This window comes from Aplidium turbinatum, chromosome 10, assembly GCF_918807975.1.
Source record: "Aplidium turbinatum chromosome 10, kaAplTurb1.1, whole genome shotgun sequence".
In the NCBI taxonomy this organism is placed as follows: Eukaryota; Metazoa; Chordata; class Ascidiacea; order Aplousobranchia; family Polyclinidae; genus Aplidium; species Aplidium turbinatum.
In genome coordinates this window covers 8,114,326-8,186,414 of record NC_137481.1, presented here as the reverse complement: position 1 = coordinate 8,186,414, position 72,089 = coordinate 8,114,326, and the positions used below count along the sequence as shown (strand labels likewise).

Below are 72,089 nucleotides of genomic sequence, written 5' to 3'. Positions count from 1 at the left end.
TTTAGGCATTTTTGGTTTATCGATTATCGTTATCGCTTAACTGAAAAATAAGTTATCGCGCCCAACACTGATAATAGTGAGAATGTATTTTACATCCTCAGTGAAATGTAGCCTATCCTCGCCATAGATAGGTTAGGTTCAACCTTAACGGAAGGCGTGTAGCCTATGGACTTCACTGAATCTATTAAACAAAAACGTCCAGGTCTATTTTCTCGGTCATTTCCTTTTCAAACACCAACAGAACCAAGTTCGCCTGTCTCATCTGGAACATAGACCTGCGTGTAGGCTTGTCTATTCGAGATAAGACCGAGAAGCCACTCTCACAAACCGCATTACTGGACCCGAATATTCTCTCGGGTCCAGTAATAGCGGCAAGCTTATATTCTACAGTATAGCGGAAAGCTTATATGTATTCGGGAATGCCAGTCGTTGATTGCAAAGTTCTTTTAGTAGCCTACTATAGGCTATTGGAATTCTGGTGTTCTGCAACTTTCACATAATCATGTAGGAACTGTTTTGAGACTTGCAATTCCGCCTCTGATGGAATAAGGCAAACCGGGGCGTGTTGTCACAGCAATTTTGTTTGTACTTGCACTGACTGCTTCGAGTCTATATTTGTAGCACGTGCTTCGTTAAGAGTCATCTTTGCTGACACTTTAGAAATTAATAGCGTGCCTTTTTTAGCCGCCATTAAAACTTTTGTCTGACTGCGTAGGCTACGTCGGGGCGAGTTGTCACAGCTGTGATGATGGTCACAGCTTACGAGAAGCAGAAGCAAAATTTGGCATAAACTACCGAACCCTTGGTTGATATGTGAAGGCAAGGAAACAAGACCCAAAGCAGTTGTTGAATTAATTTCAACTTGTTTATAAGTGTAAATTCCAAGTAATAAAATTTAATTTTGTAACGCAAACCGAGGCGTGTTGTCACAGGTTTGGGGTTTTTCGATTTGTGCTTTTGCTATACACAATGCAAGAGATTTGGTTGTTGTAGCCTAGTGGAATGAGCGTTTCACGGTCCAAAAAGATTTTATTTTTTTCTAGAAAGGGCACGAACAGATGTGTAAAACCATAAATTGTATGCAAATCTGAGCTTCATCTCCAAACCTATTTTGTCTATCAGCATGCATAAGTAACTTTGTCAGATCCCTATTCTCCTCCATTGCTGCAGCAACTAGTAGGCTACCGGGTAACTCTTCCATCACCAAGAAATCAGTAAAGCGTGTATTTAGATTGCGCTTATGTCGTAGCAGTGCTTTACCGGTTTCATGGTCATGGTCTTCTTTAGTTATCTAATCATGCAATTTGTTGCATTCCTGCAGAAGCGCATCATATCCATCATCAATACATGAAGTACGATAACTGAATCATGTTGATTGAAGTGTCTATCAACTTTAACAATTCATTTATGTCTGTTTCGCGCATTTGGACTCTAGAGACAGGTATCGGCTGGCTTCAAAATTCCGAGTATTTTTTTCATCAACAGAGCGCAGAACTCGTTTTTAATGGTTTTTAGGGATTTCTTTGACAATCTGTGATAACTTGGAATCTTTTTTTCATGGTGTAATTAAACAAGTTTATGAGCAGGCCTCGTTCTTCATGCACAATTTTATCATAAGTACCTCGAAAACTCAGTTAGTGGCCGAGTGGTTAGCGCGTTGAGCTAGCAGTCGAGAGCCTGCATGTTCGACTCCAGCCACCCGCACTTGCTGTTGTTTCTCTGGGCAAGAAACTTTACGATAATTGCCTCTACCCAGTGATCGATTTGGAGTAATGGGTAGTAGCCTAGGCTACCAAATTTAAGTCATAAGTAGAATAGACAACCGGAAACAAACATTCCCGTCGGCTGCAGCGTGGGTCAGATGTAGCCTACGTCGGAAGGCGTACACTGATGCATAGCGCTCAAGTCCGCTTTCCCGCAATGCAGGATAAAGGTATGAAAAAACAAACAGTTCATTTTCTGCCAGAAACTGCACTATTTCTCTATCTATACTGCAATGTAGGCCTACTCTGAATCTAACAAGCAATAAATCTCGAGTCTGTTGGTTTAACACAACATTCGACCACACCATCATTGAACACACAAAGTTTACAATGAAATAACCCATCGGGTATCAAACTGAAAAGAGGTAATTAATATCATTCTTCCCAGGGGGGAGGGGCTAAAATCGCTGCTGAAAAAAAAATTAGTTGCGAGCCTGGTTGTAGGCGAGATCTAGGACAAGAAGAAGTTAGTTCAATCAAGTCAACCAGCCTACACCAGGCCTCTCAAGAATTACAAAATTGCTACAATTTGACGATACTAAACAACGACAAAAAAAAAATACAAACAAGCAAAACAACATGATCATTATGCGGAAGTCCGATTTTTCCCCAAGGAAGTTGTGTTTTAAAGATTTTAAGCGTGCTTTGATATAAATTTTACATGGATAGAGCTTTAATTTTAAGACCCCAGCCAGCAAAATCCGCCACCTCCACATTGAATCAATGTAAAAATGACAATAACGATCATTCTCTTGGAAGTTAAGCAAGGAAGATGGAAATTAACAACGTCAAATTAAAATTAAATGTTTTAAATTTACTTCTAGTGCGCAGTTTTAAATTTATTTTTAGAAAAGTTCTCATCAATATTTATTATAGCATTGTACAATGCGCTGACGCCGCCAACTTTTTTTACAAGTTACGCTGACGCATACGGCTTATGGTTTTTCGAACGTTTGCTTTTACCCTGACGGCGTCAATATTTTTTGTATGCGCGTACATCATTGTGTGTAGGCTATCTTTAAACTAAGCACATCTAATTTAAAAAAAATCAATTCTAGTACCGTATTAAGAAGTAATCATGGCATTTACTGTTTTTTTTGTGATATAATTTGCTGATAATAGAATTATTACATTTACTTTGAGGAAGTGGAATCTGAATGAGAGATATTTTTAAGCTATGTTGTGCAGTTTTACTGGACAAAGTTTGGCAACACTGATGACAGCAAGTGGCTGATAAGTTTCGTTGGTAAGCACTTTAATAGCAAAGTTTCAGTAATTGTCAAGAAAACCTGGAGCCAATCAGAAGCTACGTTGTCTGTGACGTAAGAACGTAAAAAACGACAAAATTTCAGTACCCTGTCGAGAGGTATGCAAATACAGACATATTGTCTACTATCAACGGTGAAACTGTGCATGATATTGTGGTTGCAGACTGTTTTTAACTAATGTAGGATGTTAGTTACAGTTAGTTTGATCTACAAATTTCTGAGGCTTAGGTTAGCATGACTACAAGGAGTTAAAAGAAGATGTGAGTTTTCAAATTACTAAGGATTTGATTAGTTTATAGTTTGAAGTAGTGGTCTTTAAAGTTCATAAGTTTCAATGTACCAAGTATATAGGCTACAGCAGCTTAATAATTGAAGGGTTTAATTACTAAATATTTGTGGAAGCTTTAAGCTGAAGTAGGCTTGAAATTAGTACCGTAATTGGCAGATGCTACTTAGCCAGCATCATTTCCAAAAACATTGATTGATCGACTTTAGAATTCAGTTGACAGTTATTTAAAAAAAAGTCTATAAAGTTGTTTTATTTAGTGATACAACAAAACGGTGATAGGTTTCAATCTGTGATACTCAAAATAGCCACTCCCAAAAATAATTTATAAACAAAGAGCATAATTATTAGCAAGACAAATTTGAGTACCGGTAAGTATGTAGGTTCAGTAATTTAAAGCAACAATGTCACAAAGGTTAAGTCCTGAGATTTAACTTAAAACTAGTTAGGCTGAAGGAAGATACAGCAGAATCAGATACCGTAACTTGTTCCATATTTGGAGAACCTGGTTTGTGACATATAATCTTTTGGTTATGTTATTGACTGGAAATTTGAATCAAACCCCACTGGGAAATGTTTTCCTAGCAGCCTCCACCCTCTACACAGTTATAAACAGTATTTAGGCCACAGCCACACAACAACAACAACCAAAAAAAGTTGGTACGTTTGATATCCATTGAGTGGTCACTTCAAAAATCTCCATTGGAGAATGTTTGAACTTTACAATTTTTTTTTTTTAAATTTATATAATTTAAAATGTAATTTATTTATTGCTTTGGACAACAAAAGGGTATAGCCTATGCACTTGTATGTAAAAATTTACCATTGTATGAGTTCCTTCTTGTGTATTTGTAGAATCAAATATAGACATCACTACCTTGGCAACTGACAGACATCCTCAGATAACCAAAATCATGAAAGAGGAATATCCGCAGATATCACAGATATCGCAGTATGATATTTGGCACATGGCTAAGAGTATGTCTAAACATCTCAGCAAGGCAACCAAAAGAGCAGAATGTCATGATCTCAGTCCCAGTCTGCACATGGCAGTTATAAGGATGTTGTTTGTCTCGTTCCTATTAACAGACTGGATACAGGAATTTTACACAGGTGGGTTAAATAGGTTATGCTGTCTTTACACTTTATAATTAGGCTGTGGCTATATTTACACTATATAGTGTATCTGCACATTACACTATATAGTGTATCTATAAAGTGCTCTGCTTGTGCAAGATATAAATGTACAACATAGCTTCTGATTGGCTCCAGGTTTTCTCGACAGTGTACTGAGATTTTGTTGTTAAAGTGCTTACCGTGTCTTGGCATTTGAGACAGCGCCTCAAGTGGTGGTAGAGTACTTTTGCATGTGTGAGATTATAAATGTACATAAAATCCAAGACTGTGTACCAGAGGAATATGCCCAGTTGTTTGAGTTAGCTGATCGTGGAGGTTTGTCTGCTCCTACAGATGCTCGACTGCACTACATTATTTTCTATATGTTTGTGTAGAGATCCTACCCCAATCAAGGAACTTCAAACATCCTCCGAAACCAGGCAACAATGAGCGACGTGGCAGTCGTGACACCCCCCTTTCAAGGGTTAATATGCTTGCCCATGGCAGCAGGGGACCTGGAGCCACCGGAAACACATAGGCCTAACAATGTTGGCGTTGCAGCAGTATTCATTATGTTTGTTTAATTTTCCAAAAAAATGAATATATACGGTCTTATAGTATTGGCGATTCCATGTAGCCTTATGATTTTAAATGTTATAGTGAAATGTTATAGTGAAATGTTATGTCCCCTTCTTTGTAGTCTCGGGATACCGCGCCTACAGTTCGAATGTTTAGCACTACCGCCAAAACTTTAGATATGGTGAAGTACTCTGCAGTGAAGGGATCTAATGTCGAGAGTGAACATTAGACTAACTACTCCGGCATACTGCGCTTTATTTAAGTTACGGTGTTAATAGAAAGCCTATTTTTATCTTCAAAGTAATGTGCTATGAAATCGGCTTGAAAAGCATACGATGAAAGTATGCTATGATGTTTATTGTACAAATCAAAAACGCATAACAAAATACAACAGGAATCCTACTTCAATGTTTGCTTTTAGAATTGTTTATACTTTTCACAGTGCTACAGTGCACTCTTCGGCTTATGCGATTGTTTAGCTGTTTTGTTTCTACCATGTAAGAAGTCTTGTAGTGGCAAAAAATATAACCTCCTCATTCGCATCTCCAGCACTTTTTTTATAAGTTCATTTTTTTTTTCTGACCATTACAGCGAAAACAATACATGTCAACATAGCAAGGGTCTAGAAAAGTTCTTCAAAAGCGCCTTCGTAGAGAGTTTCCAGTTAATGGATTGCTGTATACCCTGCACAGTCCAAGTCCGGCAATAAGCTTTCTTCACAATAGTCACGATATGCATCAGGCAGATTAAGGTTGTTGATTTCATTGCGCAATATGTCGGTGTAATACAGTACTGTAATACCCCACTTTTTGAAGAGAATTCCCCTGTCATAGGCGAATTTCACCTTCCAAATCTTCATTCAACTGTAAAATACAAATGAATTCAGTAATGCACCATTTTCATTAAGTGCCAGCATACCAGTAATGTACGTAATGCATATGTGTAAAATAAGTCACGTTCAATTGCTATATAGGCTATATATAGTATGCAAAAAATGGCAGCCAAGGAAGAACGTTCATTACCGGTACCTCAAAATGTAAATATAGCTACGGAGTTATTGAATTAATGCACTTCTAAAGTAGCACCATCATAAAGGTGTATATATGATTGCATATTATGCTTTTGAAAGCTAACTGTTTCAACACGAAGGCTAACCCTGAAGCAGTTAAATATTTCATTGGCTAGATTTCCAAATTTCATACCATATTGATAATAATTATTATTACTATTTATTTGCATCAGACCAATAAGTCCATATTAAAAAACAAAAAATACAAGAATAATCATAATAACCCGGCTAACTGATAATGCTGTTGTGGAGAATTGTTAATGAGTAAGCTGCAAATGGCACATTTGAATTTAGTTCAACATACCTTATGAAAACATATTGCAAGTTCTTGTTCACTCCTATCTTGAAGAGACTCCAAACATTGTGACAACATTTTAATGATTTTTTAAAACAATATAATAAAAAACCTTTCTGTACCCTATTGCTGCATTCTAAAATATATATATATACTGTATTTATGAACATGCTTTGTTTGTATTATGCATATAAATTGTTTTCTATATCGTGAGTGGCCCATGAGTAACATGCTAAATGTGACATATCTGAAATATAGAAGTGCTGTATTTTCTTGTACAAATCAATGTTTATTGTACAAATCAAAAACGCATAACAAAATACAACAGGAATCCTACTTCAATGTTTGCTTTTAGAATTGTTTATGCTTTTCACAGTGCTACAGTGCACTCTTCGGCTTATCACAATACAAGCTCGTGGCTCCAGGTCCCCTGCTGCCATGGGCAAGCATATTAACCCTTGAAAGGGGGGTGTCACGACTGCCACGTCGCTCATTGTTGCCTGGTTTCGGAGGATGTTTGAAGTTCCTTGATTGGGGTAGGATCTCTACACAAACATATAGAAAATAATGTAGTGCAGTCGAGCATCTGTAGGAGCAGACAAACCTCCACGATCAGCTAACTCAAACAACTGGGCATATTCCTCTGGTACACAGTCTTGGATTTTATGTACATTTGTAATCTCACACATGCAAAAGTACTCTACCACCACTTGAGGCGCTGTCTCAAATGCCAAGACACGGTAAGCACTTTAACAACAAAATCTCAGTACACTGTCGAAAAAACCTGGAGCCAATCAGAAGCTATGTTGTACATTTATATCTTGCACAAGCAGAGCACTTTATAGATACACTATATAGTGTAATGTGCAGATACACTATATAGTGTAAATATAGCCACAGCCTAATTATAAAGTGTAAAGACAGCATAACCTATTTAACCCACCTGTGTAAAATTCCTGTATCCAGTTTGATTCAAATTTCCAGTCAATAACATAACCAAAAGATTATATGTCACAAACCAGGTTCTCCAAATATGGAACAAGTTACGGTATCTGATTCTGCTGTATCTTCCTTCAGCCTAACTAGTTTTAAGTTAAATCTCAGGACTTAACCTTTGTGACATTGTTGCTTTAAATTACTGAACCTACATACTTACCGGTACTCAAATTTGTCTTGCTAATAATTATGCTCTTTGTTTATAAATTATTTTTGGGAGTGGCTATTTTGAGTATCACAGATTGAAACCTATCACCGTTTTGTTGTATCACTAAATAAAACAACTTTATAGACTTTTTTTTAAATAACTGTCAACTGAATTCTAAAGTCGATCAATCAATGTTTTTGGAAATGATGCTGGCTAAGTAGCATCTGCCAATTACGGTACTAATTTCAAGCCTACTTCAGCTTAAAGCTTCCACAAATATTTAGTAATTAAACCCTTCAATTATTAAGCTGCTGTAGCCTATATACTTGGTACATTGAAACTTATGAACTTTAAAGACCACTACTTCAAACTATAAACTAATCAAATCCTTAGTAATTTGAAAACTCACATCTTCTTTTAACTCCTTGTAGTCATGCTAACCTAAGCCTCAGAAATTTGTAGATCAAATCTTACGTCACAGACAACGTAGCTTCTGATTGGCTCCAGGTTTTCTTGACAATTACTGAAACTTTGCTATTAAAGTGCTTACCAGTTTCGTTCAGGCTTGTGTTAAATTTTGTAGATTAGTATTTAGTAATGTCCATAACTGCAAACGTTAGACATTCTTTCCTGCTTACATCTGTAAAACTTCTTTTTGCCTGTCAAGTGTGTCGGTGTTCTGCAACTATGGCAAAGTCTATGCGTAGTGTTAAACAAGATAAATTTGGAGGGGCTAATGAGCTGTTTATTTCAAATGAAGCAAAGGTTCCATCGGTTGAAGCAAATCAAATATTGATTCGTGTTTATGCGACTGCACTAAACAGAGCTGATCTCCTTATAAGAGCAGGAAAATATCCTGGGATGAAGGTACCAATCACTCTAGGCTTAGAAGCAGCTGGGACAGTTGATGCAGTAGGAAACAGCTGCACTAAGTGGAAAGTTGGTGAGAAAGTAATGGCACTTTTAAATGGTGGTGGTTATGCCGAATATGCTGCTGTCAATGAAGACCATGTAATGGCCATTCCTAAAGAATTTACTTTTTATCAAGCTGCAGCTATTCCAGAAGTATGGTTAACAGCATTTCAATTGTTGCATTTTGTTGGGAGAGTTGAAAAAGGTGAAACTGTATTAATTCATGGTGGAGGAAGTGGTGTTGGCACAGCAGCCATACAGCTTGCTAAGCTAGCTGGCGCCACTGCAATTGTTACAGCAGGAACAGATGAAAAAATAGCAAAAGCTAAAACACTTGGTGCACTTGAAGGAATTAATTATAAACAAGGAGATTTCGACAAGAAAGTTGTTGATCTTACTCAAGGAAGGGGAGTAAATTTGATTCTAGATTGTGTTGGTGGCTCATTCTGGAAACAGAATGCGGAATGTTTAGCAACAGAAGGACGGTGGGTTGTTTATGGAACAATGGGGGGTGCAAATGTAGAGGGACCATTGTTGAGATATATTCTTGCAAAACGAGCATCACTTATTGGGACAACATTAAAACCTCGAAGTGACACATATAAAGCTAGACTGATAGCTGAATTTTCAAAGCAAGCTTTACCTTACTTTGCCCAAGAAAAAAATAGTTTGCTGCCAATTGTTGACAAATTATTTAATTTTGAGTCAGTAGTGTCAGCACATGAATATATGGAGTCCAATAAAAGTAATGGAAAAATCATTCTGTCAATCAAAGATCATGTACAAGATGAACTTTAAAAAACATTAATTGTTTGCAAAATGTAGTAGGATTGTTTAATTGCATTGCACAAATTTTATGATGTTTGAAGAATTAAAATGTCAATTATGAACTAATTCTTCATTGATGTCTTTCAATACTGTACCTAAAATATGGTTTAATTTGTTATGTATATTGTAATTTTAAACTTGCTATTATCATACAAGGAGTTCTCCCAGCAGCTATGAACATTAATGAGTGTTTATTGTTATGACTATTCAAGATTTCAAGTATAATGCCCTGCCATAGGCGCCAACTTTTCAAAAAACCTTGGGGGCAAGAAAGGTGATGACGTCATAACCATAACGCCATTTTACTCAATTAAAATAGTCTTTGATTCCTAGGTCGCAAACCAAATTTATTAGAACCGCTGCTTGAAACGATTAGTTTTACGCATGCAATACGCCTAGTCGTAAAAATTGTGATATTGTTAGCTTATAACATACCGGTAATTGGAACAGTTGGAAAACAGTCGAACCTTTTCGTGCGAGTGAATAACAACGATCAAGACAGTGAAATTATCGAAACAAAACACAAAAAATCATGATCTCAAGCAGAGTGAAAACCCGCTATCAGTTTTATTATACCTGTATACCTCGTTTCACTCCTTTTGCTAGTTACTAATTAGTAGGGCCATTTTTATATGACCTTAAAAAATCAATAATATGACTTTATTTTTTGGAAAATATGACTTTATGTGAAAATCGTTTATTTTTACATGCGAACAATGTCACTCACGGAACTAAAGAGTAAAACATATGCAACATAACAATATTACGCATCCATTTTTATTTTAAACCACTGTTGTAGTACAGTTTCATGTAGTGTGGAATGTTAGAATCTTTGAAGTTACGATTTGGACGTAAAAATGACTTTAGTAAGTTTTACAATCGCTTTGACTTTCGCTGCATTTGTTTCTTTCACTTTTGGCATGCTGAACCAGATATTCTCTCTATGTCTAAGTCTCTATATATATTTAACTGTTATATTCTTCAGTTTGCTACTAGTTGTACTGTATTTGTATATAAGTAGACCAAGGTTGAGCTTTTTTGCTTGCTTACCCACTGACTGAACTTCACATGACCTCCCACTTCAATGCACAGAAGTAGAACAAATTGTGTTGCAACACAATGCAATGTGTGACCTCATAAAATATAGGTCTGTGACTGTAAGTGTTATGTAGGCTAATCCTACAGTTTGCCTTCCTTCAATCAGAAATTGCCTTACTTTCTTAGTGCTTAATTGCTTCACCGCTTAAATTGGTAGGCTACTTTTTATTTAAAGTATACAACGGTATCACTTTATAACTCAAAAATATGACTATATAACTTAAAAAGCTGATTTATGACCTAACCAGGAAAATATGACTTTATATGACTTCATAACTTTCTTAATATACCTCATAGGGATGCGGTTTTTGCGTTAAAATTGATTTCACGACTTACTGATGCATAGAAAAAAATATGCCTTTAAATGGCCCTACTAATTAGTTACTTCCAAAGTGTTAATAACGGCGAAGTGTTTTCTCTTGTTAGTGGGACTGGCTAGTCTTTTATTGAATAGTGCAGTTTTCTCATAATTGTTGATGTATATATTGTGAAAATATATACAGTACATCAATACAGTGCTTATTGAAGCAAAACACGGATGACAGTTTTGAAAACTGCATTTTTTCTTTAAACTGTAGGCTACAGTATTCACGTAATTGTTCGTTGTATCGTATAAACAGGGCTGCGATTTTTTCTTTCTTGTCGAACGACCAAAAATTCTGCGTTTGTTTGTCGAATAGTAATATGACGTCATAAGAGTCAGATTATACGCGTATTACCACACAAGTTGTGTGGTATCAGAGTCACTTACTTAAGTTTTTAATCGCACGCTGGTTGAGTGATTGCAAAGGAGTATCAAGCGCTAAGTTATGTACCTACTGGACATTGTATATTATTTGTTTTGCTCCATGGAGAACTGTTGTAAACGCGAAACTGAGGATCGCAAAAGAAAAAATCCATTAGGCTATACACCTAGCGTAGCCTACTGTGAGAATTTTTCCTTTGGCATCTCTTTAGTCTCGCTTGGTACGTAAATGGTTAGGCACGTACCCGCACGCAAACACAGTTAGGAGCGAAATATGCAAGTTACCAAGAAACACAGCGAAGATATAGCGAAAAATGAAATGCAGATAAAAGAAAACGCAACAATACTACGATAATACAAAACAATGGCGTAATGATACAGCGTTTAAGGTGTGCCGAGATGGCAAACAAGCCCCTTCGTACAACATTGCAACTTTAGACCGAAACCCAGATCTTTCGATTGTTGGTGGTACTTCAACATGAGAGGTTGTTTCAACTTCCTGATGAGCTTGAACATCTAGTGAAGCCGTGCTATCGCCAGGGCCTGACCTTGTATTTGCAGATGGTAGCTCACCGACCGAACTGCTTGTGCAAACTCAGAAACGTCATCACTGTCTCGTCGAGAAAAGAATGTAGGCTATCGATGCGTCGTTTCTTGTGCACTTGAACGGGTTTATCTATAAAATTTTATTGTTGAAAAGTGAAAACGTAATAGGCGCATTTTACTAAGCATGCTTTTGCTTACCACTATTAAATTAAACATGTTCAAAATTGAGAATGCTTTGCTACTAAACGCTATTAGCCGGAAGTTTACCTAAATGATAAGTTCCAAAGTGACGTGGCAATGCTTCTCTCGACAGCTCCTTCGAACAGATCCCGCACTTCACTCGCTGTTTGCTGAACCTTAACCGCTTCTCGGTAAGACCGACCGAAGCTTTTGCAATCCGTGTTGTCGGAGGATTCTTTCGTTTTTTAGTCATTATAGGATACTGACTAACTGAAGACTATCCTATCTGTAGTTGGGCAAAGCTATGCTGTTCTTACAACTTGCCTATAACCTTGCCTTGTCCACTCCCAGTGACTACCTACTATTCTTCTAGAAGCGAACTCTTAATATAGCGACCTTTCTTATCTGTGTTTCTGATTCTGAACATCTGGTCGGAAACTAGCTATTTTCTTGATGTAAAAAACTTGCGTAATAAGTAGGCTTTATTGTGTTCTTTTATTGTGTGCTTCTGCGATTATTTTCTCCTGTATCAATCACCTGCTTTAAGTTATATAACGGAAAGGAAATCTTAAATTTGTTTTCATCATCATGCACTGGCTACATAAATCCATCATTGTTTTAATCTTTCAAAGGATGGCATCTCGCCTGGTGCGAGACAAATTACCTGCAGATGTCCAGACTTCCCATCCAGCAAACTTGTTTATACATGTCATGCATTGTGACTCAACGTCTGCAGACGTTGAATCAATGTAAAAACGACGGGTTTGGTAGCTGGGTTGTGTGCTTTTGTGAATGTGCAAAATTGCCGATTACGTAATCACAGAAACTCTTTTAGTGGAAGGAAGTCGAGTTGCAACCGTGTTTATCTGTCTACTATTCTTTATTCACATTGCAAAACATTTCTGCAATCTTGGAACAACAAGTGCATGAGTCAGACATAAATACAAACACGTTGACAACTAAAAGTAGCCTTCTTCGGTTATTTTATCTATAAAAGAAACCGGTTGTGTCGAATAGCATGAAACGTGTGTGGCGAAATGTTTGATGGCAGGCGTTAGAACTTCGATCAAAGCATTTTCCCGCAGTGTTCAAAATGTTCTGGAAGAGAACTCCTTTCCATAAAAATAGCGACTTTTTTCATCTGTATTTCTGAACATCTGGTTGGAAACTAGGCTGTTTTCTACATGTGAAAAACTTTCATAGCAAGTATCCAACAGTCATTTTACCAGAGCAATATTGTTAATTGGCCCAAACGGCGAAATACAAACTGGCATAGACGTTGACAACTTAACGTAGCCTAGGTTATTTCATCTATAAAAGAAACCCGTTGTGTCGAATAGCACGAAAAGTGTGTTGCGAAATGTTTGATACCAGGCGTTGGAACTTCGATCAAAGCATTCTCCTGCAGTATTCAAAATGGCGGCGCTGACGCCTTGGGAGTTTCTCGTGTGAAGCGTCGCTTTTAGACCTTGCTTTGAAGTACCTGGCGCAAGAAAGTTTACGCAAGTCAGCACTTTTATGATTGCATCACGTGATGCCCCCCCGCCCCGATTGTTCGTCGACCTGACGACGTTTAGTCCTCTCTCAGTTTTTTTTCCTTTTTGTTTTCCATTTTTTTTTTCCGTAAGGCACGGCGTTTGTTGAATAGTGATGGCTAGGGCAACCAATTTTTTGACCTAAAAACTTGAAATTTTGACTTTATAAGTTACAAATTTTGAAATAATTTTGACCAATAGCTTTCTGCGTTTGCAACCAAATGCGAAATACAAAGTATATTAGAAATCAAACCGTTAGGTAAAGATATTTTCTTTTTTAATGAAATATGAGAAAAATGTGGAAGACTCAAGGACACCACATCTAACGAACAGCGAACAGGTATAATGAAAGTCACTCGAAAAACTGCAAAAGATAAATATGGAGTGTCTTTAAATATCCCGAAATTACTGAGAGGGTTTTGCACTATTATACTTCAACATCAAGTAATGTTTCACATTATCGCCTTTGAAGTTCCTGTCTCTCGCCAAAATTTTTCTTAAAATAGAGAAATACAGAAGTTGCGTGGGAGTTCCTCAGCAGGCTATAAAAATGTGGTGAAATATCATCTCGTCCCATTTTCACAATGCACTTGATGTCATTCCTTGAGATTCTTGCTTGAATATATTTTCCAATTCGGCAGCCATCAACACCAAAGTTAAGGGACCTCATTTTCTGGTAAGCTTCTTGAATGGTGTATCGGCTGTCTTCCATCTTCTGAATTGAATCGAACAGTGCGCTGTACTGCTCCTCTATTTCTACAAGGTGAGTAGCTAAATTGGGAGCTTTTACAGCATCTTGAGCACGCCGCAGCAAGACACCACCATCATGGAAGTCTTCCACAATATTCCTTACTTCTGGTAGACTTCTTGAATAATAGAAAGCAGCTTTCAACCAAGGGCCCATCTAGTTACATTTGGCTGTGGAGGTTGGCCAAGTGAAGTAAAACTAGCTCTTCTTGACCTGTTTTTAATGGTCACTGCTTTAACCCTGGCAACCAACTCATCAACAGCAGGGTAGTTGGCTAATATTCAATCGTGAGTAGTGGGCGAAACAAGATTATTACCTCAGAAATTGCAACAAATCGATTATTACGTCAGAATAGCAACAGAAATTGCAACAAAAAATCAGTATCTGTGTAGCTTTTAATAAAATATCAATAGAGAGAAGAAAAACTACATTAAAAGAAAATTTTGACCTAACCATGAATTTTGACTTTTTTTTTACTTAATAACTTTGAAACTTCTTTTCGTGTCAGCCTGAAATTTAGTTTGTGGACGTTTTATAAACTTTGAACAAGGCAGAAAAATTTTGACTTTATTGACTTTTGGTTGCCCTAGTGATGGCGCGTGTCGAGTGACCTCGTCACCGAAAAAGGCAAAAATCGCAGCCCTGCGTATAAAGTTTGCTAAAATCGATTTCATGTTTGAAGTCACAGAAAATCTAACGGACCTTTGGATAACTCGTAAAATGAGAATAAACATTCAACATCGCATTCGCTTTTTTGCCACCACGCGTTTTGACAAGTTGCTCCTTGCGCGCGGAAGAAAAGCAGTGTGCGAGCGTGTGTGCCGTGCGCATCTCTGCAGTAATTCACGTTCCAGAAAAAGCCGTGCGATCAGCTGATTTGCGGGCCAGAACAACGTACGGTAGGCTGTTTTTCGCTTTCGGCATTCTTAATCTGTTTAAATGATCTAAATCTATTTGGCGAAGTATTTTATCTTTGAAACACCACTGGTATTTAGCCATTTTTGTTGCCCCTCAACCATAAATTTACGGGGGACACTGCCCCTCGGAAGTCGGCGCGTATGGCCGTGGCAGTTGTCTCAAGCTGTTGACGTCCTTTCCTTTAACATTCAATCACTTAATGTTTTTTGGCAACTTGCATTCTATTGCTGATAGTTGGTACTTTTATATCGAATAACCTATTATGCTATATGTCAGGTGACTCAATAATCATGCCATTCCATGAAACTTGTAATAAACTGTTTAAATATCATGACACCTATTTAGGGGGTGCCTTGTATAGCATTAGGCCTCCTTGTATATTGTTTTTATCATCGATACATTGTTTTATGAAAAGGTAATACAGTATATGTTGGATTTGAGAAGCTGTGCCTAACCTTTTTTGACCTCAAAATCTACTTTTCAAATTAAATTAACTAGCCTCTTCAATTTTTCAAATTAACTAACCTCTTGAGGTCGATTACCAATATCGTGAAACCCACATATGGTTCTCTACATTTCATAATCCACACACTTTGGTTGGTTTTGAATCTTTGTCCTCGGACTGACAAAGCCTTGATAGGTTATTCCTGGTAGGCCTAGTTTTGCATACCGTACCTGTAGTGTAGAGGCTTTTGATGCAGGACCGGTTACCGAGATCGACAGAGTGAAGTTTCTGATTGTTGAAGTGTTGTTGCCGGGGAATTATTCCATCCATTAGATGCCGTTGAATGGAGAGCAGTCCTTAACTCAAGCACACACCCCGAGAATCGAACCAGCGCCGCTTGATCTTGAAGCTTCTTCGTTCATGAAGTCAAGCGCTAACCAGCTGAGCTACTATGTACTATGCAAAAATTTTTAAAAAGGTGCACAAAAAAAATATATATATATAACGTTGAAGACAAAAAGTGTTACTTTCATACCCGGCTTTCCTATAACAGCTGTTGACGCGGGCGTGATGCGGTAATCTGGATTGTACTAAATGTTGTGCTGACATCTCAAATTAAAATGTAGCCCACTACCAATCATAATCAGTGCAAGTAAATTTATTTCATAATATCATCTGATTCGTCATCGTCTTCATCAGAAGTCAGATCAGGATCATCAGATTGCAGTAAGCACTTTTCACACCGACAATTGAACACGTAATTCTGCCTGAAAAAGATGCATGTATGCTTAATACAGGTACCGTATCTAAACAGAGTTGACAAAGGCCAACGCATAGTCTATAACTTAATCGGACGTAATGGACTAAAACCTCATTCTGAATGATTTCCTCTTGTTTATCTACCTCGTATGCAATGGACGGGTCTGCTACTATTCGGTAAGAGCCTTTTTCGGTGAGAGCCCTATTCGGTGATTTTTTTAAATTTTTTTTTTGAAAATTATCGGGTACCGTAGCCTAATTATCATTGCCGCTTTTACATCGTTTTAACGTCGCTAAACGTTGAAATAAGACCCTAACCCCAAATCCTTAACTCCTAAACAGGGATATCTAAAGAAGGGGATACGAAGGCTCAGTGCGATTGTCTTATTCTCATGACACTAGAAGGGCGGTAGTTGGTACCGCGTTAAACATGCAGTTCTTTTTAAAATTGCAGAAAGTTTGGTAGTGCAGCTGGTACACTCAGCTACACAAGACAGTTAGCAAGTGTTATGTATAACATATTTAAAGAATACTTGTTTGAAAAGACAGTTAAAAGGTTATCAGTTAGCTGTTTTTTTGACAAAACCTTTGCAGTTGGCTAGGTGTAAAGCAAGTAGGCTACGGGTAGTTGAATTAACAATTATGAGCATTCATTGAATATCCATACCTGGTGGTAATAGTGCAATGCAGGTTGTCATAACAAAATTTATTAAATTACTATAGGTGCCAACTGTTATTTTACCATAAACAGAGATTATTTAAGATAAATAAAAGCCCTTCTATTGTCAGACGTAATAAAAGCCTTCGTATCCCCTTCTCTAGATATCCCTAACCCTTAACCCCTAACCCTATAACGGCAATGATAATTAGGCTAGGGTACCCAATAATTAAAAAAAAAATCACCGAAACGGGCCATTCCGCAATGGACATGTCATGCACTGCCTTTGAGATAACATGCAACGGATTCGTTGATCACAGAGAATAGTAGGAACTTGTCTTATTATTTACTAAATGTAAATGACGAAGTTTTGCCACGACCATGCACAATCTAACTTACAGCATCTACTGCGCTGAAATTGTATGGGTTTCCAAACCTCTGAGCTCCTTTATTTTTGTGGCCTACCAGAGCTACTTGAGAACGTAATGAACCCGTAAGGTGCGCCTGAGGTTAGCTTCGCATACAATAGGCAGTAGGCTACATTGGAAAGGACAGTCGCTGACAATGTCTAGAACACCTGTCCTGCAGTGTACAACATACGCTACTAGGTCTATTAAACGTAAACTAAACATGCAGGAAGCCATAAGCGAAATTCCTGTTCATTGGGATCTTTACCAGTACGGTAGTAGAAAAAAATCCTGAAAAGGTATGTATTTTAAAACATCAAATACATCTGCCAAATTTATGGAAAAAAGGTACTTACCTCAAATATTTTTGCCTAGAATGACGGCTGCGATAAAGTTCACATTCGCTCAAGTAAGATATTGTTATTTCTTCATCTTTTTTAATATCTTTGATCGCTCTCAATGAAAGTCTGGGTGATAGAAGAGAAAGTTTATCATGTGAAATATCGACTTTTGATAGTGACTAAAACAAGATTGTTCACGCACCTGTGATTGTTGTAAGGAAAAGACACTTCAGAGTTTGGTAAACAGCTATGATTGCATTTGCTTTGTACTGAAAACAGTCCCGCTCCTTCGCAGTTTAAAAATGTTCCAGCAACTGTGTATAATAACAATTAATCGACAAGTTTCAACGAAAAACTTTTAACCTATTTTATTATGGGCATCCAAACTATACTTGTTGAGAAGGTGTGATAAAAAAAGCCAGCATACCGAACTTAGAGCTTGATTCGTAAGCTCTACTCAATCGAAAAAAATGAGGGAATCAATGGTAACTTGCAGATTGTTTGCTTGACGGGTTTCTTTTCAACCGTACACTACAAAATCACTTGCACAGAAGCATTGGCGTCATCAAGCAAGGGCTGATTTCCCCACATTTTTTAGGTTTATTGCTTTGTAATAGAAATATTGGTCTATTCTACAATAATCATATCAATACTAAAAAGAGGGTGCTCTGTGCTAAGCTAATGCAATGAGGAAAGACGGGGCAAAACGGACATGCTAGCTTCAAAGTGCTCCATTTGAGCAATCAAATCAGATATCATGGACCTATTGCGTTTTTTAAATTAACATGACACGTAATAATAACTGCCCAGAGTATGAAACTTACTGTATTTTTGTTTATCTACAAAAAATGAGTTCTATTTCTGGGGCAAAGCAGACATAAATAATTAAATACATCTTTGCTGTTTTACTAAAACAGTGTTTTAGGTCTCCAAAACAGACTAGCTACCTGTTTGAAAACAATTTCCAGGCTAAAATAATGTTATTTCTTTTTGGTTGTGTTGCAAGGGATATCGATATGTCCGTTTTGCCCCGAACAAGCTACCCAAGAAAGTCTATACTTATAAGCAAAACTAAAATATGCAGATGAGAAAGTTCATTTTTAGGAAAATAGTGATCCATTGTTCACTAATGTTCATAACTAAGAGAAGCAGAAATTTTCAAGAAACACCTAAATATCACATTCAAGTGGACAAGTTTTTATAACAAAGTTCGGAAAAAACTATTTCAATCCTTTTGCCGCCGAGTGTGGCACGAAAGTTTTCAACTTTATGTGTGAAATATTTATTCAAGTAACTTTAGAAGATGGAGAAATTTTTTATTTTTATTAGTTTTTAAAATTTTTTTTTTTAGAAGTAGTTTTAAAAAAAAGAAGCAAATGTCCGTTTTGTTCCGCCTTCGCCGACGCGGTCGGTTTGTTTGCAAGATTTGTTTCGAGTACAATAGGCTGTAAATCTTGGTGCTTCGGCATTCAGAGAAACTTTCGCGATTCGTATCGAATGCATGACAAAACAAAATGGTATAAAGTTCAAAATGAATTATTTTAGTTACGAACAGTCCCACTACAAATGCATGGAATCGATGCTGTCGTTAGTGTTATTCACGTACCTTTATCTAAATCTTCATAAAGACGGTCAATAAATGCGTCTAATTCTTTACGTTCTGTTTCTGGCAAATCAAGTTCATCGCAATTGTGCACCCACACGCTTAGCGCACTGGATCCAATGCCTTGTTGATTAGCTCCAAGCAAGGCGAACAATGACTGAAAACCATCGTACGTGAACCAATGAGAAACGACTTCATCAAACACGAGGGATTTAAATTTTTCAAAAAGAATATGTAGTTGACCTACAAAAGAAAAAAATAGTCAAGGAAAATAATGTATTTTGTCGTGCACAAACCACTCAACACTGAGAAATTTTCACTTTTTAATTTGCCGTGTGTCGGTGACATGCTTCACAACAATAATTGTGTAAATTAAGTCACTGGATTATACTGTACAGAATGTTGGCAAACTTCGATGTATTTACGTCAGTTGTGACAATGATAGCAGTATGACATATGAAACGAAGTTTTGTATGACGTACATACATATATACCTTATAAACGTATTCTTATAATTTTATTTAAATCTGAGGCAGGTAAGACTATAAATATACATTTCCATATAATAGTGACACGTGTGCTTTATATAACGCCGCATGCCGATACATCTACAAAGCAAACAGTACCAAGCAGGAATAAGATTTAGAGCCTCTTCTAATAAAGTCTTCAATATGACCCGACAGGGTATCGAACCCGTGCCTACCGGTTCAAAGATGCATACTCTGTTCACTAAGCCACCAAGCACTACAAACAATCGGCATGTAAAGAAAAGAACGAATCAATTTATTCAGAAAAAAACCCAAAGTATTATTTGATTGTTTACAGTTTATTATCATCATCATTAATTATAAAATTTTAAATCTTCTGTAGCTATTGAATGTGGATGCGCAGATCTAAACGCCTCAGCAAGCACATCAGTCCTTTTTACATTGCTTTATTGTCTGCATACGAGATTTGCTGGATGTGATCAAACATACAAACCACGAACATTTTCTAAACGAAACAAATCTCGTGGCTTTATTTTACCACGCACTGCACAAAGATGGCGTTTGTCGTGATACTATCAGTACTTGTTCAAGACGCAATAACGTACAATATCAAGACAAAATAACGTATAACAAAACCAACCTTCAAACTTGTCTCCTAAAAGTTTGTGAACAATTTCACCTGATGCACTTTGACTTTTATGAAAAAATTGTTCTATCTCAGCAATAAATTCGCTTTTGTTTCCTACCTATAGAAAAATAAAATAAAAACCAAAATGTAAAAAATGCGGGAGTTAGGGAAGAGCATGCTATTTGCATAAAACCAATAAAAAAAAATCTAGGTAAAAATCTATAGACGTTGCAGTCAACAACCTGTTTTAATCGAGCCAATATTCGAACCAACAACATTATCGTCGCAGTTTCAGGTGGATAATGGAAATTTCTCCAGATTTCGTCAAGTTCTTCCATTGCTTTTGGGTTATAAAAACCTGATGCGGGACACATCACCTGCGCAATCATGCAAAAAGGATGAGTCGAGCTTATCATTCGCACAGTTGCCAACTTTAAGCTGAAACTCTCACGCAAGCTCAATGACGTGTGCAGTCTTTGCATTTGCAAGTGTAAGATATGCTCACTATCAAGTCAAAGTGGTGAAAAGTTCCACAGACGCTACGTTGAATACATCTTATATAGGAATCTAAAAACATACATATATACATATTTCTGTGTTCACAATGGTTCGTTCAATTTCATATGTGTCGCTGGTCTTTATGATACATAGAGAATTAAATTACTTTTATTTTGGCACATCTACTGTGGAGATGTGTTACACATACATTTTACATGTTACTTGCACACCGTTGGTGCCTAAAAGAAGACCTGTGCAAGAGACAAGAAACAGGAGTTACTCCTTTGCTAACCTCAATATAAAGTTGGGCCTCTTCGTTTTCATATGTATTTTGTGACAAAAATGCAGTGTGGGACCGTTTTAGTTATCCCCTCCTTAAGCCTGGTCTACACTACAAGCCCGAAAAGCGCAAACGCCTGCCTTGTCAAGCCTCGACAGACTAAAAACTGTCTACACTGGCAAATTAGATCTTGCGACCGTGTGCATTCAAGCGCTAACAACGTCACTTTCTGCTTGGTTAAGTCATTTGGCTGGAAATTCGCCTTCAATTGATTTATACTTATCAATCAAACGCATCCATCGCTGTACTGACACAGTGTAATAGGTCAACTGAAAATAATCTAGAATAGTATTGTAGACCTATCCTTTAACTTGTACAGTTGAACACTGCAATCAATGCAAGGCTAGCAGGTAGGCCAACCCAAGTTTGACCAAAAGCCTGGTGAAGTGCTACCTAAACCTGACCAACAGCTAAAGATAATTTGAATCCGTCTAAGAGGTAGGACCACCATACTAGCTGGAAGGCCAACTTTAATCATACCAAAAGCCTAGTGAAGTGCCACCTTAACCAAACTAACAGCTAAGTAGATCTATGTAAGACTTTTTTAAAGCTAACCTTTTAATTTTTATCTACACACACCAACTAACCTATTAACTGAAACAGAGTACCATTTTTACAGAAAACTGAAACTGCTTTTCCACCAAAGTCCACAAAATGCCAAGACTTGAGCTCAAACTAAATTCTGAGCCAGAACCTTGGTCAAGCGAATCTCTCCAGAGCGTAAAAAAAGCTCGCGATGACCAGACGTTTTCAGGCCGACGACGGCGCTGTTGCCGAGAGAAGCTTTGTGTTAAATAAACAAAGAATGCGCCACGCTCAGCTCAAAATATTTTGTAGTGTAGACCAGGCTTTAGGACAAATCTCTAGTCAAGCCGCTGCCGTCGCAACGTGTTCAACTTACTTGGTGATATTCTTTGAGTGCCTTTTCACAACATTGTTGAGAGCAATACAAAGTCTGAAACAGAAATATGCACACGGCTATGCAGTTAATTTGTATTGATGGGTTGACTTAGCAGAAATCGTAGCCAAATGTAGCCTAAGCCTTAAGCATACCCGGTGTACCACGGTCCATGGTGAAGTGTAGGTAAGCTACGTACTTATTACTTATCACATCAGTTACGCCTGACATGCATCACACTACTTGATACTTTTCGATTATGTTGTGATTTCGTCATACATTCAGTTAAAGATGTGTTATTAGAAAAAAAAAACAATCTAAGGTTAGCGCTAATTTAAATATGACAACTTCTTACTTTGCAATTGGGACATGTCACGTAGCGGTCTTGCAGTGCGGAGCAGCATTCTTCATGAGGCAAAACGATAGATTCGGTTTGACAAAGGCGTCTGCACATTTCTTGTGCGCTCTCAAGTGACTTCATACAGTAATCACAAGCCTGTTAAAATTTAGTTATTAAAAGCAATATTAAACTTGGGGTCGACAAACCATAGCATCAGAACAAAATGTAAAAACACTAATTTGTTATCACATAAGCAAGCTAAGCCTAGGACAGACATGGTACATGAAGAAATAGTTTGAATGCAACATATACATTCAACCTTCAACATTAGCATATATTATTTAATTACGTGAAATTCATTGCAATATTCATTACGTGAAAATGACGGTTGACGGATCAGACGAACCTGAATTGCGTAACTTTTTTGGCATGAAAATTGTAGTAAATGTTTAGAATTACAAAGCCATGTTCGTTATGTGTCTGATGTATTTATTTTCGACCTAATCATAGACATCATATGTATCTTTAGCTTTCTTGTTGCCGCGACAACAGCTTCGCGGAAAGTCTCTATCGTACATGTCACAGGCCAAGTTTCGTTTTACGATCTTAATTTTTCTTTCCAGGCGATACTTCATTTACAGCTGTTTTGATAACAAGCATTTATTGTTTTCATCACTATAACTAAATAGTGTAGGCTGCACGCTATTTCGCTCCATAGCAAAGAATCTACTATCGTAGGCAGGCGCTTTCTGCAATACATATATATTAGATATTGGGGCCAGCATTGGTTTGCTGATATAATTCTCTTTTTAGTCAATAACTTCGGCATTTCTGTCTAATTTGAATACTGTATATTTTCGTACGATGCTGTATTCAATATTTAAGAATATTAGAAATTAACAAGATAAAATTGATGTTACTGTTGATTAAGCTTGATGTATCATATTGAAAATTATGATTTATAAAATATTTTTTGTTGCAACCAATGAAAACTACTTTAAGTATATTAAACATTGCCAGCGTATGGTGCCTTAATATAATAAATAATACTGTATGCACTACTCTACTTGACTGTTGAGCAAAGTACTACATTATACAGCCTACTTGATATTTGTAAACAGCATTCCATGAAAACTGACAACTTATCAGCGGATCTTCCTCCAAAATAGTGCAACCAATTTGTAAAGCGTGGGCTGCAAATAGACCTAAACCCTGCAAAGAGAATGTAATAAAATTATTATAAAAATTTGATTTTCCATGTCGAGCACTCGAGCGATCAGCCGATCGCCTTCGGAAAATGTGAAACTGATTCTCTTGAAACTAAAAGATATTTTTAAATCGAGATTTCATGAATTTTATAAAATTTATAACAATTAATTTGTGTGGAAAGTATGCTTTACAGTACATCAAGTTACAACACATTGTATACTGGTGCTGGTAAGATGTTGAAAATTTTGGCTAACTTGAAATACACTGCAGGCCTCGAAATTTGTACTTTTTTCCGTCGGTCAAGCATGTCCTACCGGACTGGCCCTTTCAGCGGACATTTAATATCTCAACCGGACATATTTTTTACATGTAGATTTTGCACAAAATCACACTACAGTATTGTGTAGTCGTGTTTGTAGAAGAAGATTTTCTACAACAGAATAACTCTGCAATGGTTGATGGGCTTAATTAACCGACCCTGAAGTATACTGGAGCAGATTGCTTGCAAATAAATCAGTGCGTCAATGACAGTCGTGTAATGACGCAATAAAAACAATTGAAAACAAAAATCCAAATTTCCTTATTACAAAAGCAACTACCATCACCTATTCCGAGGTTTTCGCGTTATAGAATCGTTGTGCCAAGCGATTACTGCCGGCGCGGGGTTGTAAATCTCCATGTCAGGACCGTCCAGACAAATGCGCATTAGTGACTCAATAGTGTTAGTGTTAACTAACTAACACAATAGTGTTAGTCTAACACCCTCCTTTCTGTGCAGAAATTCTATTTCTATCAGTATCAGCGTGAATAAGGTCGCTACATTCGCCTAAGCACGTGCGGAACCCAGCTGAGACTTGCTTTCTGTGACGTTTCTTTTTAACAAACGATCAATGTAACGCAATAATCCTCATTGTTAAAATTAGAATACATATCCTGCCGAAAAGTTCAGACAACTTTATTTCAAGGCAACATTGCAAGGCGTTGAAATGATGTAAAAATGGCTACTTTTGCCATCAGCTGGTTAACCACGCCACTCTAATGTGATCTTTAAAGCAATTGCTTGTACTATTATCGTTTCAGCTCCGTATTTGTTCGCGTTAAACCAAAATTGTAACAATTCAAATTTAAAATATATTTTTGCTGCATTAGCTTTATTTTTGTCAAGAATTTTGCGGCGGTCATTTATGACCGACCAATGAGTCGGCTTCGGCAGACATTCAAGGTCATTCCGGAGGTCATGTCCGCCATGACCGCCGGAATTTCGAGGCCTGCACTGCAGCTACACAAAGATTAAGTGATTGAACACTAAAATCTTTGATTTAATTATTCAGTTCAGTTTGTTTTTATTTCTGATTATCACAGCAAAAAACACCTGTCAAACATAGCAGAAGTCCAGAAAAAGCGACACAGTATAACATGTATAAACACAAATGCTATATTGTTATAAGGTGTTTGAACTTTGAACAGAGTTGCAAGATCCAAAATAATTTTGGAGCCAAACTTTACTCAAATAATAGCCAAGAACAGTGAAAAATAGCGAAATTTTAAAATGAATAACATTGCAAGAATTTTTGAGCTTTTTAATTGATTTATTCGAATATTTTCATAAATCAACACCATTTATAAGACAAAAAGTTAAACCAACAACTTATTGCACTACTTACTAAAATAGTGCAATAAGTTAAAAATTTGGCTTGGTTGCAACAAAAAAAATAGACAACAAAATTTGATCTTGATGCATGTTCAAGACTGTTGATTCAAAAGTAAAGTAGACAACAATTTTTTTATTATTATGCTCTGCCCTGCATTCGATGCTCCAGTTGTTATAAAAATGAAACTAGTGTACTACTGTAGTATAAATAAATTCAATTTACAAAAACATTTATATGCATCAAATAAACAATACTGTCTCAACAGAAAGAAGAACCAACCAGAAAACGAAAGTCTGCTACATACCTTTTCACTATTAATCCATTTCACATAATATGACATAGTTGACATTTCTATCCGTTTAAAATTCCATTAATTAGTCAGACTATACCTTATAACTATAAAAAGAACTCAATGATATTAAAATCACAAAAGAAGAAGTCAATTTGGTTTACTGTTCTTTTAGGTCACAAAATGTATCAAGTAAAGTGTTTACAAAAAGAGGAAAAAACCAACTACAGGATATATTTTGGGTAACATCAACCATGGCTACCTGGAGATGCGGCCTGATTTGTCACATTTTGCAGATTTTGATTACAGCTACTGCTAGTGCTTAACTGACATTTTTTGAGATGTTTTTACTTCTTGCGGTTTCCTAATGACAAAAAACTTTTTTGTTGCCTTGGGGAAGCAGTAGCAAATGAGAAAAAGTAAGTTGAAAAACGCAAAATCAGACTGTTATTGAAAATTAACAGTCTGACTAAAATCTACAAAATCAAATTTTCTTTGTTTTTCAACATGTGAGGATGTTAAAACCTATTGTGACATCTGGGGAAAAGAATAAAGAAAGCGTAAAAATCTAATTTTTAGAAAAATTTATTTAAACGTTCGCCCAAAGTTAAAAAAACCTGGAAATTTCTGCAAAATGTGACAAATCAGGCCGTATCTTTAGGTGGCCATGCATCAACACAATCAAACAGATACCTATTACTTAGTGAGGTAATCTGAAAGATAGTGAGATAATTTAAAAGGTGGTGAGATAATCTGAAGGATAGTGAGGTAGGCTAGGGACTAGTGAGATAATCTGAAAGATAGTGAGGTAGTGAGACAATCTGAAAGAGAAATCTTTGAGCTTCATCTCGTATACCAGCTCCCATTTAGGTAACAACGCAAACAAGCCCTACAACAATACAACATATTTGCGGTTGTATTGAAGTGTACTGCTTCTTAAGCAGGTGTAGAGCTAACCTTCAAGTTTGCATAGTTCTACACTTAGCCTTTTTGCAAAACTTTTAACAGCAATGTTTCTTGTCAGACTTTGCCAATATTCCTGTGAAAAACTTTACTTTGTAAAGGTTGCGAGTGCCAGAAAGAGAAAAACGTTTCATGATTAAACGCAAGTGGAGTAAAAAGTTTCAAAGACCAATAAAGTGAAAAAATGTTGGCTTGTGGAAGCTGACGACCAAACATGGCCAATCAGGGCGGTAGTTTTGGAAGCCACTATGTAGTTAACGACTTCTCAACTTCTGCCAGGAGCTTAGAGGTCTGATAGCATTCAACTTAATATATATGTAAGATCGTATAGCGGTGTGGGTTGCCTGATGTTAAACACCTGATCTACACTGAGAGGATTGAACTTGAATTGTTTGCTCGCATACTGTACTACCAACAAGCAGAATGAGTTTTTCTGTCAGAAAAACATGCAAATGTTGTTGAAGCACTCAATATTGTCCTCGTCAGGTTTTGGTTTTTCTCTGGGGAAAATTCAATTGTTTTTAAATTTCTTTTTTGCTGTTGACGCAAACATTGATTGATTGAATCTTTATCCTCGGACTGGGAAAGCTTCTAGCAGAGTTTAATCCTGGCAGTTTTGCATACTTGTAGAGGCTTTGAATCATTGACGCAGGCCTGGTCACCAAAGAGTCATTCCATTATAATTCAACAGATGTTCCTCGAAAAGTCATCCAGCCCCTCTTAGAATTTTTTTGTTTTTAAATATGTTGATGTGCATGAAATTCTGAATGCAACAAAAAAAATTATGAAAATCGATCAACCGGTTCACTAGATATGCCATTTTGAAATTTGTTGATCACTTGGTGGCGCTGATGAGTTCTCAAACATAAAAATGTCATTTGTTGCGCCCCCTGATGATAGAGAGGTGATCAAACATTCGATTTCACTATTTTTACGGGTGAGGATTCCAAAAATGCAAGTGTTTTCTGTGTATTACTATCACAAAAAAAGTTATAGCAACTTCTATTGTTTTTAGGTGGTCGCAAAAAGATGCCCAAAAAGCCTTGTGGGAATCCACGTAGAGTGAAAAAACATTTTTTGTAAGATAATCAAAGATGTCTTTTATTACAAAAAAGAAAAAAATTAGGTGTTTTTTGTTAATTTTTTTTTAATACCATTTTAAAGCAAAGTATGGTTTTCACAGAATTTGTCCATTTCCAAGCCTTACACTGTTGCTCTTGTGTCATGTAATAATAGGCACACCAATGACATCATAATGGTTATTATTTCTTAACAATCAGCCTGTTAATTGAGGTTCAAAATGGCTGCTTTTTTAAACCTGACTGCTTCCCTATTGTGTTTTCTGTCTGAGAACACCGTGTGTAGGTTAGTTAGTGGGTGTTGTGAGTAGAAGGTATTGAGATGGAGGATTGCACTGTTGGAAAAAAAGTAGTAGTACTTGTCATTTGAAATCAAGATTTAATAGTTCGAAAATTTTTTCAGAAAGTAAGCAAAATGATGATTGCAAATTGTTGACATTGGCAGTTCCTCTTTTTCAAGTTCAATCCCAGATCTCCATAGAACTAACTTTGTTTCAGTTTCAGAAAGGTCAGACAAAGCTCTGTAGTCGTCTTTATGGCTATACCATTTCAAATGACAAGTACTACTACTTTTTTTTCCCAACAGTGCAATCCTCCATCTCAATACCTTCTACTCACAACACCCACTAACTAACCTACACAGGGTGTTCTCAGACAGAGAACACAATAGGGAAGCAGTCAGGTTTAAAAAAGCAGCCATTTTGAACCTCAAGTAACAGGCTGATTGTTAAGAAATAATAACCATTATAATGTCATTGGTGTGCCTATTATTACATGACACAAGAGCAACAATGTAAGGCTTAGAAATGGACAAACTCTGTGAAAACCATACTTTACTTTAAAATGATATAAAAAATAAAAAAAAACACCTCTATTTTTTTTCGTTTTTGTAATAAAATAGCAAGGACACATAGCAAGAAGCAATTCGTTGGAAAATTCAATGTTGACTGGGATGGTGCAAGGCAAACGAACAAAAGGACGACAAAAAATGAAATATTTTGACAATATCAAGCAAATTACAGGAATAAAAAGCATACCGGAAACATTAATAAAAACAAAGGACAGAACAAAATGGAGGCAGTTCATTAGGGAGATCACAGCTGATCAAACATGATCAATCTGTTGAAGAAGAATAAAAGACATCTTTGGTTATCTTATAAAAAATTTTTTTTCCCTCTACGTCAGTGGTTTCCAACCTTTTTGTTGTCACGGACCCCTTTAGGCAAATTATTAATTCTGCGGACCCCTACCTAAATTTTGCCTGAAACTCAATTAACATACTATTGCAAAAAAATTTATTTTCACACGAGTCAGTTCAATTACAGCACTGTTCACGAATATTGTAATAATTATGCTACTCAACTACTGTACGGTGTCATATTGCATTGCCGCTATGACTCCTGCGGCAAATATCAAGTTAAACAGTTGCTCAAATAAGAAAATGAATGGATTGTTCAAGAAATGTCGGCAGTATTTGAATACTAAGGTGACCCAAAGTGCCATGCCGAAATTTTTTCAACGTAAGCAAATTTAATAAGATGGTTGTTGTTGCCTTTCCTGAACTAAACGACTAAACTGCGGTTGAGATTTTGACAATGCAACATGCATGTCATCTTCAACGTCCACTGTCCAGGCTATTTCGATGTTGTTTTTATAGTAACAAGAGCTGAAAATCCTGCCTCGCAAAGGTTAAGTGGTTATGAATGGTAACAAAACAATAATTGCTTGCTTTGCCAAGAATGGGTAGGTTTGCAGTTGTGAGCACCAAAATTCTTCCACAGTTTTTGAATGAAACTCAATGCGTAATAACTCTTTTGAACTCAAATCAATTAGGTCATCTTTACTGAGATCGTCATCGCTAATGTTGTTCAAGTCAAAAAGAAAAGGATTTCGAATCCATGTTTCAACTTCGTTCGGCAGGTGTTCTAAATTAAAATAACGTTGAAATGAGATTTGCAGGGTTTTCAAGTGTGCACAAAATTTTTCTCTCATAGAGATCAAAAGAGTACATTCTCTTTGAGTTTCATCCATCAAGATAAGATCTTCTAACATTGGAAAGTTAGCGTAATTACCTCCTTCCAATCTGCGTTTCCAAACCGACAACTTGGCTAAAAACGCTTTCAGTTTTTCAGCTGCATCAGTTATTGTCACACCTGGTTCTTGAATGCCACGATTAACATGACCGAAAATATCGGCTAAGTAGGCCATGCCGTATAGAAAACTTTTACTCTCGAACAATTTTGAGATGGGACTTCCTTTTGCTTTCAAAAGAGTTTATAACTCATTTTTAGCTGCTGCAGTCGTTTTAAAACTTCTCTAGATAATCAACGTACCTCAGAATGATACAAAAGTACTCCGTCATTTGACCCTACTTCTTGACAGAGCGCTTTAAAAGAACGATTGTTTACAGCTCTGCTTTTGATAAAATTAACGACTTCCACGCAATTCGTCAGAACTTCTTTGAGACTTGCTAGTAAAATTTTTGCTGCAAAGGCGTACCTGTGCAAGAAGCAATGGGTAACAACCACGCGAGGAGCTTCGTTTTTTACTAAAGCAGCAAATCCGTATTTGTTCACGAGCATAGCTGGTGCTCCATCTGTGCATATAGAACAAAGTTGTTTTTTTTTCTCCAAAATTCATCAAGGTAATCACGGACCCCCAAATGCTTTCTCACAGACCCCAAGGGGTCCACGAACCCCAGGTTAGGAACCACTGCTCTACGTGGATTCCCACAAGGCTTTTTGGGCATCTTTTTGCAACCACCTAAAAACAATAGAAGTTGCTATAACTTTTTTTGTGATAGTAATACACAGAAAACACTTGCATTTTTGGAATCCTCACCCTTAAAAATAGTGAAATCGAATGTTTGATCACCATATCTAGTGAGCCGGTTGATCAATTTTCATAATTTTTTTTTATTGCACTCAGAATTTCATGCACATCAACATATTTAAAAACAAAAAATTCTAAGAGGGGCAGGTTGCCTTCACTTGTTGAATTATAATGGAATGACCCCAAAGTGAAGTTTCCGATTGTTGACAAGGAATTATTCTATCCATTAGATGACGCTGAATGGAGAGCAGTCTTTAAAGTGCATTGCTCAAGCGCACACCCCTAGAGTTGAACCAGCGCCGCTTGATCTTGAAGCTTCTTCGTTCCAGGAGTCATACGCTAACCAATTGAGCTATCAGGGCAGACCCCCTTGGCAACACATGACAAAGAGGAATTGACCAAAACATGTGGATTGAAGTGTGTGGACAGTAAAGCAAAGGTAAAGTAGTTTCACCCTATATGTGTGGTTGAGTCCTGTCTTTGTCATGAATACCCAAGGGGGGGACTTGTATACCAGCTCCCAATATACTAAATTTTATAAGATGCACAGCTGGTTAACAAATTATACAAGCTAGTATGAATAAAAATCCTATTTACCGGTTGACAACCTCTTTTCCAGAATTCATATACAAGGGGGGGGGGGGGGGATTTTCAACCTAGGACTAAGAAAACCTCTTTGAAAGCTTAATCCTGTCTGTTTCAAATACTTGCATATATACTGCAGAGGCTTAGAGCAACTGACGCTTGACTATACCAGTCATTCCAGGGTTGTCAGATAGCTTTTGAGAAAAAGAGCCAAACAATGTCAAAAAAAGGGCCAAACTGGGTAGGCCTAAAAAATGGCCAAATTGTTCAATAATGTTAATAACGTTGCTAATAAAATATAATAATTAACGTTAACAACGTCAATAACATTACAACAACACAGTCTACATTCTACAAGAACAATTCCAAATCTTCATCTTCTACAGTGTTTTCACTCGAATCTTTGGCATTGGCATAAACATTGTCAGCTAAACACTGGCTAAAAATGGTAATAACACTTTTCAGTCACAATTTCCAAAAGACATTTATTTAAATAGCTAGTTTAATAGTACCGTCAACCGGGATTACTTTGAACAATTTTTGGGCATAATTGGTATTTTTTTCAATGTAATGGGGTTTTCCAAGCAATTATGTGTTTGAATGTTAAGAAGGTAACTATAGATCTCATGTGGATTGAAAAATAAACTGAAGCAATTAATGAGTTTGTTTATTTTTTTTAACTTCTGACTGTCCAAACTTACCCCAGCTGTGGGGTAACTTTGGACCGATCACAAGTTTGCATTATAAAGCATAGCAAACAGATATTATGATCAATGTTAAGCCCACCAAGGGGTAAAGTAGGACGACTGAAAATTATGTAAATGTTACAAAAATAATTGAGCAGGGTGTTATGTATTTTAGTGAGGTTTGTAGGAACAAAACGTGTTGGAAACTAGTGGTGAAAAGGGTTGTCCCCACACACTACATGTTATTAAATGCTCCACTATTTCCTTTTCCTCTTTGATGGTAAACACCGCTTGCCTTCCTGGTTTATTTGTAGGCAGTGGCTATTTGACCGGCTCCGGTCTTTGAATCTGAAACACTATTTGACCGGTCATGACGTCACTACATAAGCGCTTTTTTCTTTTTCTCTTTCAAAGCAACAGACGAGAAGCGCCGATATAACTTCTAACTTCAACACGTAATCTTCAACTCAGTCCGTGGCGCGTGCGATACGTTTCCGGCTGCCACTCTAGAGGGGATGAGTTCGTTACTATCCGGAAGCATTCTTTTTTTTTATCTAAATTTTGACCCGAAGCGCATTTTTGTGGTCAATTTTTAATTTGAGTAGCCTACAGCCCATTTTTTATGTCTTTTCAAATGTGAGTAATAATGTTAGAGTTTTTTTAATTTGCTGGAATTTGAGAAATTCTCTTGGTAATTTTCCGATCGTCATAAGTGAACGTGTGTTGCCGAACGACCCTACATTTTTCTCTCAAGTTAGTTATATACAATACTTCTTTAAAAAATGGTTTTACCATTATCATTTAAAAACTTTTAAAAGAAGTATTGTATATAACTAACTTGAGAACTATACTTGAGAACTATTAACTAACTTGGACTGTAGGCTACTCAAATTAAAAATTGACCACATAAATGCGCTTCGGGTCAAAATTTAGATAAAAAAAAAAGAAAAAAAAAAGAATGCTTCCGGATGGTATCGAACTCATCCCCTCTAGATTGGCAGCCGAAAACGTATCGCACGCGCCACGGACTGAGTTGAAGAATACGTGTTAAAGTTAGAACTTATATCGGCGCTTCTCGTCTGTTGCTTTGAAAGAGAAAAAGAAAAAAGCGCTTATGTAGTGACGTCATGACCGGTCAAATAGTGTTTCAGATTCAAAGACCGGAGCCGGTCAAATAGCCACTGCCTTATTTGTATGTATATCTTTCACTTTATTACTTTTTGATTTGGGAATTTTGAACTTTCTCTCAGCTTCTCTTAATGACATTTTCTTCCTTTTAACACTTTCAACAGCCTTTTCCAGACCTTCCTCTGTGTAATCCTGGTACTTTCTCGAACCTAGCTTCCTTTCATATGTCCTTACCATTATAATCTTGCTGTCATTCACTATTTTTCTACCACACTATGTATTATGTATATATATAACCTGGGAAAACACATTTTGCATAAATAACCTGATTTTTAAAGCACTTCTATAGCATTTTTTGCATAAATAACCTTCACATAAATAACCTGGGAAAAGAACACCTGGGAAAACACATGGAAAAGTTCTGTAAACCTTGTTCAAAGTTACCCAGTTTCGACTGAAATATCAGCACCACACAAAAATATAATAATATTTTTTGTAACACATTCCCACATAATCATTGTTTTGGGGCAACATGAAGGCTAAGATATTACTAACATATGGGTAACATTTAATTTTGTATGTTACTAGCCATTGGTCAGCTTGATGGCTAATTTTGGGGACAAAGAAAAAATGATATTTTAATGATGTGGCTATTCTTATAAATTTGCACCAATCAACTTACCCCACAATTCAATAAAATGCTCTAAATATGAACACAGATAATTTTGAAGACATTTCCATGCAATTACTGCAACTTCAGCACTTTACAACAGATTTTATAATAAAATGAACAAAATCGAAAAATTGTCCAAAGTTACCCGGTTACTCCAAAGTAACCCCAGTTGACGGTATGTATCAACTGCTTCCAAAAAGAGCCAAATATTGAAAACAAAGGGCCAAGGGGCCAAACAGTTTTTTTTGGGCCAACTACCTCTAAAAAGGGCTAATCTGGCAAGCTTGAGTCATTCAGCCCAGAGATCCAAAATTCACTTTTTAAATTGGAGAGAAGTTTCTGCTTGAAGTGTCGTTGCAGAAAATAAATGCCTGTTGCAGAGTTGCCAACCTGTCTTCACCAAAAAAAGCCAGACATAGTCACAAAAAAGCCAGTAGAAAATATCTGAAAAAGCCAAGAAAAAGCCAATTAGTATTTATTAAAGAGAGAGAGAAACCTTTTATTTTGTCTGTTGCGAGAAAAGTATACGGTAAAAAATATAGACAATGCAAATAAAATAGCACCATAACTAGAATCTACAACAGACAGGAAGCAGCGAAAGACTATATTAGTCATCGAGTCAGCTGCTTCCCATGTTTTTAATGTGACAAATGTCAAACATCGGCATTACATTGAAACCAAGATATGCGTTAAAACAAGATAAGCTTAAGTTCCGTAAAAAATAAAAACAAAAAGTTGTTTACTGCTGCGACAGTCAAGTTGTAGCGATCCATTATTTCATCATATAAATTCCCTTTCTTTAACTAAAATGAACCATTTCAAACCATGCGTAATTTCCTAAAGAATTGTAATTTTCCATTTAATCTGCTCCCGAAGTCAATAAGAAAAAGGGAACTGATGATTATAAAATGACTTGTTCGCATTTGGCGAGAGCTCAGTTAGACCAGTTCAGCTCTCAGAAAAACATTAAATTGATTGTTTAATTAAAATGTAATAACTCGTGATAATGTTTCACGATCCTGTAATTTCATTATTCTGTACTGTTTAAATTCAAATTGTGTTATAGACCTACAACATTATACGAACACCTTCTGATAACTTGAAATTATAATGAGAATAACAATTGTGTGGAAATTAGATAATGGAGTCAGATATATAAATTAGACAAATGAGTGTGAATATCCTTGAGACAAACAGAGTTTCATTAGACAGCCAGTTACCTAATAAATTAACATTTTAAACCATCGCTTAACATTCTCACGCGTAAAATAGGTATAACTACAAAGTGAATTCCTGTGGTTTGGTGCTCTTCCACAAGGCGCCCTGTTGGTCAACCAGACAAAATGATGACGTCAAACACATTGGAATTAACTATTATAAAGGAGGAAGTGCGGGGTGGAATTGCAATGAAACACACCAGAAGGAAATTGTCTCCCATTTATTCATTTCTTGTTCAATTTAAAGAAATTTGCGATCATTGAAAAGCACAAGCATGGATCTAACCAACTAAGTTAATACCAAGTCCCAAAATACTACTAGCTCCATCTGGTGGCCACCTAAACTTGACCAAATTCAAACCATTATCAAAAGTTTATTTGCAATGATAAACACATTAAACGACAACCAATTAAAAGAACATGTTACTGTTTATTGAAGGGCTAACTTTCATTTTTATACCTTATTTAATATATGAGCAATCGTTGTTCGAAGACAGCCCCCAACGAAGCTTTTGTCCAATGCATTTCAATGGCGAATCGATCGTCTTCCAGTTCACGCCCTGCATGTTCACGATAATTAATTGTCTCCCATTTATTCATTTCTTGCTCAATTTCAACAGATTTGCTATCGTTGAAAAGCACAAGCATAGATCTAACCAACTAAGTTAATACCCAGTCCCAAAATACTACTAGCTCCATCTGGTGGCCACCTAAACTTGACCGAATTCAAACCAATATCAAAAGTTTATTTGCAATGATAAACACATTAAACGACAACCAATTAAAAGAACATGTTACTGTTTATTGAAGAGCTAACTTTCATTTTTATATCTTATTCAATATGCGCGCAATCGTTGTTCGAAGACAGCCCCCCAACGAAGCTTTTGCCCAATGCATTTCAATGGCGAATCGATCGTCTTCCAGGTCACGCCCTGCATGTGCACGATAATTAATTGTCTCCCATTTATTCATTTCTTGCTCAATTTCAACAGATTTGCTATCGTTAAAAAGCACAAGCATAGATCTAACCAATTAAGTTAATACCAAGTCCCAAAATACTACTAGCTCTATCTGGTGGCTACCTAAACTTGACCAAATTCAAACCATTATCAAAAGTTTATTTGCCATGATAAACACATTAAACGACAACCAATTAAAAGAACATGTTACTGTTTATTGAAGGGCTAACTTTCATTTTTATACCTTATTTAATATATGAGCAATCGTTGTTCGAAAACAGCCCCCCAACGAAGCTTTTGCCCAATGCATTTCAATGGCGAATCGATCGTCTTCCAGTTCACGCCCTGCATGTTCACGATAATTAATATTGTCTCCCATTTATTCATTTCTTGCTCAATTTCAACAGGTTTGCTATTGTTGAAAAGCACAAGCATAGATCTAACCAACTAAGTTAATACCAAGTCCCAAAATACTACTAGCTTCATCTGGTGGCCACTTAAACTTGACCAAATTCAAACCATTATCAAAAGTTTATTTGCCATGATAAAAACATTAAACGACAGCCAATTAAATGATTGCTTGCACAGTCCCATTGGTCATTCAACCACCAGTTTGTGTTTAGCTTGTCTGAAGACATATCACAGTACAATGTGTACTTTTCTGTTGTGATAGCATCAGACCCAATCATATGGCTTAAACTGTCATGCCAGGTCCCACTTGATACAACTTATTCATAGTGTAGAAACTGTTAACAACAGTTAACCATTTAAAGTTACTTTGGGAGCAGAAAAAACAATCAACTGACCTCGCCACTAAACTGCACAGCTCCTTTTCAAAAAGCACGATGGCTCATGTCAAAAGAATTATGCATCCATTAAAAATAAATTTACCAATTTAACATGTTTTTGTTATTTCTATTTGGAAACCGTTGCAGCAAGCATTTTACGCTGAAATTTATTTAAAGTTGCTTTCGTATTTTTTTAGATCTTGGATATCGCCACCAAACGGTCAACCATCACCATCATTATGTTTCGGCCACAGGAGTTTATACGAACCACATTGAAAACCTGTGGCTGAATTGTAAACGGAAATTTAAAAGAATGGGTGGCACCACAAGGCACATGATACCTGGGTATCTTGATGAATTTATGTCGCGACATCAGTTTCCACGGGGACGACATTTTCCGGAAGTTCTCCGCGCCATAAGGGAGTCCTACTCCTTACTGTAGTCGCCACATCGTCCATTTGCCAAAAAAAACAGCCCTTTTCAGGGCTACCTAATGATAAAATAGAGTTGCTGCCAGGGGCGCCGGAACGATTTTTGACTGGGGGGCAAGATTACGAAAAAAGGGCACTTTTGTTTACTAAAGGGCCAATTTTTTTTCAAGTTTTAAGATAAGACATAGCGATAATGCTAATCTATCAGCTCACTATGTATTGAGTAATGATAGCCTACAAGTGTCCGGTATACAAAGAAGGGCATCATGCTATTTTATAATGATGTAACCTACTGTCAAGCCTTAAAGCAGCCTGCGGCCATGGCCGCTAAGTAGTGCTTGAATGAACCGCCGGTGCTACCTCCTCAATAGACCAAGTTTGGCCGCCGGTCTCTCCTAGCCAATTATTTAATTTCGCAATACAATGATCGTGGATTAACTGTCGAAAACATGCAGTATCAAAGAGTGACGCAAAGTTAGGTCAGCGCGTCATAATCGCCACTGTTGCATTGTGTGGGGAATATTTGTTATTGATGGAATATCCATCTGCGATCGCCAGCGCTGTAAGTCTTGTTTGTAATTCCCGACGTTTATTTTAACAAAGTCTTAATCCGAATTGCTAATTTACATCGGCTGGCAATATTGTCGTTTTTATGTCGATTCGATGTTGTCGGACATTGAACCGTTGTTAAAAAGGAGAACAAAGTTAGTTGACATCAATGGGGAAAACATTTTTTGATCATATTTTGCAAAAATTATGCTTCTTTTAGTGATGTCTTTTAGTAATGTACATCATTGAAATAGCTAAAACCTCAATTGCTAAGGCAACAGGATCAGATGTCAGTAGATGTAACAGAAAAAATATTTCGCACTTGCTAGTGCATCGTCAGTTCTGATAAAGGGCAGTTAAAACCTACAAGTAATGTTTTAATCATTGAAATACTTATTTTATTACCTTGCCGTCATCGTCAACACATGTCGAACGTTGTTTTTCGTTGCTAAAAAGAATTCTAGGGGAGTAGCGAACTTTTATAAAATCAGCCACATTGGAGACACTCGTGCGAGTGTCGTTTGAATAGTACTGGATTACAATCCCGATAAAGCAGTTATTGCGTGGTGCAGCGATTCTATTGTAGGACGTCGCCCAGGCCCAGACTTCAACAACGCTAAGTGATCATTTTAGCATTGTTGCAAGTTTAATTCTATTTACTTGTGCTATCGTTATTTTTATTTTGTATTTTGGCCTCCAAGCACGCAGATTTGACCGCCGCGAAGGAGCTCCCGGTAGGCCACGATGGCTGCCGAAAAAAAAAACGAGTTTTAAGGCCTGTACTGTGTTGCAAAATTTTGTGCCGTAAATATTATTTTGAGGCAAAAATGAAAGATTATAATTAGGCTAAAAGCGAATAGCAGAAATTGTTATATTGCAAAATGTGCAGTAGCTTGCATGACTTTAAAAGGGCACCATTGCCCCCCTGCCCCTCCATCTGCAGAAAATTTGAGGGCAGGGGGGCATTCGCCCCCCCTGCCCCCCCGCTTCCGGCGCCCCTGGTTGCTGCCCACATACTTAGTGATATTTATTCTATAACAAACAAACTAGGCTAACAAAAGTGCAATGTCAGATGAAACAAAATAATTTTTTTAACCTACGTTTGTAACATGATTTTTGTGTGTCAACGTTTAAGGTTTGGACCTATGAATCATTTTGTTTACACACACGGATGTCTTTAGGAAAAAGACTTCGTGTGGTAATGAAAGAACACGAGAATGCAAGCTCAAGTCATTTCATTACGGTTTCGTTACTTACCTTTGATCCATATTTAAGCCTAGGTTTATTAGGCTTAGCCTAAGTGTTGTGAAAAAATTTCTTGGCTAAGCATTGAACAAAACATAAGTATCCGCACCCACTGTCTCGCTGGTTGTTGTTGCTTTTTATTATTTGCAGAGGTTTCTCCATCCAAATAGGAACAATTTTCTGGCTTCTGCAGTTAGAGCTGACATCACTTGCTTCCTCAACCGAGCTTTTCCAGTTGATGTCGACTGAGGGCCGAGTGACAACAATTCTTCCACGACCTCCCAAAGGATCAAAGTTCTACACCGCTCTAGAGCACACATCGCTTTCCTATTGATCAGTGTTTGTTACATTACTTGATTTGGACAAGCCATTACACCAACAATTAGGCTATTTGTGTGCCTGATCCTAATCCTTTCTATGACTTTAGCATTTTTTCTATATAAATGGGAGACAATTAATTATCGCGATCACGCAATGTGAATCCAGAAAGACGATCGATTCGTCATTGAAATGCATTGTGCAAAAGCTTCGTTGGGAGGCTGTCTTCGAACAACGATTGCTCGTATATTAAATAAGATATAAAAATGAAAGTTAGCCCTTCAATAAAAAGTAACATGTTCTTTTAATTGGCTGTCGTTTAATGTTTTTATCATTGCAAATAAACTTTTGATAATGGTTTAAATTTGGTCAAGTTTAGGTGGCCACCAGATGGAGCTAGTAGTATTTTGGGACTCGGTATTAATTTAGTTGGTTAGATCTATGCTTGTGCTTTTCAACCATGGGCGCCGATCCCTATAGGACAGCGGAGACATGTCCCCACCATCTTTTTACATGTCCCTACCATCTTTTGACATGTCCCCGCCATTTTTACATTATTTTTATAACGTAAAAGGGAAAATATTAACCGAATGTCACAATTTTATTAGTCAGACGTTTAAAACTTGGAAAGCTATTAGTTTAGTTAAACTAAAGGTTAATGGGAAATTCAAGCATCTGTAGCCTACGTGAATCTTGATTCTGAAGAGTCTTTGCCTCAGGCTGCATCAAAATTGAAACCAATTTTTCCAAAAAGATGGCTCATAAGTGCAGCTGCTGTAAAAGCAGTGCTTGAAAGTAAGTCAGTGTAGGAAGCCTTGGAAGCAGCTGTGAGTCCATTTGATTTAAATGTAGCAACAACTGCTAACTGGCTTTTGAAATCTTTTTCTTGTGGGTCGAGTGTGCTTGGGTTGTTAGAGGCATTGTCTGTCATTCAGTGTCTGCGGAACGTTTTAACAAAGCTTTGCAAGGTTACACGGTGACTGTGGCTGGCATGCTTAAAGGTGTTGAACTTTGTTGTGCTCCACTGCAAACTCCACCATCTATGCAGTGAAGAAGAATTTCATCGTGTCTTTGTAAATGCTGAGAGACTAATGGAGGATTACAACCAAGAGTCATTGCAACTGTCACGTCCGAAAAAAAGCCCAAATCGTCTGCAACATGGACATGGCCATCGCCAACCTCCTCAACTTCAAACACCGGAGACGAAATATCGGTCAGAGTATTTCGCAGTCATTGACAGCGCGGCAGCAAAATCTTACTAAGCTATTTCAAGTCGATCGATCTTGAGCACAACAAAATTCTACAAGAATTATCACTCTTCAGGGGAAAGCTACAATCACATGTGGTAAACGATTATCCTGAGTTCTCTGACACAGAGTCCCTTGCACAAGAACTATGCTTTTTTCGATAGCAGTACAATGGAAAGTCGGTGGAGGATTTTCGAATGATATTCAAGAAGATGCCATCCGCTGTTCGGTAAATGTTTCTGCAAGGCGAACTTTTTGTGCGACTTTTGCTCATATCACCAGCCAGCTGGTGTTCAACTGAAGAGTCATTTTCAACTTTGCGACATGTCAAAACTTGGTTACGATCTACTGTACCATGAAACAGAAACTGCTATGTGCAAAGCAAAGTTTTGAATTCGATCAACCTCCATGACCTCTCCAAGGACTTCGTTTTTAATTTGCCGGAGACTCGTTGCCGAGTGTTTAGACGTCTGCTGTCCAATGCTGACACTGACAGTTAAAATATATACACATCGCATTAGACTTGCACGGTTGTACCTACTGTATTTGTTTGTTTGTCAGAACAACCCCCCGATCTTTCTAGCTCGCTTCGCTCGTCGGCCCTCCCCACTTTTTCTAGTAAATGTCTCCACCAATTTTTGAGAGCGATCGGCGCCCATGTTTTCAACGATAGCAAATCTGTTGAAATTGAGCAAGAAATGAATAAATGGGAGACAATTAATTATCGTGAACATGCAGGGCGTGAACTGGAAGACGATCGATTCGCCATTGAAATGCATTGTGCAAAAGCTTCGTTGGGGGGCTGTCTTCGAACAACGATTGCGCGCATATTGAATAAGATATAAAAATGAAAGTTAGCACTTCAATAAACAGTAACATGTTCTTTTAATTGGTTGTCGTTTAATGTGTTTATCATTGCAAATAAACTTTTGAAAATGGTTTGAATTTGGTCAAGTTTAAGTGGCCACCAGATAGAGCTAGTAGTATTTTGGGACTGGGTATTAACTTAGTTGGTTAGATCTATGCTTGTGCTTTTCAACGATAGCAAATCTGTTGAAATTGAGCAAGAAGTGAATAAATGGGAGACAATTAATTATCGTGCACATGCAGGGCGTGAACTGGAAGACGATCGATTCGCCATTGAAATGCATTGGCCAAAAGCTTCGTTGGGGCGCTGTTTTCGAACAACGATTGCTCATATATTAAATAAGGTATAAAAATGAAAGTTAGCCCTTCAATAAACAGTAACATGTTTTTTTAATTGGTTGTTGTTTAATGTGTTTATCATTGCAAATAAACTTTTGATAATGGTTTGAATTTGGTCAAGTTTAGGTAGCCACCAGATGGAGCTAGTAGTATTTTGGGACTTGGTATTAACTTAGTTGGTTAGATCTATGCTTGTGCTTTTCAACGATAGCAAATCTGTTGAAATTGAGCAAGAAATGAATAAATGGGAGACAATTAATTATCATGATCTCAACGCAAGAAGAAAAATCGTGATCACGCAGGGCGTGAACTGGAAGACGATCGATTCGCCATTGAAATGCATTGGCCAAAAGCTTCGTTGGGGGGCTGTCTTCGAACAACGATTGCGCGCATATTGAATAAGATATAAAAATGAAAGTTAGCCCTTCAATAAACAGTAACATGTTCTTTTAATTGGTTGTCGTGTAATGTTTTTATCATTGCAAATAAACTTTTGATAATGGTTTGAATTTGGTCAAGTTTAAGTGTCCACCTAGTAGTATTTTGGTTGGAGCTAGTAGTATTTTGGGACTTGGTATTAACTTAGTTGGTTAGATCTATGCTTGTGCTTTTCAACGATTGCAAATTTCTTTAAATTGAACAACAAATCAATAAATGGGAGACAATTTCCTTCTGGTGTGTTTCATTGCATTTCCACCCCGCACTTCCTACTTTATAATAGTTAATTCCAATGTGTTTGACGTCATCATTTTTTTCGATTGACTATAGGGTTGCCAGATTGGGCACTTTTACGCCCAATTGGGCTACTTTTGATTTCTCCATGCGCTAAAAATTCGCGTTGTGCGCGTTTTTTTAAATGGCGCCCAATTGGGCTACTTTTTTTTAAAGTATAATATAATTTTTTATGTAAAAATTGTGTCATGTTTAAGATTTTTACCTAATTCGTAGTTATTTCATTGAGGAGGAGCATTTTTGGAGGCCTCGGTCAGGCAGGGTTACCAATTTGGTAAGCTATAAACATTAAACATGCCAATTTTCAAAAATGTGCATGTTTAGGATTTAATATCTGGCAATCTTGGCAACTTAAGTGATCCAGGTTTTCATGAAAATGCAGTGAGTGGACACTGGACCAGTGTTGTCAGATTGGGCGATTTATCTGCAATTGGGCTACTTTTAGTTGGGCTTGGCGCCAAAAAATGTTGGTTTGCGACTTGCGCTTTTTTGGGCTACTTTCAGTCTCTGATTTGGCGCGAGACGGCGCTTATATTTGGCAGAATTTTAAGTTGTTTGACAGTGAATTTTGAGTTGGCAGAACTGAATAATTGGTAGAATCCGAACAGCCTTTGAAAATGTTGGTAAAGTTTCGGTTTATTACGGAAAAAATGACGTTATTTTTTTGATTCGGCATGAGGATTGATTTTACTGCTGACCATTAGCAGCTTTGACTGTTGTTACAGCAATGCTGTATTCATTTTCATCCGGGAGAATGGAAGGACTGACTGGCGAGTGGCGAAGGCGAAATTGCACTTGTATCGAATATCGGAAATTATAGGGTAGTTATGATCTTGGTTTAGTACCGTACCATAATTTTTGAAGCTTTTATTGGTGTCTAAGCTATAAATTAAAGTGGGAAAAATTGAATGTCAGTGGAAAAACTTACTGAATGTAAACTGGTCTTCTTTATATGATTAAAAAACAATGATAGATTCTTGTATTTTTTGTACTAAGGTGTACGAGTTTAGAAATGCTGCAGGGGAGTATAAATTTAGAGAAGTTGCTCAATTGGCACTAACAATGTAGCCTATACCAATCAGCAATGCATTACGGTAGTTGAGCGAGCCTTTTCGAGAGTTTCTGCAATCAAAACCAAACTGCGAAATCGTATCGGTCTTCAACTTTTGTCAGCGATTGTGAAGATCAGAACTTTGCTGCAACAATTGGAAAAATGCTGTTTGATCCCCGGTCATCAATGCGGAAGCATGACAGCTCTATATATGAAAATGAAGCTTCAGCAGTTGATGATAGAATTTTGTTTGGTGTTTGTTCTTAGTAGTTCATCTGAGTTGACGGGCTTATGCTATGCATTGGCATCTACTATGGAACCATTTGTATCTTGAATTTGAAAATAGGAATTTGTATGAAGTCTGTATAGCATTGGCTCGTCTAAGTTTTTTTCAATTGAACAATGCTTGATTCAATATTGAACATTGTACTTATTGTATGTTGTATTAATGTATGTATTTTGTAGGCTATCTACCCAATCAGCATGATGGACAAAGATGTTGCTTTGTCCATGACTCTTGGGGGCATGCCCAAAAACCCCCCTAGAAAGCCTGCGCCTTCGTTGCTCAACCGTCGACGTCGCGACGGCAAATTGGGCTACTTTTAAAGTTGCTTTGGCGCATTTTTGGGCTCTTTTTTAAAAAAAAATCTGGCAACACTGCACTGGACATCAGTCAGTGGTGGGCACTAGTTACTTTCAAAGTAACTGAGTTACAGTTACAGTTACTTCGCTCAAAAAGTAACTAGTTTCAGTTACAGTTACCGGTTTTTAAAAAGTAACTAGTTACAGTTACTAGTTACAGTTACTTTTCAAGGAGAATGAATGTGTAGGCTACTGACCTACACCTACTCTTTTCGCATGGAGTACAAATGTATGATAAAGGGAAAGATGATAGCCTACTTTGTTGGTAGTTGTTGTCTAACCACAAAACAGCGACCACTCTGCTAGCTGTCCACCTGCTATTGGTTCTAAAAATCCATAATCTAAGCCTAAAACGTCCGCCTACCGAATAGAAAAAATAAAAAATTGAAAAAACGACATGCACATGACACTCCGTAGCCTATATATATAAGTAGTAGCCAGTAGGGCGTATCAAAATTTTTATACGGGTATCTAAAATGAGCCAAGAGGCACAACGTCAATTTCCTTTCAGAAACATCAGCATTTCAAAATGTTGGTCGCTAAGTCCAGCTCTCTTTGGCTTCAAAATGTCTTTTCCAAGGGAGAACAGTCTTTCAACAGCAGCACTGGAAGGGATAGGGGTATTGTATTGCAAGAATAAACGCCTCATTGCGTCATTGGGGAATGCATCAGACGTAACCGTCTTTGTTGGGTTACGTTCGAGAAATTCATTTAAAATTTTTGCTGCACTTGCTTCCTTTTTTTGTGTGTTTTCAAATAACGGAGCAAAAAAGTCATCTGTTTCATGCTTGTCTTTGTCAACATCAGTGTCACAGATGCTTGCTGCATTGTCGATGGTGAAATTGTTGTGGTGCTGTAAAAGGTTAACCATTTTGAGATGCAGAGCCGCCTTAATTTCTTCACCCTTGTCAAGCCAAGCAAGCCAAGAAAGTCTGAACTGTGGGTGAAACGCAGCAGCTAGCTGGCAGTCACCATCATCAAAAACATGACCAAATCTGTTTTCTAAAGATTCCAACAATCGGGTAAGTAATGGCAGACAGACAGCCACCTTGTTGCTGTCCCGTAGTTCTTGTAATCTTTTCCGCGTCATGCCCAAGGTTGGTAGCAGTATACCCATATATGCCTTATCTTCTGATTGAAGAATGTCCAGAGATTGGCATATTGGTCGCATTACCAAATGGTATTCTTTCAGGAAAGCCACATCACCTGAAAGAACAGAGAAAACTGTTTTTAGAGAAACTATCGAGCAATTGCCAGAGCCCACTTTCGTAGATATCAAGATAATTGCAGTCTGTTTGACTTGTTTATTAACTTTTTTGTATGGTTACAACTTATAATTTATAACCAAAAATTTGAAACTGCTGTTGTCCACCAGAGGTAGGCTAACTAACACAACGTGCCTTTCCACAGGGCCAGGGCACCAAGCACACGACCTCTGAGTGAGCGTCATGTTCTTGAACCGTAGACCAAACAAATTTTCGCTTATAGGCAAGCTACTGAGCTACGCCACTAACATTGCACTTAGCGATATATTGTTTTGCAAATACAGTAGCAATATCAGTCCTAACAGATATTCATTAGCCTACTCACTTTTGGTAAAAGCTGTTAAACCAAGATTGTTGCATGCTCGCTGAAGCCCATCATGTTTTTCTCGACTGTCAAATACTGTGAGCAAACGTGCTACAGCATCAAACACAGAGTTCCAGCGAGTGATTGTAGGCACTTTGAGCAATATCCCAACTTCACTCTGAATTTCATCTGCTACCTTGCTACTCCTGCAAAACAGGTACAGTAACAGCATATCATTTCTTATTTCTCCAGTAAGCATACGGACACAGATTGAAACATTTGGTCAGTTTGTACGATTGCACCAGCTTTTCTAACTATGTTTTATTGTTTACAGTTTACAACACATAAGAATCATAAGAACATTACAACTTAAGTTCGAGAATTATAGAATAGAATATAGAATGAATAGAAGTAAAGGCTTGCCTGGATTGTTTGTTCCACAAGTTTTGGGCTTTTGCAAAAGCACTACGATATAGCTTTTTGTATATGGAGCATTTTCCCAGAGCTTTATCAGCATCGACTGTCGCAACAAGGTTCAGTGTGTGGGCAGCACACCGCCCATGTTTTGGTAATGCAATTCCAACATTATATCATCACCTTCCTCACAACGACCCACTGTAAAACAGGAGGCTATAAAGTATTGTACACTAACTTGAAGTGGTTAACTATACTACAACCCTACTTGAAATGTGAAACAATATTAATGTTCATACTTTTCAATATGGTTGTTATTTCTTCAACAATAACATGATCGTCTTCAGTAACTTCATCTGACACTTCAACTTCATTTACTTCATCATCATCGTTGTTGCTTTCCAGCACTCCGAAAACACTACAAAGATCAAATATCATTATATCAATGCTTTTTCACCAGAGTCCTGACTGTTACGCAAGGATAAACAGTGTAGAATTGTACATTATACGATAATTTGAAAAAATGGGATGGTATTAGTAGCAGATTGCAATGCTTTAAAAACCAGTTTTAGCATTACCGGTAGCCTACTCCAATTTTCATTGCAAGTTGTAACCAATATTTTTATATGCCTTATTTAGAATAAAATTGATAAAAGCATGATATTTACTTAAATGCTTTTACGAAGTTGGAACCATTATCCGTTGTGGTTTTTGTAACTTTGTTTTCTATGTGGTAATTCCAGTGAATTTCAGACATCAAGCCGGCCAATATGTTGTAAGTGTGTGATCCTTTTGAGCGCTTGCAAGCCAGTATCCCCTTATTTCTTTGCAGAGTCTCTTCATCAATCCAGTGTACTGTCATACCCAAGTATGATCTGAAGATTTTGTTTATAATAAGTGATAGTATCGATAGAACAGAATGCGTAAATTATTTTCTTCCATTAGGACTAATTTAAACACACGTTTGTGGAATATCTGAGTCTTTACAGCGCAAGAGGCTTCAGGGTTACATTGTAACACCATCCGATTTTAGCGAAAGCTAATTAAGGCTTTATTAGACATAACAAGTCCTACAGATAAGTCTAAGACTTGTAAAGCGGACATGGAAATGCAGTATTAAATCTAAAATTTAGTACAAAACACCTATCCATACCGAGATCTGCAGGTCCACACATCTGCAGTGGTTGCCACTAACTTAACTTGTGAAAGTTTTTCTTGCAGTTGGATTGTCTTCTCATGGTATCTAAATCATAGTACAACTGTTTTACCGCGTGCAAGAAACAACTTTCAGTAATATTTTCCTATATTTGTAGTCTTTTAATGGTATTATTAACACAAACAATTATATTATATCGTATTTATGACATACCGATCTTCAATTCGTCTGGTCAAGGTACGTCGTGACATTGGATTTTTTCCTGGAATGCACGTTTCAACGAAGTCTTGGAATGATGCCGATTCTATAATACCAAATGGCATCATATTGTCCACAAACACATTGACAACCTAAAAGGTAGTTGAAGTTGCACATACATCGAGCAAAGTGGGCAAAAAATCCAACAAAACAATATGTTAAATCATTATACATTACATTCTATTCTGTAGGCATTCATTTTACTCATGTAGCAACAAACACAAGCGAAATCACATACGGTAGCAAACTTCATTATCTGGTATCAGAATCCATCAACCCGATCGCTGGCATAGTAACATTATAAATATATAGGCAATTATGTTATTATGTATGGAGACTGTTTTCAGAGCGAAAGCTCACTGCATAGTCTCTGCAATTTTGTTATTTGAATAGGTTAATCAGAAAAATATATATTTATAGTACATACTTTGTTTTCGTACAATTTTTGTGTAACTTTGGGTTGTGCTTGCACCATACAGCTCTTCAATGAGATCTGTGTAGATTTCTTTCTTGGTGGTTGACCAGTTTCGTCTTCCCGTTTTCTTTTGTTCCGGTTTTTATTCTCATTTATGCATAGCTGGAATCTTTTGCAGGCATGTGGGTGACAAGACTGCACATGTTTCTTTAAATTATTTAAAGATGTAATGCTAGCAGACAGCTTCTTCAAATTTGGCCTGCATAATTTACACGAAACTTCAACATTCTTTTGATCAGGCTTATGTCCAAGAAATTCAAAATAATCTTGCAGGTATGGCCATGGATTTCCTGGTGTAGAACAAGGAGGGTCAGACTGGTGTCCACTAACAACTTCATATTCATGCTGATGATCCGCTTCCTGTTCCAGCACAATCAGACCGGCTACCATTACCACTGGGGTTTGTTTTCGTCTCAGATACTTTAGACAGAAACTTATCCATTTCGACTACTGAGTACTGACTACCTCATCTCCCTGTTTTCAAAGCTATATTACCACAATCTACAAAAAAAGAATCGCTTTACAAAGAAGGAGAACGTGAAATTTCTAAAAAATAGACAGTTTAGTAGAGAAACAAACAAAGGATTGCGCTGTCAAAGACATCAATCTGTATAGAACATTGCAAAATTCTACCTTCTATCTCTGGTACGCCACAAAATCCTATCTAGCTGTTTACACCGCCTCATTTCTGTCGCTGGTATGCCGCAAAACCCTATCTAGCAGTTTACACAGCTCCTTTCTGTAAATAACCTCCCTTGTCGCCGAACTCCTATAATCTCTCCCAAACAAATAATTTGACCACTACGAAAAAAACTGCCATAAGCTGAAAAACAAACGAAAAAATCTTTGTTTGGGAAATCAAGTAACTGTAACTAGTAACTGTTGAAAAACGCTAAAATAGTAGCTAGTTACTGCTTATCGTTACTTTTTCAAAAAAGTAACAAAGTTACAGTTACAGTTACTCAAAAAGTAACTAGTTATGTAACTAGTTACTTTTTTAACTAGTTACTGCCCACCTCTGACATCAGTTCAGATTTGTTTTTATTTCTGACCATCGCAACGAAAAACAATGTATGTCAAACATAGCAGGGGTCTAGAAAAAGGTAGAAGCGACAAAACACGGATGCTATAACGTGCATGATGCCAAAGCAGGACAATCAGTTATGGCATGGTCGCAACACCTTAATAAAGTTTTTACAAAATGTAGAAAGATGAGAAAAAAAGGCTAGTGAAGGCATTTTTTGTGTTTAGATACCTACCTGTTTGTAGTTATTTTAACAAACAGTTGATTGATTGAATCTTTATCCGCGGACTGGGAAAGCTTCTTGAATAGCTTAATCCTGGCAGTTTCGCATACTTGTAGAGCAGGGGCGGGCAACATACGGCCCGCGACCAGATTTAGAGCGGCCCGCAGACAGTTTCCGCTCTTTACGTGATAATGTGGGCGCTGCCACACTCTGACGTAATACCCCACTACTTGCTTACTACCGGTACGTCAAATAATAGCTACTGTTAGTTATTCTTTAGTTTTTTGTTTTCTGTTTTTAGTCAAGTGACAAGCATGTTATGTTCTGTCATAAACGGGCCCTTCCATCCTTTTTCTTTATCTCTTGTAAGAATCTCTTTCAAGCTCAAGCCAAGGGAAGGGCACTTTTGCTCACGAAATATACTTAACAATGAAGACATTCAGGGTGAAGCTAAAACTGTTTTCTCACGAGTTCAATCAGAATATCACAACACACTTTCCAACACTCAAAACTATGGCACCCCAGATGATGACAATTGAGACATACGGTAGGCTACACCAATATGATATCTGCACTAGACAATGCATTTGGTTGTCGTTTTGCGGACTTCCAGAAACTTTCTTCTGAGTTTGATATCTTTTCATCACCCTTTACAACTGACTTTGAAAAGGTGCCGGATGCTTTACAGCTGGAATTGGTTGATTTGCAGTGTGACTCTACCCTGAAAGAGATATTCCTATCTAAAGGCATTGACAAATTTTATGCGTCACTGAATGAGTCCAAGTTTGCCAACCTGAGAAAGATGGCCATGAAACTACTTGTTCTGTTCGGGTCTACATAGCCTACATTTGCAAGCAAAAATTTTGGGCCATGAACATTAACAAGAGAAATCTGCGATCCAATCTCACTGATGTGCACGTGCAGACTTTACTGAGGGTTTCTATGTCGGACATGCAGCCAGAGTTCAATGAACTTGTTGACAACTTTATTCCATCACAGATGTCTCATTGACTTTAGCATCTAATGATTGAAGTACACTACGTTATTTGTTAATATAAATTCATTAAATACTGTTTTTGGTCTCTATGCTTTAAACTTAAAGTTTACATTATATTACAGTAAATACGATTTATTCCTTGTCTAGGTAGATAAATACGCGATTAATGTAGCGATTCATGAATCCGGCCCGCCAAGTACTTCATTTTCCCATATCAGGCCCGCCGACTGGAGAATTTGCCCGCCCCTGTTGTAGAGGCTTTAAATTACTGACGCAGGCCCGGTCACCGAGATTGACAGAGTGAAGTTGTCGATTGTTGAAGTGTTGTCGTCGGGGAATTATCCCATCCATTAGGTGCCACTGAATGGAGAGCAGTCCTGAAAATGAGTTGCTCAAGCGCACACCCCGAGAGTCGAACCAGTGCCGCTTGATCTTGAAGCTTCTTTGTTCTTGAAGTAACGCGCTATGCGCTAACCAAGTACAGTACCAATTAACTGGGCTATCGGGTGAATGCATGGTTGCCAATCTGTTTGAAAGATGTGAAGAACTGGAAAAACACTTAAAATTTGGGACTGATGATCAAGCGCTCCAGAATAATTTTGTATATTAGCCTATCTATTTGCTTGGGCTCCATTTTGGGCTCCATTTTAGAACCCCCAAAAAAATTGGGCTACTTTTTGCATAAGCTTGGGCTCTTTTTTATATTAACCTCTGGCAACCCTAATTGACTAACAGGGCGTCTTGTGGAAGAGCACCAAAAACTATACATAAACAACAACTTCTAACATCTAGCATAAAAGACGAAGCGGTAACACTAAAAGTAGGCCTAATCATAGTATATAACTTTAAACCTTAACAAAATCAGTCAGTTTATAGGCCTATTTATAGGGGAGGAAGACAAGCACCTTCACGTGGTCCCCCCCGTCAGTAACATACGAAATTATACAAAATACGTATGCGAAACGAAGCTTGTCAAACAAGAGCTAATGAGACTGTTCAGCGCAGGGTGGGTAGGAAAATGCCCTTTTCAGGGCACGGCAGTGCTCGCACTGTCGAATAGTACCGACGACCCACCGTACTGCAGCTGAACACCGAGGGCATCACGGCCAGCAAGCTCAACATCATCGAGCACCTGGCCACCAAGCATCAAGCCCCCATCATCCTCCTCCAGGAGACTCACTGTACATCTGTGGATAAGTTGGTAATAACCAACTTCACACTCGCAGGCGCAACCTGCAGCGGGAAACACGACCTCGCCACGTTTGTCCATGACCGGCTGAGCTGGTCCTTGGTTGACCAATCCCAAGCTCAATCGGAGATCGAGTGGCTTTGTGTAGATGTAGCAGGCTACAACATCGTCAATGTCTACACTCTACAAGCCCCCACCTTCGCGGATAACATCAACAGCCATCCCAGTGTTCCCCCACCCCAGCCTCTACGCTGGCGATTTTAACTGCCACCACACTGACTGGGGGTACAACTCCATCAACAACGACGGAGATAGTCTGGCCGCTTGGGCAACCAACAACAACCTCGCCCTCTTATATGATCCTAAGGGCGCACCGAGCTTCCACTCCGGTCGTTGGAACACTGGCACGAACCCAGACCTGGCTTTCGCAAGTGATGACCCCGATGATCGCCAGCCGGACAGACGTGTGTTAGAGAAGTTCCCAAGGTCTCAACACCGACCCTCGCTAATCACGGCCCCCTTGCTTGCCACACCTATTCCGAGCAAGCCTGTCAAGCGATGGAACTTCAGAAAGGCCGATTGGGAATACTACAGCTTCCTCACAAACGAAGCTACGCAGTACCTCCCATCCCCACACACCATCAAAGTGGATGAAGCCTACCAGGACTTCTGTGATGCAATCATATCTGCGGCAAAAGACTCCATCCCGCGAGGTCGACGGAAAAACTACATACCTTGCTGGGATGTGGAGTGCGACAGGCTTTACCGCGACTTCCTCCGTTCCCCCCAGAGTACCGCCACCACCAACTCAGCAACAGCCCTGCTGGCAAGATTGGATTCAAAGAGGAAGAAGCGCTGGACAGAAGCCATAGACTCAATCGACTTCACGCACTCCAGCCGCACAGCTTGGAGTACACTCAACAACCTCAATGGCAGATCACGTGCCTCTCGTCGCCAATGCCCCATTTCAGCAAATGCCATCGCCTCACAACTTGTGAAAAATGGAGTGCACAGAACGAGAGACCGTGAATCAGACAAGTCCGTCCTCAAGGAAATGACAGACCTCTGGAAGGTCCCAACACCTGTCGAGGGCAACATCTCTGGTGAGTTTACCCAAGAAGAATTTGCCTCCGCCCTCCAGCACCTAAAGCCAGGCAAATCCCCGGGCCTTGACCACCTATGCCCGGAACTAATACTCCAAGCTGCCCCCTCTATGAGGTCCTGGTTAAAAGAATTCCTTTCCTGCTGCTTGCGTCACCTGCGCATCCCAAGAATCTGGAGAAGAGCCCTAGTGGTTGCAGTCCCAAAGTCGAAGAAGCCCCCAGGGGATCCGAAGAGCTATCGCCCCATCTCTCTGCTCTGTATCCCCTTTAAGATACTCGAAAGACTTATCTACGCCCGTGTCGAACCGATAATAGACCCTCAGCTCCCTCGGGAACAAGCCGGCTTTCGCCATGGAAGATCAACTGTAGACCAGGTCACTCTGATGACCCAAGACATCGAGGACAGCTTCTCGGCAAAAAAGAAGGCTGGCGCCGTGTTTGTCGATCTCACGGCTGCCTACGACACTGTATGGCACAGCGGCCTTACCTGCAAACTACTCCGTCTCCTTCCTGACAGGCACATGGTCCATATGATTATGGAACTTGTGCAAAACCGCAGCTTTACCCTTTCCACCGGTAGCGGCCGACGAAGTAGACTACGTCGACTCAGGAACGGCGTCCCACAGGGCTCTGTCCTGGTTCCCCTCCTCTTTAACACTTACATCTATGACCTGCCTGACACCATCTCCAGGAAGTATGCTTATGCAGACGATCTGGCTCTCCTGCATCCAGCCGGAGATTGGCAGTCAATGGAGAGGAACCTAAGCCAGGACATGTCAACTATATCAACATATCTCCAGAAATGGAAGCTACAGCTCAGCAAGGCAAAGACAGTGTCGGCGGCCTTCCACCTAAACAACAAGGAAGCAAAACGTGAGATCAACATTACCACCGATGACGAACACCTACCATACTGCGCCGAACCCACTTACCTCGGCGTAACCCTGGACAGGTCACTCACGTACCGACGACACCTGGAGTCACTGCGCAAAAAACTATCTGCGCGCGTTGCACTTTTGAGGCGGCTGGCGGGTTCCGGCTGGGGAGCTGATGCAAAAACCCTTCGCACAGCTACCTTGGCCCTTGTCCATTCTACCGCTGAGTACTGCGCACCAGTGTGGTGCCGCAGCTCTCACATCCGCCACATTGACACCGCCATCAATGACGCACTACGCACTGTGACTGGATGCCTGCGTCCCACTCCAACGGACTGCCTTCCCATCCTTGCAGGCATCCAGCCTGCTGAGCTTCGCCGTAAAGGAGCCATGATTTCCCTTGCTCGTCGCGCACTGGACCCCGACCACCTCCTCCACAGTACATTCCAGCGCCTACCTGGAGGACAGCAGCGACTGAAATCAAGACGCCCATTTGTGCCCGCCGCACGACAGCTTCTGAACAACGTTGAAGATCTTGGAATAAGTGCGGCACACTGGACGAACTACACATGGAACATGGAGTGGCAAAACAACACCTCCCGACTCCGTGATTTCCTACCCGACGTCAATCCCCACCCTCCGGGAATGTCCCTCGCAAGACTTGCGTGGGTCCGGCTTAACCGCCTACGAACCGGCGTCGGTCGCTTTCGTTCAGACATGTGCAAATGGGGCCTGGCTCCCTCACCGGGATGCGAGTGTGGCGCCACAGACCAGACAGTAGATCATGTCGTCCATGACTGCCCAATCCATCAACCACCACATGGAGCGCCTGGACTGAAGGCCCTGGATGACGAGACTGTCGAGTGGCTGATGACATCATGCCCAAACATATAGTCCAGAAGAACAGCTCATACGACGAAGAAGAAGTTTATAGGCCGACTTGAATACAGTTAATAAGATGATAGCCGTTAACAAATAGTACTTAACACCAGTTTGTGAGTAGTAGGCCTAGGTCTACGTAGTATGGGTGCAACCTAGTTCGTACCTTGAACCATTCGTACATTCAGTTCGTACCCTGAAAAGATCGAGAGAAAAAGTTAAAGCGAAGGTTAGGGTTAGAGCATAGATTACTCTATGGTTAGGGTTAGCGGAAACTGCGGAAAAATGTTTGCGGAAACTGCGATCAGCGGACTTCGGCTTGAAGCTAATTTTCCTCACGATCTTTTCTGAGGGAAAATTTTAAAATGATTGCCGAAACTGCGATCAGCGACTTTGGCTTTTTTAATTTTTTCTCTCGATCTTTTCAAGGTACGAACTGAGGGTACGAACTATTCATGGTACGAACTAGGTTGCATCCGTTGTTTCGTATCATTACGATCTTTAAAATACAGGTCATGTCAATTGTCAACAAGAAGCACAGTAGCTTTGAAAAGCTGTACAACGCTGTGGGCAGTGGGCGTTAATTATGTCAAATGATTGCTCTTGATAGATATCATCTACTGTTTTATATATAAGCTACAAACAGCGTTGAATAATGCTGGATTGCTGGTTGTAAGCTAAAATAGATCGGCATAAAATATTAAATAACAGTTACAAGGAATGTTCTCCAATAAACTTCTGGCTCAGTATGGCTTCTTCATGTTCAACGCTAGCTTCCTATACTGTTCCACACTGGTTTTTTTTTTTGCTGAGACTTTTCGGTCATTTGCACAAAATGACTTGAAAAAATTCGGTCATTTTTTATTTATTTTGGTCATATATAGTCAATTGACTATATTTTTTTTTTCGGACATTTTGCTACAAAATCGGTCAATGACCGATAAATGACCAAAAAAAAACCCCCAGGTTCCACAGCTACTGATTTTCCCTTCCTCGTGGAAATGCGAGCAGGGATTTTCAGTCATGATGGACATCAACTCAAAAACTCAAAACCGACTAGGTGTGCCCGGGAATGACTTTCGATGCGCTGTTCGCAAATGTAGCCTACACCGCGCATCGGTCAATTGGTGAACAGTAAACAAAAGGCAGTGACTATTTGACCGGCTCCAGTCTTTGAATCTGAAACACTATTTGACCGGTCATGACGTATTCTTTTTCTCTTTCAAAGCAAAAGACGAAAGCAGAAGAAAAAAGTGCCTATATAAGTTGTAAATTCAACTATTTTATTCAACTGAGTCCGTGGCGCGTGCGATTTTTCTCTGGCTGGTGTTTGCAACTGAATGAGCTCGATACTATCCCGAAGCGCTTTTTTTTTAAACTAAATTTTGACCCGAATTGACTCAATCGTTGGGCTGCTGCATTTTTGTGGTCAATTTTTGATTCGAGTAGCTTTTTTACATCTTTTCAAATATAAGTAATAAAGTTAGAGTATTTTTAGTTTGCTGGAATTTGAGAATTTCTCTGGGTAAGTTTCCGTTCGTCGTAAGAGGATGTGACCGTGTTTGTAAGGTGCACGGTCGATTGGTCGACAGACATTTGGTCGACAGGACAATTGGTCGACAAGACAGTTGGTCGGCAGGACGTTAGGTCGACGACGATTCATTTTAGGGTTAGGGTTAGAGTTAGGTTAGGGTTAAGGTTAGTTAACTAACCCTAACCCTAAAATGAATTGTTCTGTCGACGTAACGTCCTGTCGACCAACTGTCTTGTCGACCAATTGTCCTGTCGACCAACTGACCGGGTACCGTTTGTAATGCGTCGTTCGGCAAACATGGTCGCAATAAAATCTACTTGAATTAAGAATTGACCACAAAAATGCAACAGCCTAACAATTGAGTTCAATTTGGGTCAAAATTTAGTTAAAAAAATAAGCGCTTCGAGCTAGTATCGAGCTCATTCACTTGCGAACACCAGCCCAAGAAAAATTGCACACGCCACAAACTCGGTTGAATAAAATAGTTGAATTTACAACTTATACATATATATAGGCATTTTTTTCTTCTCCTTTCGTCTTTTGCTTTGAAAGAGAAAAAGAAAAAAGAATACGTCATGACCGGTCAAATAGTGTTTCAGATTCAAAGACTGGAGCCGGTCAAATAGCCACTGCCTAAACAAAAATCTCATTAAATTTAGTTGTGGTGCTTTAGTGTTATTTTAGTACACCAATATTATTTTTATCAATAAAATACGATTCGATCCAATTAGTTGTTCTGCAAGAAGTGGTACGCTTGGCAGTACAGAGCGTCCAAGTGGTACGAGATCGTAAAAAGGTTGGGAACCCCAAGCATATGGATATCAAGTGTGTGGCTTGTTCCTTCTTTCTGCCACTTCTCGTTTCAGCAACTACACCTATCTAATATAGTACTTCTTTGGTTTGGTGCAAGATTTTTCAAAAGTTCACTTTCTTTTGCTTCATCATTTTTCTGATAATAATGTTATCAGCATCTTCACCGTCGTTGGTGAATATACATTTATCAAAGTGCATTTGTTTCAAGAATTACAATATATTGAATTGCTGATCAGGAACTTGTTTTTAAAATGGAGAAGAGTGATATACAAGCTTCTGTTGAAATGCGAGAAGATATGCCGGAATGTGCAATTTGTTTACAGCCCTGTCTCCAACCAGTGGAATTACCCTGTTTGCACGTTTTTTGCTTTTTGTGTGCAAAGGTAACTCACCTCACGTACTTTGAACAATGCATGTTTTTAGAACAAAAAAATATATAGTCTACTACACCGGTAGTTACTATACCATCAAACATTTTAGCAGTCTCCATGCAATTCAGCCATGCAACAAATTTTTTATCTCATTTATCAATCTAATGTTCTTTTTGTGTCACGTGTTTCTAGTGTAGGTTATGTTTGCAACCTTAATTTTCTATCTCTAAGTTGGTGCAGTATAATATTATAATGGATTCCGCACATTATTTTTAAGTTCCTGCACATGTGTATGTTTAATTAAATTTTCAATCTTACTGTTTAAAGTATGTCCTTCCACTGATGAATTTTACCTTTATTGCACTGCCGCATCATTTAGAAGCAACTACAGATGAAACCTCACAATTAAGCATTATAGCATCACCATATCTAGCGACGTAGTTTTATTAAAGTCAAAGTTATGGCATTGTGCTACAGTTGAATTATTTTAATAAGTTTGTTCATATAGTTACAACTAACTAGTAAGAAACATATAGTTAAAATTAGCAACGGTTTGCACCTTTCCCAGATAAACTTATTTTTTTATAAAAACTGCAGAGTAAAAAAACCGTATAATTGCATTCTCAAACCTTCAATTATAAGTTGAATAAGTTTTGCTTTTAGCAGCATGATCATTGCTTACTTCACAGTGTAGATTCAAACGATCTGTTATAGCCTTCAATTATAATTTTAGGGAACAGCTATGCAAAGTCGCAAATGTGCACTGTGTCGGGCCGCAATTCCAGATGATTTTATTTCAAAACCATCACTTTTCACAAAGGAAAGCGGCTCCATTGGTGATTCTGGTTCATCTGAATCAAGGTAATATAACACTTTAGTCACCACTAAATTTTGATATCACTATCAGTTGTATGCTAGCTTTTGCAGGGTTTGTTAATGGTTAAGTGCTGTGTACAATATTACACTTCTATGTTGTAAGATTGTCGGGACATGTTGAAAAATTAGGTTTTTATGTTATTGGCCATCACATAAAAAACACAGAGTAGCACTAGCGAATAATTGCACCAATATACAAACAATTTCAATCTAAGCCAGTTGTGTAAAAAGTTGTTTAGTAACAATTTCAGCTGATGAGAATGTCATGTATTTACGGTGTAATTTTGTTTTTTCAGGCATGTATGGTTTTATCAAGGTTACAATGGTTGGTGGCAGTACGATGATAGAACCTGCAAGGAAATTGAGGCTGCCCATGCAAACGACGCTAGCTCCGTAGACGTCCTAGTTGCTGGCTCTGTTTATGTTATAGATTTAAAAAACAAAGTTCAGTATCAACGACACAGAAATTCCAGAAAGCGAAAGATCAAAAGAGATTTAGTCACTGCACACAAAAAGGGAGTTGCAGGTCTTGAAGCTCCAAACACAAACCAACCTAATCTACAACCTTCATGCAGCTCTGTTCTCACAAACTCTTCTTGTAGCTCTGCAACCCAACAAACTACATGTAACGATGTTTCATCACACCAAGTAGCCGATATTATTCCACCTCGTGAAGTCAGTCGCCGAATGCCGTTGGGGTCGGACGATTCATTGAATAGCAACCTTCTCGTGCAAAATAATGTGTTCTTGCAAACACCAACTTTAACAAGAACTTCTTCTGAGCCAATTCGCGCATCCAACGACTTACAAGTTTCGATGTTAACTCGTTGCAGCACTCATAATGCGGTTTCTTTAGAAGCCATGGAAGAAGACAATGAATAAAACCTTCAGTCTTTGCTCTTAGCAGATATAAAAACATTGTTTTTGTTTCTATTTTCCATCCATGGTGCTTTGAAACTGGGGAAGCTGTTATTCTTAAATTATATATTTACATGAAGATTTGGTAAAAAATTCGTCTTGTACCACAACCACACAAAACCAAGTAACATTATCAGATTCAACATATGCAGCTTCAATCATGCACAAAGTAATGTGTAAAGTACATGCTCGGTGTAAATGCTTGTCAGGCAATTGCATTATAAAAATGAATGTGTTGAATCCAGGTATGCCACTTTACTTTGTGATACTGTAGATTTAAAGTTATTTTTATCTGGGTGATTTCTTGCAAACAAACGATCCAGTACAAATTCATGTATTTTTTTACTGTTTTGCATTTGAGGAAATGAACAACCTTCCCCTGTTACAAACAGTGTAGGTTACCTTTTATTTGACAGTATTACTTTTGTGTCGTTGTTCGATCAGCTGAACGAAGAGCGTTATTTATTCAAATAATATGTTGATTGACCAAATAAAAGATCTTTACACATTTGTGCGAGCAGCATAACTCGCTTGAAGCTTGCCTCATTAAAACTGGACATTTTTCTGTTGTTTTAGTAAAATTTTGGTTGATTTCAACAACCGATGTGTGTGACAATTTTATCCTTTCTGATGTTACAAGCGCTAGCTTAGTTGTAAACCAATGCTGTGTAGGAACTTTGTTTGGAAAGTAAAGCCTGTTCTTGGAATTGACCTTCGCAATAAGTCGCCTGCTGTAATTCTTAATCGAAGAAAAATAAGTTTTAAATAGGCCTACCAGAAAAATATTATGTAATGCACAGTGTAAAGTTTACCGTTTAGATTTTGTGTGGCCTACTTAATGTCTATTACCACAATTCACGGCGCTTCTCAGCCGAGTAACTTCGTGCCAAGGGGCAAATCATTCACATAATATACGTGTGTAGTGTGTACCGTTGAGGATTGCAACCGATTATGCCATTCTGGTTTGGTTTGCCTACGCTTTATTATATTCTACAAGCAAAAGACATTGGACTTACTGGCTGTATGTCGGTCTTGAAGTATAATACTAGGCCACAGGCTAATCGTTTTTGCAGACAAGTCCGCTTGGTTTTAATCTTGTTAAACGATCGACTTTCTTGAATGTACTCTCATACTCGTATTAGTGTGATATAAGTTGACGATAAACAGAAATATAACATCGTTGAAGATTTGAACAGCCACTAATTTGCGTTGAAAACTGGCACGTTTGGGCAAAATTTATGCTTGGAGATGTTCGTCGAAGGCAGGGTCGTTGAGAGGACCAAGATTAATCTTCGCCCGGTACGAATGAGATTCTCTGGTCCCAAATCAAGATACTTCTTAAAAAAATGCAGTACTGAGTAGAGCTGGGCGATATTTACATACGATACGATATTTTTTCGGCAGCGATATTTATTCACAAAGCTCCGATTTTATCGTTTATAAATGTACTGAAATTATAGCAACATTTTCGCATGCGCAGTGACACAGACATCGCATGCGCAGACAACCCAGTGTGTGTGTATTTAATTATTTACGCATTGCGAGCAGTCTTTGTGATTACGCAATCCTGCTTATTGATTCCCACGTGTTGCAAAGGATGAAGTCCGGTAAATACGATAGAAAACTTGCAAGCTGACTGAATTTACGTAGCATAGCGTAGCGGCCGTAGCATAGTGTAGCGGCCGTAGCCTACGGTAGCTATAGCTTGGTAGATACTTTATTTTGTTTTGCTACTCACAGCTGCATCTCTATTTTGCATCAAAAACTATCAACAAGGATAGCTGCATCTGTACATGGTGGCGAGCTAATGCACTGACTTTTCCTACACTTGCAAAAGTTGCAAGAAAACTTTTGTGCATTCAAGCCACCAGTGTTAGTAGGAAAAGGGTGTTTTCACTTAGTGGCTCAATTGTTTCCAAGAAGAGATCGTGCCTAAAACCCTGCAATGTCAACATGCTGACATTTTTGTCCAAAAATCTTTAGTTCGCGACAGTTAAATTGCAGCATTGTTTGCAATAAATATTGTTCATTTCAGTACCAGTGCTCAGTATGTTTTTCATGCAGTTATAGAAAGCCGTGCTTTGCGATTCGCCGTAAAATATCGAAACTCAGATAATATCGTTTTATTTTTGGTAATATCGCATCGAAATTATTTTACCAATATCGCCCAGCTCTATTACTGAGGTGGTTTCTTAAGTTTTCGGGCCCGAGTCTAAAAGTAGGCTATCCCCTGTCAAGCCACGTGCCGCCCCTGGATTTACCCACAAGATCCAATGGGTAATTACGCCAGTGCTTGTAGCCCAGGGCGTCCCAAACCCGCAAGGGGTCAGGTAACGAACTTCGGGGGTCGCAGAGAGCGTACCAATTTTACACAAAGTACTGTATACAGTAGAACTCGGTTAATCCGGATTCGATTTGACCGGCGATTCCATCCGGATTAGGCGAAGATCCGGATTAACCGATGACGGTTCTATCAAACCTGACTCATTTGTACTTCCAGTTTCATCCGGATTAGGCGAAGATCCGGATTAACCGAGTTCTACTGTATTTACACTTCTGTGCAAGTTATTAACTTTATTGAGTCGCGCGCTCAGTAGCCTATTTTCGCAATTGATGTAGTAAAGCGGAATTTAAAACCCATTTGTTGCAATGTGCAGTAGGCTAAGGCTATTGGAGTATTAGTATTGAAGTCGTAGGGGAAAGCCGTGTAATATGAACTGCTGTGTATTATGAACCCCCTGTTGTTTTCAGAAAACGTGGCAATAAAAATGTTTGACTTTTACCAGCTTGAATTAAGTAAGTTTGCTGGTCATTCGACCGGAAAAGTTCTTGTTGAAAGTTGGCGTGTTGCTGAAGTTTTGAGGGTATGAAGGTTTAAAGCTTGTGTGATATTATTTTTCAGATGGAGAAATTGTTGTTTTTTTATCAGTAGGCTATATCAATGGACTTGTAATTTTTTGATTAATATACCCTCAAATAAACTTGATGATGGAAATCACAACAAGTTTTGTCTAAAAAATGCATTACCGTATTTAGTTGATTATCAGCACTTGGTCACAGCGGTAAACCATAATTTCTTCGTGGGAAAATTGTAACTTAAAGTTCCCGGATCCTTTCGTCTGCATATAATGACCGAAGAAACACACACTTGAACTTCTTTTCAAAAAGTGTATTTCTGTAAAAATTAGCCCACGGCTACCGAAAACGAGGGGGTGCAACGCGTACACCACTGAAAACTGTCACTACAGAACAGATTACTTGGATAAAAGACGGAACCTTTGTCCAGCTAGCAAGCACTAAGCCAACAGTTAAATGTGCGGCCAACTTTCAAACAATCATTTTACGAATGACCAGAATAGATAGCAATATCTCAAATTCACGTATGCAGTACTGTGACGCAATAATGAAAGACAATTATGAAGTCATTTCAACAGGTGTTTAAAGCTAATGTAATATTTCCTGTTTAAACAGGCCCAAACAAGTCCTAACAAGTTTGACACAAGTCTATGAACGATGGTGCAATTTTGGCACATTTTCTAGCAACTTCCATGACGTAATATTCAGTAGACTTGAACGGTTTTATATGACGTTTGATTTGTACAGAGATTGGCCGTAACAGCACTTTAACTGGAATCACCACAAGTGTGTAACATGAATCCTAGCTGAATGTGTAATATGAACCCAGGTTCATATTACCAAGTGCTTTATGATGGTGTAATGAACTTTTGTAAACTGGGGTGGTTCTGGGTTCTGTAAACTGGGGTTCAGACTTCAATTTTACCAGCATTCTCAATGCAGTGCACGTCATTCGATTAATGTTGCTTATCTTTTTGTGAATTTAATGCTTACATTTAAAAAGTAGTGCATGTTTACTAAAATTGGTGTAAATTATTTGAAAAGCTTATGATAATAAATTTTGTTATGCTGCACATGTAATGTGGCTTGCTTTAGTGCAGTTTTTGTGTAGTCAATCCTCCTCTATTCAGCAATGATTCAAAGCGGTTCATATTACACATCACAAGGGTTCATATTACACAGAGGGTTGTGTAATATGAACTCTTTTGGTAAATTAATAAAATTGAAATAACTTTTTTATTGCAAAATATTACATACTAGTATATTGATGGGGAATAGGTATGCATGTTAGCTTGCGGTTCCGTAAATATTGTCCATATTTTCATTGAAATTGTGAAATTAGGAACATTTATTGTTAGGGGGTTCATAATACACGGCTTTCCCCTAATTTGTCTAACGAAAAAAATTTGGACTTGGTCCACCATTTTCGCAATGACATCTGGTTCTTGAAATAATGCTATTTATCAGATTTCCTTAAAAAACTGAATAAATTTAATCTGTCCCTCCAAGAAGAAAACATCGATAGTTTTAGGCCTAGGCTACATTGAAATCTAGAATTGAAGCGTTCATCAATAAATTAAATACAGTAGAACTTGGATAACTCGTCACCCCGGGGGGAACAGAAAAAGTGACGACTTACGCGAACTGACGACCAATGCAAACAGCTAAATTTTGCCATTGTTTCGCGTCGCATTAATTTCATGGTGCTCCGCGACCTAATTAAATGCGATAGTGGTAAAGTGAGACGAAGAGGAAAGTGAGAAAATAATTTAATTACGGTACACAATAAAGTACAGTACACGAGTACAGTAGGCTAATAACGCACTTAACAGCTTAACTGAAGAACACAGATATTTTTAACTGCGTTTTGCTTGCAAGTGTCTTGTCAACCAAGTATTCATGCATATTTAATAGTGAGCTTGCGAATTCACCACTGTCTTCTTGGCATAACATATAGGTGGCACAGGCTCTTCTTCCTCTTCACCATCATCTTCTTCGTTGTCTTCATTTTCTGTACCTAAGGTGCCTTGGATTTCTTACAGCGCTTCTCTTATCGGCAACAGAGCACGTGCGCGCACACCCGCAATCGACCAGACCAACATAATTCACGCATGTGCGTCTGGCCCGATAGAGTGTGTGCGTGCACACGTCTCAGCGCAGTACAGTAATTTCTTCTCGAAAGAGTCTGTAAATGCCACGTCAGCATTTGGGTGGATGACAACTTAGACGAATTTTACGTCCCAGGGGAAGACAAACAGTGACGGCATAATCGAATTGACGAATTATGCGATGACCACTTAACCCCACTTGATTGTGTACAAAAGATAGGCTTTCTGCCGGGACCTGGCAATCATTGACGACTTGTGCAAACTGACGAGTTTTCCGAAGACGAGTTATCCAAGTTCTACTGTATCTGTAAACAAAATGTTGAAAATGATTCATTTGAAATCTTCTCATTTATACTGAAGAGTTTTGGGTTGACGATGAACGCTGTTGAGCCTCTGGTTATTAACCATTTGTCAAATCTGTTGAACAGTTTCAGAAGTATTTTCTTCCTCCAATACCAAACTATATTGGATTTAAAACCTATTTACAACGCAAAAGCGAAGTAGCCTACTAGTTCAGGCCCTTAGGGGCAAAAATGAGCATCTTTAGGCTAAACGTGTTACACGTTGTTTTTTTGCATTTTTTTGTAGCTGATGAATCTAACTTCAATTTTAGTGGGTGCCGCAACTTTTTGGGTCACGTGATCACCCCCAAATCGGGGATTCCCCCCAAGTCAATTTTGAGCTCTTTTCACGGCATTTTTATGCAATTAGATACGTTATTTTTTTACATTTGGACTGACTGCCACTACAAAATACACGAGATAAAAATCGCACAAAATTATGTTATTAATGACGTCATTGTGACGTCATGTATTAATTTTTTGCTTGTTTTTTTCTTATTGTAGTCGCTTGTTTGTTGTTGGTGTTACTTTTTTGGTTACAATAAGTTACCAATGGTTTTTCAACTGATTTGATTAGTATTGAGTGTCAGTACTAACATATTCAAAATCTTAAGGAATCCAACTTCCGGAAAGTGGTTATTTTCAAGATGGCCGCTAAACCATTGAACAAAACAGTAAATTGACCATAACTCGGCCATCATATGACCAAAACATGTAGTTTTGGTGTCTGTATCTAGGTTTTTATACCCTGTGAAGTCAATGAGACTATTCTCAGAATTGTTGAATTATCTGATAGCCTATAAATTCAATATGGCCATCCAAGATGGCCACCAAACCATTAAAATAATAGTAAATTGACCATAACTAGGTCATCCTATGACCAAAACATGTAGTTTTGGTGTCTATATCTAGGTTTTTACACCCTGTAAAGTCAATGAAACCATTCTCAGAATTGTTAATTCATCTGATAGCCTATAAATTCAATATGGCAATCCAAGATGGCCGCTAAACCATTAAAATAACATAGTAAATTGAACATAACTAGGTCATCATATGACCAAAACATGTAGTTTTGATGTCTATATCTAGGTTTGTATACCCTGTGAAGTCAATGAGACTATCGTCAGAATTGTTGAATTATCTGATAGCCTATAAATTCAATATGGCAAACCAAGATGGCTGCCAAACCATTAAAATGACAGTAAATTGACCATAACTAGGTTATCATATGACCAAAACGTGTAGTTTTGGTGTTTATATCTAGGTTTTTATACCTTGTGAAGTCAATGAGACCATTCTCAGAATTGTTAAATTATCTGATAGCCTATAAATTCAATATGGCAATCCAAGATGGCTGCCAAAACAATTAAAAATGTACAATAACAATGTATTGTTTATTAATAAACCCGGTAAATTTCTATATGTATTTGGGTTAACTGAGCAGGCATAAAGAGCTCATACGATGTGGTCATGTAGACTCTTGACATAATCAGCGTAAAGAAAGCAAATGGATCAAGTATTACTAATGCTCATCGCTGTGACTCTCGATGTCATCGTCTGTAATTATGTGACTGCTGTATGGACACATGAACCAGTTTGGCATGGTCCACATCCAGCATGGTATGGTAGCACATATCTCCGGCAACTACAGTGAGGTGAACACGATTCGCAATTGCAGTGATCACTTTCAGTAGGTTGTCCGGGGCAGCTTTCATGTTCGTCATGATTGGAACCATCTGATTATTGTCTACTTTCCATCCCCAGTCTAGAGCATCCATACCATCGTCAGTAGCCTACCCATCCTGACCATAATCTGGTAGTAAACTCTGAGGCAGTGGAATTTGGTAAAGGATGATGTAGGTGGCAAGCGTTCAGGGTGAACAAAGGATTTGGCTGTTTTAATTTTCTTGACCAATGTATTGTATCGCTGTGTTTCTAGGTTACTACTGCCATCGTTGCCAAACATAACGGTCATAGCTTTGTTTCCAAGATCCTTAATGATGTGGTCTGTCTGATTTGGGAGAATAAAGCAATTTGCACATTCTTTGATTATTGGTTGACTTTTCACTAGTTTCTGGAAAGCGTCTTCTTCCCGATACCAAATATCCTTGACGTTGAATCACAACCGGTGAATGCATGAATGAAGAGGAGCTGTAAGCATAATTATGTCTGGTCCGATGATTGCTTTAAGTTTGTTGATGTCGTGTATTTTGGTTGCGTAAGCCTTTTCAGAGTGGAAGTAGAGGTCTTTAATGTCTGGGTCAGTGTCAGCATAGCGTAGTATCAATATTAAAAGGTCCGTGTCTTCACCAATTAAAGCCGTACTATGTCGATGAGGGCTGTCCATCTGCCGTCTTGACGATGTCAACATCTGCATCACCTGGAGCGTTCATCACATTGCAGCTTCTATTCCTCAGTTGAGCAGAAATTAATCCTTCCTTGTTGGAAGCTCGAGGCAAGAACTGCTCCTTCTTTCCAATGAACTGGGTGTCTACAGTAAAGTGAACAACCGGGTGGACGTTCATGCCGCGTCTTTGATGGGTATTGTCTTTGATAGACGGACCACCATATCCATCAAAGACCACCGTTGCTAAGCGATAATGACGAATGGTAAAATCTGCATACGACTGTGCAATAGACCCATAACTGTCTCCAGTTTCCATGGCACTCGATGCAACAAGAACCCTCCATCAAGGAATGTAGTGATCGGTTTTCGAGGCAGATTCTTTCACTACTTCATAATCGGCTGACATCACACTGCTGGCATGTTCTGTGATGGCAGTAGCTATCTGAGGCTTATCTTCTGCAAGAAACAGGGTCTGGATGTTACGTGGCTGTCACAAGTAATACTCGTCTTCCTCTCAACTGGTCTGAGTTTTTGGGAAATGACAGCAACAAAACTGCGTTATATCAACTGGTTCAACAAGCTGTGATAACTTCAGTCAATCCAAACTTGTTTACGATTGTTGTAACATCATTAGATACAGCTCTTAACAATCAAACATTGGACATGTCTGATGTTTCCCCATGTGATCACGAAGAGGCAGACACCCGTATGTTTCTCCATGTGAAACATGGAAAATCCGATGCCATAGTCAAAACAGTAGATACTGATGTGGTAATTATTGCAATTTCGTGTTTTGACAAGTTAGAAATCTGTAAACTATGGGTTGAATTTGGAGTTGGAGAAAAAACTCGCTTCATTCCAATCCATGATATTGTTTCATCTTCACCTCAATCTCAGATGATTTGCGCTTCTTTACCTTTGTTTTATGCTATCACAATCTGTGATACTGTTTCGTCTTCGGAAAAAAAGGCTTGGGATTGTTGGATGCTTAATCTTACCGCAATGTGTGGCTTATTTAACTCTCTGAATTTCTCAAGCTCACCTAGTTCTATAAATGACATACAAAAGTATGTCATAGCTCTTTATGGCAATAGTCCTACTATCACGGATGTAGACGAATGCCGTTATATGATGTTTACCAATGGTTGCACTATTGAAAAGCTGCCACCAACGTCAGCTGCTTTGATGCAACATACACGCAGAGCGATACATCAAGCTGAAATACGGACATCAAGCTGAAATACGGAAATCAAGCCTCGTAAATGTTCAGCAACTACCTTCTCCTTTAGCTTGGGGTTGGAAACATAATGATGCAAATCAGCTTGTTCCGTTTTGTCAGTCTACTTGTGGCTCTCGATGTCCCTGTAAGAAAAAATCCATAAAATGCACAAGTCTTTGTTCATGCGAGTACGAAACATGCAATTCGACCACAAAATATCCAATCCTCTCTGATGTTTCATCTTCAATCCACATTGACGTTTCATCTCCAATCCACAATCATCATTCAAGAAATGCTTTTGACTTTCTAAACTCTATCTTGTAACTTGAAAAAACTTGTCGTACACGATTTTTTTTAATATCAAATTACGTATGGTAGGAATTTAACATCGAAAACCGCTAGTTTTTTCATCTTGAATTAACAGTGTTAAGACTCTGACATTGCATCATCTGGGGTCGTGTAGGCTATTAATTGGATTTGTAGATCATAATTAGGGCTACATAATTATTTTAAATTTTAAAGTGGCATGACCAAAAGGGAAATTCACCCCTGGTAGCTGCTCTTCTGGTTATTCCCTTGATGACGTCGTTATTGCGTCATACTGTACTGGAATTATTGTTATTGCTTGCAATTGTAAAATTTTAAGCATTTGCAAAACTAATAATGAGAGTATTTGATCGCTTTTTTCGGAATAAACTTACCTTTGGTTCCTGAATTTGAAGTTGTCTAGTTTTAATAATGTAATGATGACGTCATAAAAGACGCAATCATGACGAAACTACTTTTAGGAATTGTGAAATGGTTTTAGTAACCGGTACTCCAACTAAAACCAACAGCAAACGACCAAAATAGGTTAAAAAAGCAAAAAAAAAATTTGATGACGTCACAATGACGTCATCAATTAAATTATTTTGTGTTTATTTTGTCTCACTTATTAGTATGTGCTTTTTAAGTTAAAATATACAAAAATCGAATATGTAATTGCACAAAAATGACGTAAAAAGAGCTGAAACGTGATTTCTGGGGAAATCCCCGATTTGGGGGTGATCACGTGACCCAAAAAGTTGCGGCACCCACTAAAATCAAAGTTGGGTTGATCAACTGCAAAAATATGCAAAAAAACAACGTGTAACACGTTTAGCCTAAAGATTCCCCTAAGGACCTGAACCAAGCCCGCAACCAGGGGGGGGCATTGGGGGCATTTGCCCCCCCCAAAATTTTTTGAAAAAATTTTAAGCGTTCTATGCAGTATGAAATGTACTATGAATAGACGTGCGTCGTACACGTACAGCCATACTGTAGAGCAGGGTTTCCCAAACTGTGGTCTGCGGACCACTGGTGGTCCGCGACGACTGCACAGGTGGTCCGTGGCGATATGACAAAAAATTAAAAAGTCACACATATGCGTTGTACAGTACGTAGCCTACCCAGTCAAAGATAATTGACGCAGTTCTTAATTAATACAGAGTTGATTTTCTCTGACGTTACACAACATTTGGAATTGCTTCTCTGACGTTACCCAACATTTGGAATTGCTTTCTGCACATTTCAAGAAGTACTTTTTAAAAGAGACATATGAGAATTTCGACTGGATTTTAAACTCTTTCGTTGTAACAAAGACTGATCTGTCAGGACGCGAAGAAGAAGAATTAGCCGAATTATCATCTGATCGAACTTTAATGCTTAGTCTCAATCAAACAGAAACAGCTATTGCATCTTTCTGGTTGAGTGTTGTGGAGGAATATCCATTGCTATCGCAAAAGGCAACTAAAATTTTATTGCCTTTTGCCACGACCTACATGTCTGAGACAGCATTTTCAGCTCTTACCAACATGAAGATAATATACAGGTACAGACTTTCCGTGGACCCTGACTTAAGAGTTTGCCTTTCACAAATAACTCCCAGAATTGATGACTTATGCAATAAGAAGCAATCCCATCCGTCCCATTGATGTTGTCAGTTTTTTAAATAAACAAAATTCGGTTTTCTTCATTTTTACCATTGTATTGGAATTGGGGGTCCGCGAATAAACAGATTCACAAATAGTGGTCCGTGGCCCAAAAAAGTTTGGGAAACCCTTCTGTAGAGTGTAGACTATCGAAACCGAAAGTAGGCTACGCTGGTTGGAAGCCATGCTAACGATTTTGTTCGATAAATTAGGCTGGCATCCTCATTATCTGTTTCGTTAGCGTATACATAATGTCAACATCCATCATCACCATAAAAAGCGTTTATAAACAACTAAATAATTCGAGATCAAAAGCAGCTACGACAGCGTGGTGAATAGCCTAAGCTACTCAGTTGGGCTTAAGCATTTGTAAATATTTGTATTATCGTAATTTTCTTCCTTGGGTAGTCATAGCTAAATGAGAAAAGGTTACAAAGGCTAGTTTCCTTTAATGCTGTACTAAACAAAAACGTGATTGACATAAGTTATGACCACTGAACCGTAACATGGCAGTGCCACACACTCTTGTCCCTTATCAATGGGCGTGGACATTAACATAAAAATGTCACAATGCATCATTTTAATGCTGGTCCTTTGATAAAAATTAAATGCCCCCCCCGAAAATAGTTGCTGGTGGCGGGCCTGACCTGAACTATACCTTGTGATAAAAGTTTTAATTTTTTGGAAATTTATAAATTTTATGAAAAAAAAAACCATCACACATATCTACCAGTACCGTATCTGATTTAGCAGCAGGCCTAACCGCACTCCCGTCGTTTGTTTTGAGTTGACGTATTTGACTTAAAAATTACTTGCAAAGGAAACTGAGGCAAATACTATGTACTCGTTGGGAGGATTGTCTCACCAACGACGCAATTACAAGGATCAGTTAAAGTCTCCCTCAACCAAGCAAACATTGATCTAAAATCGTGGGAACAACTTGCCATTGACAGGTTAATCTGGAGAAAGAGAACTAAGGAAGGCACAGAATTTTTCGAAGAATACAAAAGGTTCAGGAAAAACGAAACATTAAAAAAGCTAAAACAACCTCGTTTCCCACCCTCCATACAATGTGACCTTTGCCCACGTCTTTTCCATTATAGACTACGCCTCCAAAGCCACATCCGACATCACCATCCAAAGCCAAATCTGATTTGAAAACAAAACTGATGCTCGGACACCAGCTAGAGCCGCCGCCGACGACAATTTGTGCGCGTTGGCGTTTTTAACGTTAATGAACAGCTTTTTCTCTTGTATATTAGTATCGGGCCTTTTAGGCCCGTAATCGCTGTGTGTCATAGAACAGTAATTGCAGCAATAGTCCACCAGGCTTAAACATGGATAAGTCTCTTCGCCTGTGGTTCTATCAGATGCCGTAAAAAATAGCGCGAAGTGCACAGTCATGAATGAAATAGCTCAAATGGAGTTTGGTAACAGTTTCATGGTGGGAATATTTATAGTGGGTGAGTGAAAAACAAATCAAAAAATTACTACTGGCCTTCTTTCACATTGACGCAGGCCGGTAGAGTGTTTACTTCGAGTCTTCTACAACTCAGCACATTGCAGTTGAGCAAGTGACAACTGAGCTAGCAACATTTCAGCAAGTGGCTGAAATAGGTAAATGATGAACCTAAGTAAGTAAAAACTGACCAAGCCGATACTTGGCATGTAACAAGTCAACAAATTCAGTTTAGAAAGTGATGACCAAGCAAGTCCGATGCTAGATGAAAATTTTATTTGATGACTTGGGCAGAGGCTGAAATGTACTTGCTGAGTGGTCTGACTACCGTTTACTTCACCTCAAACTTTAGTAATGGCTCAACAGCGTGGTAACTCTTGCTGAAAGCAGTTGTGTTTAGTGACAATGCAAGTCGCGGTTTTTAGAGTGGGTTGCTACAGTAATTTGTAAAGAAAAACTGCATTGAAAATCAGGGTTGTCGGTATTTTACCCAACCCAAAAAAATCCAGTTGGTTTTTTTTAAAAAATCCACTTTAAAAAAAACCCAAATAAAACATAAAAAACCCAGAGCATCATATTTGTCCACTTTTTATCAGAAAATTAAAAAAATGAACCAAAGTACTACAAGGTACTTAAAACAAACTTTAAATTAAGACTTAAGGATGTGATTGTGAAGGAAATTTCCAAGGATAATTTGAAAACACAGTGGATATTTCTGTACACAAAAATCAAGTAATGCCACTTTGTACTACACTAAAACTCATTTAAATGCAAGAAGACCTCATAGTTAAACAGCCCTAGTGCAATATTTTATTGAGTTATACCAGCATGTACCATGAGTGAGAGGCACTTCATTGGTAAAAAGTAGTATTTGAGGTGAAATAAGCATGCATCAGAAAATCTACCTTTTTTGCATCTTTTTTAAATAAAACCCAAAAAACCCGGCTTTTTCTCAACCCTGTTGAAAATAGCTAAGCATTAAGACAATCAGCTACCGTATTGCCTTCTTATTGAAATTCCAAGCGAGAAAAACTAACACAAATAAAAATTAACCTGAAACCGAGTTTATTGCATGCAGAAATATCAACCAAATGATTTAGGGCACAAAAACAGCTGATATTTTTTCTCTGATTAATTTCTTTATCCTTTAATCAGTTGATTCGCAATGCATATATTTTACCCGAGGTGAGTGTAAAACCGTAGAGTCTTCAACATATCGA

At 38.2% G+C, this 72,089-nt stretch overlaps 5 protein-coding genes and 1 long non-coding RNA gene across 6 annotated transcripts in view; 2 read left to right on the top strand and 4 right to left on the bottom strand.

Annotated features, from left to right (window-relative positions):
• The first annotated feature begins 8,219 nt into the window (after positions 1 to 8,219).
• Positions 8,220 to 9,292, top strand: LOC145778797 (quinone oxidoreductase PIG3-like). Its single transcript, XM_082590379.1, has one exon. It carries the CDS (start codon positions 8,220 to 8,222, stop codon positions 9,228 to 9,230), a length of 1,011 nt encoding a protein of 336 aa, XP_082446505.1. The 3' UTR covers positions 9,231 to 9,292.
• A 6,825-nt stretch (positions 9,293 to 16,117) lies between these two features.
• LOC145778605 (protein-lysine N-trimethyltransferase SMYD5-like) lies at positions 16,118 to 25,694 on the bottom strand. Its single transcript, XM_082590130.1, has 10 exons — positions 25,601 to 25,694; positions 23,540 to 23,647; positions 22,451 to 22,591; positions 22,099 to 22,152; positions 20,602 to 20,736; positions 20,372 to 20,477; positions 19,247 to 19,486; positions 17,843 to 17,954; positions 17,656 to 17,766; positions 16,118 to 16,242 (listed from the first exon to the last, which is right to left on the bottom strand). Exons 1-10 carry the CDS (start codon positions 25,643 to 25,645, stop codon positions 16,134 to 16,136), a joined length of 1,161 nt encoding a protein of 386 aa, XP_082446256.1. The 5' UTR covers positions 25,646 to 25,694; the 3' UTR covers positions 16,118 to 16,133.
• An 18,666-nt stretch (positions 25,695 to 44,360) lies between these two features.
• Positions 44,361 to 45,744, bottom strand: LOC145778925 (uncharacterized). Its single transcript, XM_082590514.1, has 2 exons — positions 45,507 to 45,744; positions 44,361 to 45,122 (listed from the first exon to the last, which is right to left on the bottom strand). The coding sequence occupies exons 1-2, from the start codon at positions 45,742 to 45,744 to the stop codon at positions 44,413 to 44,415; spliced, it is 948 nt and encodes a 315-aa protein (XP_082446640.1). The 3' UTR covers positions 44,361 to 44,412.
• LOC145778761 (uncharacterized) lies at positions 45,559 to 59,838 on the top strand. Its single transcript, XM_082590337.1, has 4 exons — positions 45,559 to 45,702; positions 56,662 to 56,808; positions 57,530 to 57,657; positions 57,969 to 59,838. The coding sequence occupies exons 1-4, from the start codon at positions 45,559 to 45,561 to the stop codon at positions 58,552 to 58,554; spliced, it is 1,005 nt and encodes a 334-aa protein (XP_082446463.1). The 3' UTR covers positions 58,555 to 59,838.
• On the bottom strand, positions 45,914 to 48,178 carry LOC145778279 (uncharacterized). The gene is made up of 5 exons (XM_082589741.1): positions 47,741 to 48,178; positions 47,269 to 47,405; positions 47,053 to 47,142; positions 46,568 to 46,774; positions 45,914 to 46,317 (listed from the first exon to the last, which is right to left on the bottom strand). The coding sequence occupies exons 1-5, from the start codon at positions 48,176 to 48,178 to the stop codon at positions 46,164 to 46,166; spliced, it is 1,026 nt and encodes a 341-aa protein (XP_082445867.1). The 3' UTR covers positions 45,914 to 46,163.
• A 12,079-nt stretch (positions 59,839 to 71,917) lies between the features above and the next one.
• LOC145778799 (uncharacterized) overlaps positions 71,918 to 72,089 on the bottom strand; it is a 3,078-nt gene continuing 2,906 nt past the window's right edge. The window contains exon 2 of the long non-coding RNA XR_014290467.1: positions 71,918 to 72,089. This exon is cut by the window's right edge and continues 343 nt beyond it. This is a non-coding gene — a long non-coding RNA (uncharacterized LOC145778799).

Coding starts and splice junctions, on each gene's coding strand:
- LOC145778797 (XM_082590379.1), top strand. CDS start 8,220: ATGCGTAGTGTTAAACAAGATAAATTTGGAGGGGCTAATGAGCTGTTT.
- LOC145778279 (XM_082589741.1), bottom strand. CDS start 48,178: ATGGTAGCCGGTCTGATTGTGCTGGAACAGGAAGCGGATCATCAGCAT. Junction 47,143..47,268: donor ACCAGACGAATTGAAGATCG/GTATGTCATAAA, acceptor ACTATGATTTAG/ATACCATGAGAAGACAATCC. Junction 46,775..47,052: donor GTGTGGACCTGCAGATCTCG/GTATGGATAGGT, acceptor CAAAATCTTCAG/ATCATACTTGGGTATGACAG.
- LOC145778761 (XM_082590337.1), top strand. CDS start 45,559: ATGTTTTTCTCGACTGTCAAATACTGTGAGCAAACGTGCTACAGCATC. Junction 45,703..56,661: donor TTGCTACTCCTGCAAAACAG/GTACAGTAACAG, acceptor ATTGCTGATCAG/GAACTTGTTTTTAAAATGGA. Junction 57,658..57,968: donor TCTGGTTCATCTGAATCAAG/GTAATATAACAC, acceptor TTGTTTTTTCAG/GCATGTATGGTTTTATCAAG.
- LOC145778605 (XM_082590130.1), bottom strand. CDS start 25,645: ATGTCAACTATGTCATATTATGTGAAATGGATTAATAGTGAAAAG. Junction 19,487..20,371: donor TTTAGGAGACAAGTTTGAAG/GTTGGTTTTGTT, acceptor TTTCTTTTGTAG/GTCAACTACATATTCTTTTT. Junction 16,243..17,655: donor TCTAGGCAAAAATATTTGAG/GTAAGTACCTTT, acceptor CATCTTTTTCAG/GCAGAATTACGTGTTCAATT.
- LOC145778925 (XM_082590514.1), bottom strand. CDS start 45,744: ATGCTTACTGGAGAAATAAGAAATGATATGCTGTTACTGTACCTGTTT. Junction 45,123..45,506: donor TTTAACAGCTTTTACCAAAA/GTGAGTAGGCTA, acceptor CTGTTCTTTCAG/GTGATGTGGCTTTCCTGAAA.